The sequence below is a fragment of the Microcaecilia unicolor genome, chromosome 2 (assembly GCF_901765095.1).
Source record: "Microcaecilia unicolor chromosome 2, aMicUni1.1, whole genome shotgun sequence".
In the NCBI taxonomy this organism is placed as follows: domain Eukaryota; kingdom Metazoa; phylum Chordata; class Amphibia; order Gymnophiona; family Siphonopidae; genus Microcaecilia; species Microcaecilia unicolor.
In genome coordinates this window covers 308,865,773-308,937,861 of record NC_044032.1, presented here as the reverse complement: position 1 = coordinate 308,937,861, position 72,089 = coordinate 308,865,773, and positions in this window count along the sequence as shown.

Below are 72,089 nucleotides of genomic sequence, written 5' to 3'. Positions count from 1 at the left end.
ACTGAAGAGAGGGTGAGTAGGAGAGGTGGTATACTCCTCGTTCACCAACAGGAAGCGGGGAGTTGCTATACTAATTCACAAACAACTCCCCCTAAATATACATAAGGTCTTACTCAACAAAGAGGGAAGGTATGTCCTGAACTGGTTCAAGGGGTTCCTAACCCTACGTTCGTATCAAGTCACATCTAATTCAACCACGTCCAAGGCATGGACACCTGTATGTGGAGTCCCACAAGGATCACCTCTTTCACCAACCATTTTCAACCTAATGATGATCCCTTTAGCAAAACTCTTATCAAACCATAAGCTCAACCCGTATATATACGCCGATGATGTAACAATATACATCCCATTCAAACAAGACACCAAAGAAATCTCCAACGAAATCAATCAAAGTCTACACGTCATGAACACATGGGCAGACGCATTCCGCCTGAAATTAAACGCAGAAAAAACCCGATGCCTGATACTCACCTCCCAATACAACACAAATGAATTCAGCGCTATAAACACACCAACCCTAAACCTCCCAGTCTCAGAAACACTAAAAATCCTCGGAGTCACCATCGATCGCCACCTAACACTCGAAACCCACGCAAACAATACAACCAAGAAGATGTTCTACGGCATGTGGAAATTGAAAAGGATAAGACCATTCTTCCCAAGATTCGTCTTCCGCAGCCTAGTGCAATCCCTCGTCCTCAGCCACCTGGATTACTGCAACTCACTATACGCGGGCTGCAAAGAGCAAATAATGAAGAAACTTCAAACAGCCCAGAACACAGCAGCCAGGCTCATCCTCGGAAAACCAAGATACGAAAGGGCGAAACCACTACGAGAGAAATTACATTGGCTTCCACTTAAGGAACGCGTTACTTTCAAAGTTTGCACACTAGTCCATAAAATCATCTACGGCGAAGCCCCAGCGTACATGTCTGATCTAATAGATCTACCACCCAGAAACGCTAAAAGGTCATCCCGAACATACCTCAACCTCCACTTCCCCACTTGCAAGGGCCTGAAATACAAGACGATACACGCGTCAACCTTTTCCCACATGAGCACGCAGGCCTGGAATACACTACCGCGCAACCTAAGAATGATTAACGAACAAGCTTCCTTCCGAAAACTACTGAAGACGTACCTGTTTGAACAAACTTACGGAAAGAACCAAAACACATAGAGTCCATACTCACTGTTCACCAATGCAACATACATCCACTTCAGATCCCTCATCCTGTAATCAATTGTCCCACTGTCTCCTCCCAATGTTTCTATGTTGATGTCCCATTGTTATATTCCCAATGATAATCGAATGTCTCACACAACTCTGTACAATGTATTCCATATTCAAGTTGTTACAAATGTATTTCTATTATTCATATCTTATTGTAAGCCACACTGAGCCCGCAAAAAGGTGGGAAAATGTGGGATACAAATGCAATAAATAAATAAATAAATAAAAATAGTCCTTGGAGAACTCTGGTGGCGTAAGCTCAGTTTTTGCAATATCTATGGCCCTAACGTGTACAACCACAAGTTTTTTTCAGACCTAGTAACACGGGCGGCCTCTTATCCAGAATACCAATTGATCTTGGGAGGCAATCTCAATATCTCGGCAGATCCAACCATAGACTGCAAGCCAGCTAAACCGAGAATTAAGGGGTGGCATCACAAGGGGATACATTTTTTGCTCCATCAGTTAGGGTTGGTAGATATCTGGAGGGTGTTGCATCCTCAGGATACAGAATTTACATTCTTCTCTAACCCCCATAACTCATATTCAAGACTAGATTATTTCCTCATGTCACAGTCTCTGTTCCAAGTGGCGAAAGCGACGCATATACTAGACAATACGCTGTCTGACCATTCGGCTATATTGTTGTCAATAGCATATACAGCAGGCGGACAAGAGAGGGTATGGCGCTTTACCCCTTCTCTGTATAGGGATATTGAATTCAGAACCTACCTAAAAGATAAATGGGCAGAATACCAGAGCTTTAATGATACCCCAGAGGTGAGCCCAGTTACATATTGGGACGCAGCTAAGGCAGTAATGCGGGGTCATATCTTGGCCTACACAGCCGGGAAAAAGAAAAAAACAGAGGAGGAGCTGCTGCAGCTATCCACTGAATATCAGCAAGCGCGAAGACAGCACATGGGTAGTGGGGACCTAGACCACAAGGGTAAAATGGTGGAGATTCGGAAGCACATTGACCACCTGCTTAACTTGCGGGCTGAGCGCGACATATATTTTCAGAGATTTAAGTTGTTCCAATGGGGAAACAGGGCTGGGCGGCTTATGACTAATTTAGTGAGGCCATACAGAAAGAAACAGGTTGTTACATCCATACGCGATGGCGCAGGCCGTACATACCTTCAAGAGGCCCAAATACAAAATCAGTTTGTCCACTATTATAAATCTTTATATGCCACAAGGGAACTTGACCCGATACAGAGAGATGCTTTCTTTGAGAATCTCACTATACCCACCTTTACAGATGACCAGTGGCAAAGGTTGAGCGCCCCCATCTCTGCACAGGAGATAAGACAAGGCATCAAGTCATTGAAATTGGCCAAAGCCCCGGGCCCGGACGGTTACGGACCGGAATACTACAAAATATTAGTGGACGAGATAACCATTCCCCTAGCGAACATGTTTAATAGTCTGACGGGGGAGGGGGGAGAGGGGACTAATGAGCACCACAATGATAACCTGGTGCATATTATACTGTTACCTAAACCAGGTAAAGACCCTGGGCAAGTGGGATCTTATAGGCCAATCTCCTTACTAAACCAGGATGTAAAGCTTTTGGCGGCTATCTTGGCAAAAAGAATGAATCTCTCACTATCTGGGGTCATTCAGGAAGATCAGGCAGGCTTCGTACCAGGCCAGTATGCATCGATGAACCTTATCAGGGCTTTAGCAGCAATCCACACCTATAAAAGAACAGGGGGGAAAGAAGCTATAGCGGGCTTAGATATGGAAAAAGCCTACGATAGCATATCATGGCAATACTTATTTTGGGTAATGGAAAAGTATGGGATAAGCGGTCGCTTTCTGGGATGGGTTAGAGGCTTGTACACCAGGCCACAAGCTAGGTTAATAGTAAATGACTCATTGATGAAAAGATTTGAATTGCAGAGAGGAACGAGACAGGGGTGCCCGTTGTCGCCACTCTTGTTTCTCCTGGCAATCGAACCATTGGCGATTAAAATAAGACAGAGCGATAAGATCAGGGGTCTAAGGGTGGGCGGGAGAGAGATACGCATTAATCTATTTGCGGACGATATTTTACTTTATATGCAGGACGCCTCCACCCATCTGGCCCAGGCACTTCTTTTAGTACAGGACTTTGGGGGGCTGTCAGGCCTGAGAGTAAACTGCGATAAATCTGAATTACTTCTTTTGTCAGGTAACCCGACCAACCATGAGGCTGGGGAGTTCCCTATACCACCAGTGAAACAGGCCATGCGCTATTTAGGTATTTACTTGAGCACTAACACCATAGTGATGTACAAGAGAAACATACTGGATCACATAGACAAGATAAAACAAACATGTGAGAGGTGGAGGGACCTCCCACTGTCACTGTATGGGAGGATAGCTTTGGTCAAGCTGGTACTATTGCCCAAACTGTTGTACCCGCTACAAGCAATGGCTATCTGGATTAAGAGACAAGACGAAAGGGCATTCCGTTCCATTATCCGAGCTTTTATATGGCGAAAAAAACAGGCTAGAATAGGGCACTATATGCTCATGCGCAATAAGGAAAAGGGGGGTCTCAACTTACCAGATCTCCGGCTGTATAACATGGCGGCGTTGCTGTGCCTGATTCATGAGGGTATTATGGGACAGGCAAAATATCTGCCAGCCCATTGGTGGGAGGGCTGGTGCTCCCCACACACATTTATAAACTTATTGCACTCGCCTCCGGGGTTGGGTACTATAGCAAATAGACAGTATAGTTTCCTCACTCCACTCCGCTCTGCTTGGAAATGGTGGAGAAGCAGACAGGCCAGAAGCTCGAGGGCATCGCCTTTTCTGAGGATGGTGGGATTGGTGGATTTCCCGGCAGGCATGGGACCCTCAATATTTGCGAGATGGGCAGAGAATGGATGCATGACATGGGGGGATTTGGTGTCTCCAGAGGGAAGTGGCTTCCTATCTTTCCAGCAGGTGAAGGAGAAATGGGGAATTTCCAATAATCATATGTTACAATATATGCAAGCTCGACATTACTGGCAGACGGTGTGGGGGAAATATGGAACCACATGGACATATGGTAGTCTGGATAAGATGCTGATGAGTTTGCCCTCTGAGGGTAATAGATTATCTAATTGGTATAAGATAGCGAAAATGACCGTACCAGAGAAGAGAGAGGAGGGATTTGTCTCTAGCTGGAATAGGGAACTGGGAACGCAGTATACTCAGTCCCAATTCAATACGCTATTTGTGACACTAACTGAAATGGTTAAATCTGCAGACTGGCAGGAATCTCAGTTCAAATTACTCCATAGGGCTTACATAACTAGAGAGAGAGGGACACTAATGAAGCTGTGGGATTCGCATAGGTGCTCCAAATGTCAGGCAGGAGTAGGTACCTTCATTCACACATTCCTAGAGTGCCCTAAACTGACCTTGTGGAATGAGATCTTTCAGCTACTTAACAAGGTACTTCAGACTACAGTACAGTGGTCTTATCAGGCGTTATTGCTGGGAGATCAAGCAGAGCTTATTGAGCAGGGGCTCTCCCAGCCACAAAGGAGATTTTTATACATGACCACATTGGCAGCAAAAAAGGTAATCTTGTAGTTTTGGATAAGTGTGGTGTGGAGCCCGCGCCTTACAACTGCTGGCTGATTAAAGTATTAGAACTGGCAAAGCACGAGAATTCCCTGTACAGGCAAGCCTCAAATATAGATAACAGGCAATATGCAATGTTGTGGAAGAAACTTGCAGACATAGCTTAAATAGCTTTCGCCCTTCCAAACTAACTGAACATGCAGATGGGCAGGGGGGGAGGTTGGGTAGGGGGACATTAGGGTGCTACTGGAAGGGTGGGTGGGTAGGTTGTGTAATGTTCTTATGTTCTTATGTGTCTCTTATGTTTTTCTCATCCTTTTATGGTTGGACTAGGACTCGGGGAACTGGAGGGAGGGTTAGAGGGGGATATCATCGAAAATGTCAGTGTGGTACTGATTGATGGAAGACAATGTGTTTACCTGGGATCAGAGTGTAATTGCTTCTTTCTTATATATCAGAGAGAAAAACTGTTCATTTGTACTGCACTGATGCTAATAAAGATACTTAAAAAAAATCTGCTCACTTACACACAAGATTATTTATGGAGAAGCCCCTATGCTCAATCTAATCAATCTACCATCTAGAAATGCCCTGAGAACTGCTAGGACCTACCTGAATCTACATTACCCCACCTTCAGGAATATTGAATATAAGACCCTTTATGCTTCGTCCTTCCCTTACATCAGTCCAAAATCATGGAATGTTCTGCCAAAACATCTTAAAGAGCTCGTTGATCACCAACTGTTCAAGAAGTCCTTAAAAACGTTCTTATTCGACAAGGCTTATTCCACTGGCGACTCCAATGTTTAACTCCTCTCACTCGTTGGTGATTCGCCCCTGGCATTTACCCCATGCCATCCCATGTTCCTTCCCCTCCTGACTCATTCCGAATCTGTGCCATCTATGTATTGTATTGTATCCTCTTGATTTAATGTAAGCCACATTGTGCCTACTCATGTGGGAAAATGTGGGGTAAAAATGCAACAAATAAATAAATAAATGTGCCTTGCATGTATAACTGTACCAACTAGTGCTACTTATGTGCCCAATGCACTACATGCTATTCTAGAAGGAGGTGTGTAAGTGCTGTGGTGCATAAGTGCAAGGGGGCTCAAATATGGGCAGAGCATTGGAGGGCCAAGGGTGTGGAGTCACGGAGTCAACACACATTTGTATAAGTTACGCATACTGCATAACACACTTAGGCATGCCAACTTAAGCCACCCATTAACCTGGCACATGTGGTCACACTGAAGGGCAAGCACATTGATGCTGACTTGTGCTAGTAACATAATGAATGATGGCAGATAAAGACCTGTACAGTCCATCTAGTCTGTCCAACAAGATAAACTCATTAAATGTGATATGATGTGATATTTCATATGTATACCTGATCTGGATTTGTCCTTGCCATTTTCAGGGCACAGATCATAGAAGTCTTTCTGCCACTGTCCTTGTTCTAAATTTCTAGTTGTTGAAGCCCTGAAAAGCTCCACTGTAGCCCATCCAAATCTACTCAGCCATGATCAGGGCACAGACCATAGAAATGTTGCCCAGTAATGGCTTTGTTTCTCAATTAGTAGTGTTGCTACTTAATCTATGCTAAGCTTCTTTAGATCCATTCCTTCCAAACCGGATTCCTTTGTGTTTATCCCACACATTTTAGAACTCCGATACCATTTGCAGCTCCACCACCTACCGTGGAAGGGCATTCCAGGTACGTACCACCCTCTCAGTTAAAAAATACTTCCTGACATGATTCCTGAGTGAGCTCCCTTTCAACCTCAATTCACTTCCTCTAGTTCTACCACCTTCCCGAACATCTGTATCCTATCACCCTCGTTTCTCCTTTTCTCCAGGGTATACATATCCGCAAATCTCTCTTCATACACCTTGCTATGCAAACCCCATACCATTTTTGTTTCTTTTCTCTGAACCACTTCAAGTCTTATTACATCCTTAGCAAGATATGGCATCCAAAACTGAACACAATGCTCCAAACATGGCCTCTACATAAGTATTGCCATACTGGGAAAGACCAAAGGTCCAGTGGCCAATCCAGGTCACAAATACCTGGCAGATCTCCAAAAAGTAAAAAAACATTTTATACTGCCTATCCTAGAAATAGTGGATTTCCCCCTAGTCCATTTAATAATGGTCTATGCACTTTTCCTTTAGGAAGCCGTCCAAACCTTTTTTAAACTCTGCTAAACTAACCGCCTTTACCACATTCTCTGGCAATGAATTCCAGAGTTTAATTACACGTTGAGTGAAGAAATATTTTCTCCGATTTGTTTTAAATTTACTACATTGTAGCTTCATCACATGCACCCTAGTCCTAGTATTTTTGGAAAGCGTAAACAGACTCTTCACATCTACCTGTTCCACTCCACTCATTATTTTATAGACCTCTATCATATCTCCCCTCCGCCGCCTTTTCTCCAAGCTGAAGAGCCCTAGCTGCTTTAGCCTTTCCTCATAGGGAAGTCGTCCCATCCCTGCACCTTTAATAATTCCACTGTCCAGCTTATTTTCGAAAGAGATCGCCGGCCATCTTCTGACACAAATCGGGTGATGGCCGGCAATCTCCTGAAGCCGGCCAAATCGGTATACTCGAAAGCCGATTTTGGCCGGCTTCAACTGCATTCCGTCGTGGGGCCGGCGAAAGTTCAAGGGGGCATGTCGGCACGGTAGCGAAGGCAGGACGGGGGCGTGCGTTGAGATGGCTGGCTTCGCCCGATAATGTAAAAAGAAAGCCGGCCTTGACGAGCATTTCGCCGGTTTCCCTTGGTCCCTTTTTTTTCAGGTCCAAGTCCCAAAAAAGTGCCCGAACTGACCAGATGACCACCGGAGGGCATAGGGGATCACCTCCCCTGGATCCCCCAGTGGTCACTAACCCCCTCCCACCCTAAAAGAAACAACTTTAAAAACGTTTTTTGCCAGCCTCTATGCCAGCCTCAAATGTCATACTCAGGTCCATCGCAGCAGTATACAGGTCCCTGGAGCAGTATTAGTGGGTGCAGGCAGGCGAACCCAGGCCCACCCCACCCCCCCTACCTGTTACACTTGTGGTGGAAAATGGGAGCCCTTCAAAACCCACCTGAAACCCACTGTACCCACATGTAGGTGCCCCCCTTCACCCCTTAGGGGTATGGTAGTGGTGTATAGTTGTGGGGAGTGGGTTTTGGGGGGGGGTTGGGGGGTGGTAAGGGAGCATCACTTTGCACTTGTTCACATTAAACGTCATCTGCCATTTAGACCCAGTCTCCCAGTCTCGTAAGGTTCTCTTGTAATTTTTCACAATCTTCCTGTGATTTGACGACTTTGAATAACTTTGTGTCATCAGCAAATTTGATTACCTCACTAGTTACCCCCATCTCTAGGTCATTTATGAATATGTTAAAAAGCAGAGGTCCCAGCAGAGATCCCTGAGAGACCCCACTAACTACCCTTCTCCATTGCGAATATTGACCTTTTAACCCTACTCTCTGTTTCCTATCTTTCAACCAGTTTTTAATCCACAGTAAGACACTACCTCCGATCCCATGTACCTGTAATTTCCTCTGTAGTCTTTCATGAGGGACTTTATCAAACACCTTCTGAAAATCTAGATAGACAATATCAACCGGCTCACCTTTGTCCACATGTTTGTTTACCTCTTCAAAGAAATGCAGCAGATTGGTGAGGCAAGACTTCCCTTCACTAAATCAATGTTGACTTTGTCCCATTAGTCCATGCTTTTGAATGTGCTCTGTAATTTTGTTCTTGATAATAGTCTCTACCATTTTGCCCGGCACCGACGTCAGACTCACCGGTCTATAATTAGCAGAATTAGAACTAGTTAAAAGAAACGACCAAAATGATAAAGAGAATGGAACTCCTCTCATAGAAGGAAAGGCTAATGAGGTTAAGGCTCTTCAGCTTGGAAAAGAGATGGCTGAGGAGGGATATGATAGAGGTCTATAAAATCCTGAGTGGTGTAGAATGGGTAAAAGTGAATCAATTGTTTATTCTTTCAAAAAGTATTAAGACTAAGGGACACTCAGTGAAGTTACGTGGAAATACTTTTAAAGAACGTTTTAAACTACTTATTTATTTTTATTTTGCTCACACCTTTTTCAGTAGTAGCTCAAGGTGAGTTCCATTCAGGTAATTGGATATTTCTCTGTCCCAGGAGGGCTCACAATCTAAGTTTGTACTTCAGGCAATGGAGGGTTAAGTGACTTGCCCAAGATCACAAGGAGCAGCAGCGGGATTTAAACTGCCCTCCTCAGGTTTTCAAGACCAGTGCTCTAACCACTAGGCCACTCTTCCACTTACCCATGTGAAGACAAAATGAAGTCCAGAAGAAATCCACCTGGGTGGAGAACTCTAAAATCCCACGTAGTAAAATCAAAAACAAAAAGGTAGTGGGAAATGGACCACGGACTCCAGAAACAAGGGAAACAAACTTGATGCTTCAAGATTTATTGATCATAGACTCGACACAGAAACTGTGTTTCGGCCTATGGCCTGCTTCAGGAGTCTAAAAACAAATACATATTACATTCAATAAATGTAAAATAAAATACAACCAATAAGATTAAAATAGAAAAGAACATGTGATATAACAATATTGATATATAATAAAACTGCCAATTACAAATATATATCAATTAACAATAACGAATACATAACTCTATGTCATAATTTGTGGGGAAAAAACAAATTAAATTAAAATTCAATCTAACCTTTAAAAAGACCTTTGTAAGAGTGTTGCAAAGGGTAGAAGAGATCTATATCTTATAATATAAAGTTTAAAAATGGGGACAAAATACACCAAATGTATCATATTGAAAATGGTCAAAAAAAGGAGCCAAAATGGCTAGTTAGTAATGTGTGGGGAAACATAAGGAGAAATAATAACATTATATCTTTTATGGGAACATAACACAGCAAAAAACCCAAAAAACAAAAATAAGGGGCAACACAGTATGCAAACTACTCGTTATATGATTTTTATGAACAGTATCGCTAACAAAAGAATCATTAACCAAAAGGGGCAACACAGTATGCAAACTACTTATAAAATGTCATCTTAATAAGTATGTTTGCTGATCTCGAACTTCAAAATGATACAAAATTAGCCTATAATATAAACAGTTCGAGATCAGCAAGCATTTCACGTCGGTATTATTAATATAACATTTTGTAAGTAGTTTGCATACTGTATAGCCCCTTTTGGTTAACGATACTGTTGTTGTTTACAGTACTTGTGCCCTTAAGAAAGGTAGGATGTGCCTTTGGACTACAGATCTTAGTCTGTGATAGTCTCTTCCTGAGCACATGTCCCTGTTCCCTATGCCTTATGGGACTTTTCCAATTGGCTGGCCCTTGTCCCTATATATGATAGGTTGTAGCTGGCCCACTTCTCTCTCCAGTGAGGTGGAGGGAATCTGTCTGCATGCATGCTTTTCTAAGAATTGTGAGCTGACTTGCTGTACCTTGTTGTATGCTCCCCTACTTTCAAGCTACTGTAATATCACCAAGTTTTTACCATTTATAAGTATCTACAGCATCCACTCTCTCAGCTTAGTGCTGAGATCTCCCAGTCTTATTGTATACAGAGTGAGCTGGTAGAGAACAGACTCCCAGTTCTGCAAGGTAAAGTCTTTTGTCCAGCACATCTAACTGTAAGTCTATTTCTTTTGTTTGAATTTGCATAAAAGAAGATCTTGATTCATGAGTTCTGAGTCTTCACAGTGATGTTCTATACTCAGGTTTAAGCTGAAGTCTATCAAAGATAGTTATGCAGGCCCTGAGTGAATGTTGGTAGGGACCTGCTTAACTTTTTTTTATTGGCATCCAGTTTCTGCCCTGAAACTGCCCCTTCCCCCTCCAGTCGTCAACGGTCACAAACCCCCTCCCTCAAAATGCCCCAAATCCCCCACCCCCAGTCTAGATAGGACCCCTGGGCCTACCTGATATCCATCTAGATGGAGGCAGGAGCAAAGCATCACTCCTGCCCCTTGTGGTTGCCTTTACAAAATGGCTGATGCAACCTCTCTTGGAACCTACCTGTACTTGTGCAGTTTTTTTGTACTTATTTAAAATATTTATAAATTGCTCTATCCAACAACACAGGAATGTATATAATCATAGTACCACAAGAGGTTGAGGTAGCCATTTTGTGAAGGCAGCCAAAAGGGGCAGGAGCAATTTGGCTTTGATCCTGCTCCCATCTCCCCCACTGGACCACCATGGATATTAGTTAGGGCTGAGCGGTCCTAGATAGACCAGGTGGTTTGGGGGTTTGGGGAATGTTCTGGGGGGAGGTGGTTTGTTACCAGCCCTGGCTGGGGGAGGTAGATCATGGAGACTGCAAAAAGTTATGCAGAACCCGCATAGCTAACCCAGCCTATTTAGGACAGCTTTTGAGCTGTCCTAACTTGGCTGAGTTAGCTATGAGAATCCTGGAACTGAATATTGCTGGCACATGCATAATTACAGGTTCCTTTTCAGTGTGGCCCCCTTTACCATGCTTGACCTGCCCAGTTTTTTAATGGGTGTTCAGAGCTGGTATTCAGCAGCATTGCCCAGTTAAGTGCTACTGAATATTGATGCTTAGGCAGCTCCAGGAGATTGAAGCAGGCAGGACCTTCTCCAGTCCACTTAATCATTCTAAATATCAGCTGGGACAGTCTGTGAAATTTAATAAGAATGCCCACACAGAAAAACTGTTTGCTTTCTTTTAGCCTTTTTGGCTTTTTTTTCTCAATTCTGAACATTTGTTTTGTTTCTTTCACCTATTTATATTAATGAAAATTTGTTAGTACTTTTTAGCATGAACAAATCATCTTTGTGGGTGCTAATTTATAGGTTAATGTTGATTTTGTACTCACTATATTTTTTAGGGCATGCTAATTAACCAAATGCATGCTAACAAATGCACATCTCCAGAATTTAAAGATAGTACAAATGTTATGTAATGCACCAAAATTAGGAATAAATGATTGCAATATTTTGCATCCAAAGAGTAAAATAATATAAGGTTCACATCAATATTCTGTAAAACAAAAAGGAAACTTACACTAAATTCCTTCTTTGTATAACAGGAATATGCAAACTTCCCTAAATTAGGAGAAGCTCTATAAAATATATATCTGAAAGCACACAGTGATGGATCCAGAGTTAAATAGTTATCATATGCAACATCTGAATGGATAAACATAGGTTTCAACAGTGGGGTTACCCCAATCATATAGTGAGAAGAGCGTTTAAGAGGGCCATGCATGCGGATAGACGATGGCTATTGAAATCAAAGCCCCAAGATGCAGATTTACCTTTGGTATGTGTGTTATCTTTCTCACCAATGGCACATGGTATACGTTCTTTGATCCACAAATACTGGCATGTATTGGGAGTTCATGCTCCTCTACGTGAACCACTGAGATTTGCCTACTGCAGGTGCATGAGTTTGGGGAATTGTTATCAAACCCTACTCAGAGTATTGAGGGGGAGACAGGTCATTATAAGAGCGGCAAATGCCTTTATTGCCAATATGTAAAGGAGGGTAACAGGGTTCCAAAACCTCACAGTTCATGACATTTTTATTTGAAGTCCAGGACAGACTGTAATTCTATGGGCGTAGCGTACTGTGTATGATGCCCTTGTGGTTTAGCTTATATTGGACAGACATTGCACAAGATTAAAGTACGCATTGGTGAAAATGTCAGTTATATAAAAACAGCAAAACCAAAAGTGCCTCTGGTGGTTCACTGGATGGAGAGCAAGTGTGCAATATCAGATTTGCAATAGTCAGTTTTGGTACAAATTCATTTGGACAGGGGAAGGTCGTTCAGTGATATTTTGATTTATAAGAAACAATGATTCATCTACACTTGGGGCACTGTTCAACTTCACGGGTGTCTGTAATTAGATAATGGTAAGAAAAGCCACATGACCAATTAGAAACCAGTATAAAAGGAGCAAATGCGGAATGACATAGGCATATAGTACGCTCCGTGTGGGCGGGGCTTTGGGATCCCTTCAGATATATATATAAATGTATGTGCAATTTAAGATATCATATGAAGGGTGATGAGGTGATTAATTTTGATGCATGTTTATACATAGGTTCCCTTTTAAAAAACACGGCGAAACTCTGCCAGAGTCAAGGGGATGCAATATGGGGTGTGAATGAATGCGCTGGTAATATTGAAATCCAGCACGGGTGTTTTTTCACAAGGTCATGGGATATGGAGGATCCACAGGGGACAGTGGAACCAGTAAAAGTATGGTAATAACCCAATAGGGGGACAGTGTGAGATAACATATAGTAATGATTATAATGTATAACATGTAAGGTTTGTCCACCTAGGAAACTCACCATAACATTTAGGAATTGTATTCTATGTACATGTCATTAGGTGCTAACATTGTGCTTAGGTAATTAGTAATTTAGAACAAGCTATATTCTGGGTTTATCGTGCTGTAGAAGGCAGTAGACTATGCATATACCATTTCTTGATACATAGACAAATCTAAATGTGTAGTTAATGCAATATATGATCAGGTAAGTTTGTTTTGTATGCCGGTTCAATACAATTTCTAGGCATAGTATGTTATTCTTGGTTAAATAATCACAGTTAACTGCTTTCTATTTAATGGAAGGGAGACCAGCATGTGCACTACTCTTATTCTGTAGCGTTGTACATACTATCTTGTGAGAAGCAGAAACGCCTAAATGTGCGGTGATGGTTCCTCTGAATCTACCAAATGTTCTCCTGGAGATGTAATGGTAAGAATTTGTTTGAACTGAGCACATTTTCATTTCACTTAATTTATTTTAAAATAAGGGATAAAGTACTGAGCTATTGTTGTTTATGACTTACTTAGGGGCACAGTAGTTTTGAATGTATTATACTTCCTAGGGTAATAGCAGTTAAAATGTAATGCCAAGAAGTGCAGAGTGATGCACTTGGGGTGCAGAAATACAAAAAGAGTTGTACCAGATAGGAGGGAAGAGATTAGTAAACTTGGCTCAGGAGAGGAACCTTGGGGTGATGGTTTCTGAAGATCTCAATCTGACAAAACAGTGCAACAAAGTGGTGGCTGTAGCCAGAATGATGCTAGGCTGCATACAGAGGAGTTTAACCAGCAGAAGAAAGGAGGTGTTGATGCTCCTGTGCAAGTCGTTGGTGAGGTCCCACTTGGAGTATTATGTTCAGTTTTGGAAGCCTTATCTTGCTAAGGATGTAAAAGGATTTGAAGCAGTTCACAGAAAAGCGAGAAAAATGGTAGGGGGTTTACATAACAAGACATATGTGGAGAGACTTGCTGACCTAAACATGTATACCCTAGAGAAACAGGGGTGATATGATACAGACGTTCAAATGTTTGAAATGTATTAATTCACAAACAAACCTTTTCTGGAGATGATAAGGTGGTAGATCTAGAGGGCATGAATTGAAGTTGACTCAGGAATAATGTCAGGCAGTATTTTTTCAATGAGAGGGTGGTAGATGCCTGGAATGCCCTGCCGTGGGAGGTGGTGGAGATGAAAACTGTAGCAGAATTCAAAAATGCGTGGAACAAACAAAAAGGAATCCTGCTTAGAAAGATTGGATCCAAAGAAGATTAGGGGAGACTAGGTAGGAAAGCCAGTGCTGGGCTGACTTGTATGGTCTGTGCCCTAATGGAGGCTGAATTAGGTTTGTATGGGCCTGAGTGGAGTTTTTCGGGGACTTTGACAACAACTTCAGAAATTTTAGAACAAGGTCAGTGCTGGGCAGATTTCTATGGTCTATGCCCTATAAATGGTAAGAATAAATCAAGAATAGGTATACAAACCATATGTAATGAATTTATCTTGTTGGGCAGACTGGATGGACTTTACAGGTCTTTATCTGCCAACATCTACTATGTTACTAAATTAACCCTACCAATTCCTTATCCAAAGAAGGACATTGCCTCTTATCCCATGACTTATTAATTTTCTCAGGAGTCTCTCAAAGTGAACTTTGTCAAAAGCTTTCTGAAAATCTTGATATACTACATCAACCGGCTCACCTTTATCCACATGTTTATTTATACCTTCAAAGAAATGAAGAAACTTGGTGCGGCAAGACTTCCCTTGGCTGAATCCATGCTGATTCTGTCCCATTAAACCATGTTTGTCTAAATGTTCCATAATTTTATTCTTTAAATAATTTCCACTATTTTCCTCATCACTGAAGCCAGGCTTATCGGTCTGTAATTTCCTGGATACCCCTGGAACCCTTTTAAAAAATCAGCATTACATTGGTTGCTCTCCAATCTTCAGGTACTAAGGATGATTTTAACGACAGGTTACAGATCACTAACAACAGATCAGCAATTTCACGTTTGAGTTTTTTCAGTATCCTGCGGTGTATGCCATCACTCTTTATCACTCTTTAACTTGTCAATTTGGCTCAGTATATCTTCCAGGTTCACTGAGATTTCTTTCAGTTCCTCTGCATCATCACCCTTGAAAACCATTTGCAGTACAGGTAGATCTCTTACATTTTCTTCTGTAAAGTCCGAAGCAAATATTAAATTCAATCTTTCCACTATGGCCTTGACAATACAGTGCATTATGGCTCTATATCAGAGTAAGTTGTGAATTACCAGATAGAGCTGAAAAAAAATCTTGCTTGCCAAAATTAAAGTATGAAGGAGTCTAGAAATTCATAGGCGTAGTTTGACTGTTTCATTTGGGGGGGCAAAAAATGGGCGGAGCATATTAGCATATCATTTGCATATATACATATGCAAATGAATATGCTAATATGGAGGAAGGAAATGAAATTTACAGGCAAAATATCACAGATGCACATTTCAAAAAGCTGACATTTCAATTAATAAATTATGAATAAAATAAACTTTTATTTACCTTTGTTGTCTGATCATGTAGTTTTTCTATTCGCTTTGATCCCAGTGTCTTCTGTTTTATGCAGTGTCTTCTTTCCAGTAGGCTTCCCTCTGCTCCCCACCCTCCCAGTCCCATCCATCTCTTGCTCCTTCCCTCTGCTCCCCACCCCTCCCAGTCCCATCCATCTTCTGTTCCTTCCCTCTGCTCACCATCCCTCCGTCCCATCCATCTCTTGCTCCTTCCCTCTGCTGTGCCTGACCTCTCCAAATCCCATCCATCTCCTGGTCCATCCCTCTGCTCCCCACCCCTCGCAGTCCCATCCATCTCTTGCTCCTTTCCTCTGCTCCCCACCCCTCCCAGTCCCAACCATATCTTGCTCCTTCCCGCTGCTCCCCACCCCTCCCAGTCCCATCCATCTCCTGCTCCTTCCCACTGCTTCCCACCCTCCCAGTCCCATCCATCTCCTGCTCCTTCCCTCTGCTCCCCACCCCTCCCAGTCCCAACCATCTCTTGCTCCTTCCCGTTGCTCCCCACCCCTCCCAGTCCCATCCATCTCCTGCTCCTTCCCACTGCTTCCCACCCTCCCAGTCCCATCCATCTCCTGCTCCTTCCCACTGCTTCCCACCCTCCCAGTCCCATCCATCTCTTGCTCCTTCCCTCTGCTCCCCACCCCTCCCAGTACTATCCATCTTCCCTCTGCTCCCCACCCCTCCCCCCCGCGCGAGGTCCAAGATGGTGACTCCGTTTACCCCCTCTCTTCCTCCCTCCCTCCGGCGCAGGCAGCAGTCTTTTCCAGCGTTCCTGGCAGCTGTAGCGATATACACGCTGCCTTCGGTCTGCCCCGGAAGCCTTCTCTTCAAGTTCCTGTTCCCACCTATGCGGGAACAGGAACTTGAAGAGAAGGCTTCGGGGCAGAGCCAAAGGCAGCGTGTACAACGCTACCGCTGCCAGGAACGCTGGAAAAGACTGCTGCCTGCGCCGAAGTGAGGGAGGAAGAGAGAGGAGTAGACGGAGACGCTCCTCTCCGTCCGCTTGGCTTCCCTGCCCTCTCTGTCTGCGTCCCGCCCGAAAGGAAATGACGTCAGAGGAAGGCGGGACGCAGATAGAGAGGGCAGGGAAGCCAAGCGGACGGAGAGGAGCGCGTGCCTGCATGTGTTTTTTTTTTTTTTTTAACTTTTTTTTTTTTTTTAACTAATGGCGCGGCAGCGCCTCGCGTCGTTTGGGGGGGCACTGCCCCCCCTCGCCCCCCCCAGTCTACGCCTATGTAGAAATTGGTTTAAAGTCTCCAGTTCCTCAAAGGAGCACATGTTCTTGTGAACTGTTACTTGCATTCGGGCCAGATACAGTAGGCCATACTGAGTGCCAAGCAATTTGAGGCTATCTCTGAAAGCTAAGGGCTGCTTCCTTTTCTGCATAGTTGATTTGCTGAGATCTGGAAAAATTACAACTTTCATACTATCGTGTTCAATAGGAGATTTCAACATCACGTTTTGGAGGATGGTAAGAACTTGAGTGTATTGTATGACTTTTATTATAATAAGGTGGGGAAATATTTGTTTGTTTGCTCTGCTGGAAGGAATCCCGTGAGTGTGCTTGATCTAAAATGGTAGCTCAAATTTTAAATCAAGCAGCGTGAGAAGAAGATTTTCAAGAATTGTTATGGGATCTGTGCCCTCAGCACCCTCTCTTATGCCCTAAATACAAAATGTTGTTTCTCCTAGACCTATTGTTGAGGTCTTCAAGTTCTTTACGTAAGATGGTAACTTGTTTTGAATTCTGTCAGGGAGAGGAGATCATATCGAATTAGCTTCACATTTTTGTTCGAGTGTGTTTATATGGGATTGAGTTTGAGTAAGTTGTGATTTTAACTCAGAGATTTCTTCCATTAGTTCTGAGATGAGTTATGATTATCCTGAAAAATACTTTCAAGTAAGAGCAGCTCATCCATAATGCTTTGCAGTGTGATTTCAGGATCCTTCCCTGCAGCCATTTTCTGCAGCACTCACCAGTGCCTGCCCACCCCTCCCCCCAACATAGGCTTTCTGAAAAAAAGAAGCCTTCAGTTGCTTCCTAAATGCAAGCAAGTGTGTACTGGCTCACAAGCAGTCTGATAGAGTGTTCCACAGACCTGTGCCTGTTACCATAAAAAGGGAAGATCACCCCTACACTAGAATAAGATAATATTCAAGCACCTTTCTGACCTCATTTGCAACTTTCTTTAAATTAACCCCTTTCTTTTTCCTGTTACTCTATCTTATCTATCTGTATGTTCCATATTTGCTTATACACTAGACTATCTATGAAAATGTTTTATTATATATTGTGTTGACACTGTAATGTAGCATGCTGTGCCATACTTGCATTGCTGTTTGAATATTTTTATTGCTGTAATTGTCTATTGCTTATGTTTGACTTATTCTTGCTGTACAGCGCCTTAAGTGAATTCCTTCAAAAAGGCAGTAGATAAATCCTAATAATTAAATAAATATTCATCTAACCTAATTGCCAAAAAAAAGAGAGAACATTAAAAAGGTTTTTGTCTGTGGAATGCAAAGAATGCTCTGGTCTATACATTTTTCAGATGGTTGCAATGCCATCCAGCATTCTTTCATGCAAGGCTTTGAAAATCAATGTCAAAATTTGAAAGCAAATTTTCCATACATTTTGGAGCCAATATAATTGCTTCAAGACATGTATAATATGCTCTTAATGAGTTGTTTTAGAAATTAAGTGAGCAGTAGCATTCTGGGTGTCCTGTAAGGCACTAAGGGGAGATACTCCGCTGGTGGCGGTCAGTGTTTTTTAAATGCTGACCGTGGCTGGCTAATTTAGTCCCAGATATTCAGTGCCGGGCCTTGTGCTAGCTGCCGCAGCTTATGGACTCCCTGATAATGTTTAGCTGAGGCCTACAAAACACAGTTATCTGGGCCCCGCAGAATATTGTCTGGGACCTGCATAACCTTTTTTTTAACCCCCCCCCCCCCCCCGCTTTAAGCCCCCTGAGGCCCCCAAAGCAACTCACCTCTTGCCCTCCTCCTCCTTCAGCCCGAGACCATCCATAACCCCCCCCCCCCCAACCCCTTCAAACATCCCCCTAACCCATGAAATCACTGGCAGGGCACTTAAAGGCTGTGCCATAAAAGCACACATAAGTTCAAGTGTACAGCGCTGTGTACGTCTAGTAGCGCTATAGAAATGATAAGTAGTAGTATAGTGTGTATATGCAAGGGAGTGTATACACAGTACAGCATGGGTGAAACATGGGTGAGCACCCAGTTACACACATCAGACACTACCATTTGGGTCCATTAAGCTAGAGAATTCCCTTGATAGCAGCACTTAGCTGACACTTTGGGAATTCAAGCATGCGTGGGACAGGCATAAAGGAATCCTGTGCAGAAGGAATGGATCCACAGAAGCTTAGCTGAAATTGGGTGGCGGGGGGGAAGAGGGGTTGGTGGTTGAGAGGCTAGGATGGGGGAGGGCAGACTTATACGGGGTCTGTGCCGGAGCCGGTGATGGGAGGTGGGACTGGTGGTTGGGAGGCGGGAAATACTGCTGCACAGACTTATACGGTCTGTGCCCTGAAAAAGACAGGTACAAATCAAGGTAAGGTATACACATATGAGTTTATCGTGGGCAGACTAGATGGACCGTGCAGGTCTTTTTCTGCCGTCATCTACTATGTTACTATGTTACATAACTTGCAGAATGCTGTAAAATTACATGTGCCCCTGCTGCATTTACATGACTGCAGTTATGCCAGTTCTACAACTGATGTTACAGTGGGTATGTGAATTTAAGGTATACCAATACTGGGGAACACTAGTATTCTATAATGGAATCTAGATGCCCAGATGCCATTATAGAATAGGTTTTCACCATGCTTCACTTATTTTAGATTTAATATACCACATTCCATTTAATAGAACAAGATAGTGTAACTGGCACTATCCATATAGCACCAGTGTGGAGCATGCATGCTCTGGAAAACTCCATTGAGAGCAGCAATATTCAGTCCACCATCCCTCTAATTCTATATATGGTGCTTAAAATTGCATGAGCAAATTTGCGCCCAAATTTCACATGTAATTTAATTAATTAATTTATTTATTTATTTATTAGTATTTTATTACTACCTTTTTGAAGGAATTCACTCAAGGTGGTGTACAGTAAGAATAGATCAAACATGAGCAATAGGCAATTAGAGCAGTAAAAATATTTCAACAACAATACAAAGTATGGCATGGTATCCTACTTGCAATGACAACACAATCCTGCTTATAATCGAAAGAGAAAAACGCGTATATTGCGACCCAAATCGGGAGATGGGCGTCTTTCTCCCGTGGGCGCCCAAATCGGTATAATCGAAAGCCGATTATGGGCGTTTCCAACTGCAATCCGTTGCGGAAACGGGTAAAGTTGACGGGGGCGTGTTGGAGGCGTGGTAAAGGCGGAACTGGGGCGTGGTTATCAGCCGAGGAGAGATGGGCGTCTTTAGCTGATAATCGAAAAAAAGGCGTTTTTACCGCGATTTTGGGTCACTTTTTTTTACCCTTTTTTTCACGAACAAGTCCCAAAAAAGTGCCCCAACTGCCCAGATGACCACTGGAGGGAATCGGGGATGACCTCCCCGGACTCCCCCAGTGGTCACTAACCCCTTCCCACCAAAAAAAAAAAAAACACTTAAAAAACTTTTTTTCCAGCCTCTATGCCAGCCTCAAATGCCTTACCCACCTCCATGACAGCAGAATGTGTTCTATCCTGTGACAGCCTTTCCCTGGTTCTGATGTGGTTCTTGGGTGAGTATGACACCTTTTCTGTTATGTGGGTGTAGGGTATTGGGCTCCGTGATTCCACTAGCTTGTGGCAAATGCTCACGATGTTGGTAGTTGGTAGGCTCTACTCCCATGGTGCTTTTCCCCCTGCTTACTGGGTCAGAGTGTGCCCTGTTTTGTTTCCGGTAGTCCATGAGGTAGTAGTGGCCATTTTTGTAAGCCAGTTTTAGATCCCTTTCATGTGTTAGCCACGTTACAGAACTTAGTTCTTACCTTGAATGTGGCTGAAAGAGGGCATTGTACAGCATTCTGCCAGCTCTGACCTACTGCTCATCTCAGTACCAGGGAGACTCGTTGCCAGTGGGGCATAACCTCTGATCTGCAGTTAACTGTGAGTAAGCGTGCTTATTCCAATAAAGGACGTTTTTGGAGAGATTAGTCTTCAGGTGTCAACTGGTGTGCCAATGTTATATAGCAGCAACAAGTCCTAGAGGCCTGCGTGTATGCAGGTCCCTGGAGCACTTTTAGTGGGTACCGCAGTGCACTTCAGGCAGGTGGACCCAGGCCCATTCCCCCCCCCCCCTACTGTAACACTTGTGCTGGTTGGGAGGTCTCCAAAACCCACATGTAGGTGCCCCCTTCACCCCTAAGAGCTATGGTAGTGTTGTGCATTTGTGGGTAGTGGGTTTTGGGGGGGGGGGGGGGGTTGTGTGCTCAGCACCCATGGAAAGGGAGCTATGCATGTGGGAGCTTTTTCTGAAGTTCACCGCACTGACCTCTAGGGTGCCCAGTTGGTGTCCTAGCATATCAGGGGGGCCAGTGTAAATGGCTCGGATTAGGACGTTTTTGAGCTGGGCGTTTTTAGTTTCCATTATCGCTAAAAAAAAACAAACGCCCAGCTGAAAAACGTCCATTTTTTTCAAAAATACGGTCTGTCCTGCCTCTTCACGTACCCATTTTCGGACATAGACGCCCATGGAGATAGGCGTTCGCGTTCGATTATGCCTCTCCACATGTACTACAACATTATAATTGGTAGTGAAGGGTAAGGCAAAGTTGTAACATATAGATGAGTAAGAAAGTAGGAAGAATTAGAAAGTAAGGTGATTGATTTGAAGAACGTTGCACATGAGGTCAGAGAGATGGTTAAATTTATTTATTTATTGCATTTGTATCCCACATTTTCCCACCTCTTTGCAGGCTCAATGTGGCTTATAATACATCATGAATGGTGAACATATATAGAGTAGACTTTTAGTGTTACAGAAGGATTTTGGGCAGCATGATAATGATAAAACATGATAATAGTATAACGAGCAGAAATTGTAAGACAGTTCTGAATAGATGTGGAGGAGTTGCGTGTATTCACATTGGTAGATCTCTGTGGTATGCTAGGGTTGGAGTGGATAAACATGTCCCGCTACAGTATGTTATTGACCAATTTAGCCAATAATTGGGTGCTAACAATTACTGATACTAATTGGCAACAATTTGAATTTATGCATGCATCTTTCTAGTCAGTATTCTATAAAGATGCATGTGTAAATTTTTATGCATGGATCTGAAAAGGGAACATTTCCATGAGAGGGGCAAAGGTGGTTCAGGGACATTTTTTGAATTTGTGTGCATTATTATATAATTATATAACACAGTAGATCCATGCCTAGGATTTACACCAGGTTTCAGCTGGTGTAAATATTTGTGCCCAAAACTAGACATGTTCCATAACAATGCACATAAGCTAATTGGTTAACAAGCTAATCAGTGTTGATAATTATATGTTAACCAATTATCAGTACTAATTGGAATTTAAGCACAGAATTGTCTAAGCGTATTCTGTAATATGGTGTGCATAAATTCTAAGTTGCGTAATTGGAAAGTGGTGTGACCATGGGCATAGAATGGGATGTCATGAGTGTTTCTAAAATCTATGCGCATGGTTATAGAATACACCCAGTCTGCGCATAATTTAGACATTGGTATTTATACTAAGTTTTATTTGGTGTAACTACCCACAACTAAATTTAGTCACGCGGAACAGTGCTTGGCATATTCTACATACCACATGGACATTTAGGCTTATTCTATAAAGTATGCTTAGCCGAATTTCATTTTGATACTGATTTTTTAGGAGTGATATATAGAATCTAGTCCCATATGTACAGTCATCCAGATAACTTTAGGCCAGCTAACCAGCTCTCCTAAAGTTATTCAGATAGCTCTTCAGATAGTGGACTGAATATTGCTGTGCTCCACATAGCTGCAGTGCTCTACACTCTACATATACATATTTAGTACCACCTACTAGCCAGAAACATTTTAAAAACCCAAACATAACAAAACATGTCTTAAACATGGGAAACAAAACAAAAACATTTTTGTCTGCATATCCCTAGAAGAAATATCACTTAGAATAACTTAGCAAGCAATTAGCCCTGATTCTATTGGATTCCTCTTCAAAACTCTGATGTGTTAGGTGTTTCCAGATTTCCTCCAATTAAGCATGATAAAATAAATGTAGATTGAGAAACCTCATATGAACAGAAAGCATGGGCTCAATTAAAAGAATCAAAAAGAACATGATTAGAAAATGGTGTGGGTGTGATACAGACTAAAAAGTAATGTCAAATTAACCAGAGTTTTAAAACCAACCCAGATGCTTTAAAATCCAATACGTTTATATTATAACACAGCAGGCACAGTCAGCAAGCTCAGGTTTCCTCTAAAAGACAGGCTGTTAATTAATCATATAAAATCTGTATATCTAGGTAGTTGAATAACCCCGTATGGGCAGCATCAGAGGCTTATCTGATTCATGTAATGCAAATTTGCACCTGTGATCATTGAATCTTGTTTTCTGGCTTTTCCAAATAAATTCTTGGAGTATATCAACACACTGAAATGGTATTCAAATATCTCAAGAAAACCCAGTATTCAACTGCTATTTATCTAGTCTTGGCCCAGATCCGCATGGGTGAATGAACCCACTTAATTTGTGTATTTCAGCTTTTTAGTGAATTTCATATTAACACTGATAACCAGGCTAATGAAATAGACAAAATAAGAGAATATCAGACTGTGTGTAAGTCTTTTTACTCTTGGCATGACATTTATAGCACTATGACATGTTTTATACTCTCATACATTTTTGATTTCCTTAGGGCAAGAGATATAAATGAAAAATGACATAATAAATCATATTATCTCTACAGGCCCTCAACCTTTGGTTTATGCATCAGTGAACTACAGAAGCGTTATCATCCATTTTATGGCATGGATAAAGTACATAGACACATATCCCACCTCATCTTTATGCAATACCTAGTGGTGTAAAAGATTTTCTGAAAGATAATTCTGAATTTAACAGTTTTTCTTTTCTTTAAGTAAAAACATAAAAAGTTATGAATTATCCCACATCCAAATTCTTTCATAATATTTTTCTTATATTTAAAACTGCAACTAATTTAAGAGGTTCACCAAGTGTACAAAACAGCACGCATTTAATGTTGAATATTACCTTGAATGTCAATGTACCTCAGATTAATAAATCCTGCTGTAACCTTTCCCATGTTTCTTTGGCCGGGAACTCCACTTGTTCCCAACTACAGTACTGCGGCATAGAGAGTCCTCAAAAAGTAAGGCCAGAAAGCACTGTGGGTTAATGGTGAAGTCTTTGGTTACTGATGAAGTTAAGGTCACCCTGGTCTTAAACCCCTATTTGGCTGTCAAACTTTTAGTGGTTCACCTGCATTCCTACTTATTGCAAGGTGTTAAGATATGCTATTTTGAAAAATAACAATGCTGGGATAAGAGTGACTACGGATCAATCCTACCTACTATTGGACTCAAGGTAGGTTTTTTTTAGGGGGGGGGGTTGGGAAGATCAGGATGGTGATGAGCAGTGGTGTGCTGGGAAATTTTTAACAACAGGCTCTCTCTCAAGATGAAGCCAGACCTGCAATCTTTTTTTGGGGGAGGGGAGCACATTCCTCTCTCTTCCCCCTCCCTCCCCATGCAGGCATGCTAGGCATACTGTACCTTTGCTGGCAGGGATGCTGAGCCCCACCAGTCAAATAAATGGACTGCTGCCACTCCCCACTGCTTGTTTCTGACTCTGATTAGCATTCCAGGACTTCTACTGCTTCTTTGGGCAATCTTCAAAGTATTTTCCATTTGAAAACTATTTTAAGGACTACAGCTAACAAGCATCCACTGATTTTGCACCAGTGCAGATGGCTGGCAAATTGCCCTCCAAAACCACAATTAAGTATGCAGTCTTTTAAACACAAATCAGGCAGTATATCACATGTTCCATATCATCATGCTGATCAATCCATAGACTGGTGGGTTGTGTCCATCTACCAGCAGGTGGAGATAGACAGCAATCCTTTTGCCTCCCTATATGTGGTCATGTGCTGCCGGAAACTCCTCAGTATGTTCTCTATCTCAGCAGGTGGTGGTCACACACAGCAGCAGCTCTGGCTAGGCCTCCAAGCCTAATTTTTAGGTTTTGTTGAGTGCCTGGGGTTGAGGGCTCTTCTTGAGCAAGTGCAAACCTGGTGGCGCCAGGTCCCTCCTTTTCTCCCCCCTCCCGCTGGCTCCATTTAAAAAAAAAATAAAAATTTTTGGACGTCCTTAAGGGCGTTTATTTCGACGTTTATTTAAACGTTTATTGCAGCTACTCACTGGGACACCAGGTCGTCACAGCTCGGAGCGGAAAGCAGGTAATTTTACCTTTTTTGTAGCGGGCAGGGGGTTCCCCGATTGATCTCCACGTGGCTGATGGCGTCGGAGGGCGAGGGCGCAAAGAATCGCTCCCCGGACCGCGTGTGCGCGTCTAGCGGGGATGCGGGGGTTTTAAAGTCTGATTCGCCTTTGTTGGGTGTCAGTTTGGAGGCCGGTCAGGGTCCCGGTTCTTCCTCCGGTGCGGCGGTTTTTCCCGCCATAAACGCCCATCCCCCGCTGCTCGCCTCCGCCATCTTGGCCAGCCACGCTGCTCGGACGGCTTCTTCTTGGGCCGCCCTTGAGGTGGGAGACGTTCATACCATGGCCGCCCTTCATTTGGGCGACGGCAGAAAAGCGGCTAAAGTTAAGCGCCGTTCTTCCCGCGCGGCTCCTTCACGGAGTGTCGCGCCGGACGCCATCTTGGATGCGCAGCATGTTTCTCCCCCGCTCTTGCGAGCGCCGGTTGAGGGTGCGGCTAGGGCTGTGGCCCAGGCTGCTGAAGTGCACAGTCTGGGGGGTTTCTCCCCCGAGTTTATTTTGCTGCTGCATCAGGCCTTCCTTATGCAAGACGCTGCCCCTGCTCCCTTGTCCGATAAAGGGATTGAGGCCCCCGGAAGTAAACGCCCTCGGGTGGATTTCCAGGCCTTAGAGGACTCTGTCTCCTCTGATGTAGATGAGGGCAGCGTATCTGAGTTCTCCCAACGGTCCTTTGGGGATTCCTTGGAGGAGACGGATTCCCGCTCGGATGGAGCGGATGACCCCTCTGCAGCACGGATCTTTCGCTCAGAGGACTTGCCCAACCTGTTAATGCAGGCCATGAGCATTTTGAAGATTTCCTCTCCAGAGGACGTCTCTCCCTCAGCCCCTGTTGGCTCCGCCATTATGCTGGGGACGAAGCACCCGCCTAGAACCTTCCACGTGCATGATGCCATGCACACCTTAATTTCGGCTCAATGGGATGTCCCGGAAGCGAGCCTCAAAGTGGCTAGGGCTATGTCCCGCCTCTATCCTTTGCCTGAAAGTGAATGGGAGACCTTTCTTTGGCCTACCATGGATTCTTTAATCACTGCGGTGACTAAGAAAACGGCGTTGCCGGTGGAAGGTGGCACGGCCCTAAAGGACGCCCAAGACAGAAGATTGGAGGCGGCCTTAAGGTCGTCCTTCGAGGCGGCTGCTTTAAGTTTGCAGGCCTCAGTTTGTGGCTCCTATGTGGCCAGGGCGTGCCTGACGATTGTGCAGCGGGCTTCCCCCTCAGATCCTTCTTTGAGGGCTGACTGGCCGGCCCTGGAATCGGGCCTGGCTTATTTGGCAGACTTACTGTATGATGTCTTGAGAGCCTCAGCTAAAGGTATGGCTCAGACAGTCTCTGCGCGGCGGTGGCGTTGGCTGAAGCATTGGTCTGCTGACCACGCATCTAAGTCCCGCCTGGCTAAGTTGACTTTTAAAGGCAAGCTGCTCTTTGGGGTCGAGCTGGACAAAATTGTGACCGATCTCGGCACGTCTAAGGGCAAGAGGTTACCAGAGGTCAGGGCTCGGGCCAGTGGTGCTCGCCCTGGTAACTCCAGAGGAGGGTTTCAGGAAGCCCGTCGGTACCGCCCGGGCAAGTCGGGCTCCTCTGCCCCCTCTTCCTTCAAAAGGAACTTCTCCCCCAAGCAGCATTCCTTTCGCAGAGACCGCCGTCCCGGAGGTGCGCCCTCCGGTCCTCCCCCAGGGTCTCGTACCCAATGACGGGGCCCTGGTCCATGGCCCAGTGCAGATTGGAGGACGCCTGTCCTCGTTTCTGGGCGAGTGGACCAGGGTAACTTCAGACGCTTGGGTTCTGGAAGTCATCAGAGACGGCTACAAGCTAGAGTTCTGCCGACCCTTAAGAGACGGGTTTGTACTCTCTCCCTGCAAGTCTCCGGTCAAAACTGTGGCAGTGCAGCAGACCTTGGACAACCTGATACGCCTGGGTGCGGTCGTTCCGGTGCCAGAAAATCAGATTGGCAAGGGATGTTACTCCATTTACTTTGTGGTACCAAAGAAAGGAGGTTCTGTCCGGCCTATCCTCGACCTCAAAGGGGTCAATCGGGCCTTGAAAGTGCGGCTCTTTCGCATGGAGACTCTCCGCTCTGTTATAGCGGCAGTGAAGGCAGGGAAGTTCTTGCTTCCTTGGACATCAAGGAAGTGTACCTGCATATTCCCATCTGGCCTCTTCATCAACGCTTTCTGCGTTTTGCAGTCCTGGGCCAACACTTCCAGTTCAGAGCCCTCCCTTTCGGGTTGGCTACTGCTCCGCGGACCTTCTCCAAAGTAATGGTGGTCATCGCGGCCTTCCTGCGAAAGGAAGGAGTACAAGTCCATCCTTATCTGGACGACTGGTTGATCCGAGCCCCCTCTTATGCAGCGTGCGACAAAGCTGTGGACCGGGTGATTGCTCTTTTGAGCTCCCTGGGGTGGATCATCAACTGGGAGAAGAGCCAGCTGCGCCCGACTCAGTCCCTGGAGTATCTGGGAGTTCGATTCGACACCCAAGTGGGCAGAGTGTTCCTGCCAGACAATCGGATTGTCAAACTTCAGGCTCAGGTGGACCAGTTCCTAGTAGCCTCTCCTCTTCGGGCTTGGGACTATGTGCAGCTGTTGGGCTCTATGACGGCCACGATGGAAATAGTGCCCTGGGCCAGGGCTCATATGAGACCACCACAACACTCTCTGCTGCAGCGCTGGACTCCGGTTTCGGAGGATTATGCTGTGCGCCTTCCCTTGGACCCAGCAGTGCGCAAGGCGCTGAGCTGGTGGCTGCAGACAGACAAGTTGTCTGCAGGAATGCCTCTGGTGACCCCGGAGTGGATTGTCGTCACGACGGACGCCTCTTTGTCGGGCTGGGGAGCCCACTGCTTGGGAAGGACAGCGCAGGGGCTCTGGTCTCCTGCAGAGGCAAAGTGGTCTATCAACCTCCTGGAACTCAGAGCCATTCGGTTGGCGCTTTTGGAGTTCATCCCGGTACTGGCGTTGAAGCCAGTACGGGTCCTGTCGGACAATGCCACGGCTGTGGCCTATGTCAACCGCCAGGGAGGTACCAAGAGCGCCCCTCTAGCCAAGGAGGCCATGAATCTATGCCAGTGGGCGGAAGCGAACCTGGAACAGCTGTCAGCGGCCCACATTGCCGGAGTCATGAATGTCAAGGCGGACTTTCTCAGTCGCCATACCTTGGATCCCGGAGAGTGGCAGCTATCTGCTCAGGCGTTCTTGGACATCACGAAGCGCTGGGGCCAGCCGAGCCTAGATCTGATGGCATCATCGGCCAATTGCCAAGTGCCGCGCTTTTTCAGCAGAGGACGGGACCCTCGATCCCTGGGAGTAGATGCTCTTCTCCAACAGTGGCCGACACAGGAGCTTCTCTATGTGTTCCCGCCCTGGCCTATGTTGGGCAGGGTGCTAGACCGGGTAGCAAAGCATCCGGGCCGGATAATCCTGGTGGGTCCGGACTGGCCCAGACGTCCCTGGTATGCGGACTTGATCAGGCTCTCAGTGGACGATCCTCTGCGGCTGCCAGTGGAGCAGGGCCTGTTGCATCAGGGTCCCGTGGTGATGGAGGATCCCTCCCCCTTTGGTCTTACGGCCTGGCTATTGAGCGGCAGCGTCTGAGAAAGAAGGGCTTCTCAGACAAGGTCATCACCACTATGCTAAGAGCGAGGAAGCGCTCTACTTCTACTGCTTACACCAGGGTTTGGCGTACCTTTGCAGCATGGTGTGAAGCAGGCTCACTTTCTCCCTTCACTGCTCCAATTTCTTCAGTGTTGGCGTTCCTGCAAGAAGGTCTGGAGAAAGGCCTGTCGCTCAGTTCCCTTAAAGTCCAGGTAGCGGCTCTGGCTTGCTTCAGGGACCGCCTGAAGGGTGCTTCCCTGGCTTCGCAGCCAGATGTGGTGCGCTTTCTCAAGGGAGTTAATCACCTGCGCCCTCCTCTGCATTCAGTGGTGCCTGCGTGGAATCTCAACCTGGTGCTAAGAGCCTTGCAGAAGCCGCCTTTTGAACCCTTGTCAAGGGCATCTCTGAAAGACCTAACGTTGAAAGCAGTCTTTTTGGTGGCTATCACTTCAGCCAGAAGAGTTTCCAAGCTCCAGGCACTCTCATGTCGAGAGCCCTTTCTGCAGTTCACTGAGGCAGGAGTGTCTATTCGCACAGTGCCTTCCTTCCTGCCCAAGATTGTTTCTCGCTTCCATGTGAATCAGCAGCTCTGTCTCCCTTCCTTTCGTAGGGAGGACTACCCAGAGGAATACTCTGTTCTCAAATATCTGGATGTGAGACGAGTCATCATCAGATACTTGGAAGTGACCAATGATTTCCGGAAGTCGGATCATCTGTTTGTCCTGTTTGCAGGTCCTCGTAAGGGTCTGCAGGCTGCTAAGCCTACAGTGGCAAGATGGGTCAAGGAAGCCATTGCAGCGGCTTATGTGGCCGCGGGGAAGGTGCCGCCTATCCAGCTGAAGGCTCACTCCACTAGAGCTCAGGCGGCCTCGATGGCAGAGGCCGGGTCCGTCTCCTTGGAAGAGATTTGCAAGGCGGCAACTTGGGCATCGGCCCATACCTTCTCCAGGCATTACCGCTTGACTGTGGCTGCTCGGGCGGAGGCCCGGTTTGGAGCTTCAGTGTTGCGGTCAGGGATTTCTATGTCCCGCCCTGGGTGAGTACTGCTTCGGTACATCCCACCAGTCTATGGATTGATCAGCATGATGATATGGAAGGTAAAATTATGTATCATACCTGATAATTTTCTTTCCATTAATCATAGCTGATCAATCCATAGCCCCTCCCAGATATCTGTATTGTTTATATTCTGGTTGCATTTCAGGTTCAAGTTTAGTCTTCAGTTCCTGTTCAGGAGGACTTCGTGTTCAAGTTTTTCAATGGATTCTTCAAGAGTTGAGACGAATTTGTGTTACAGTGAGCTGCTGCATTCCTCTCCCCTCTGTTTTACGGGGCTGGATTGAGACTTAAATTCTGCCGGTGCTCCCTCCCGCTTCGTGCGGCAGTAGGGCAGCTTTGTACCCCTCCCGCTTCGGCGGTGTTAGGGTCAGTCAGCTCCTCCCGCGGTTGCGGTTGCAGGATAAGCCAGATCCCCCCGCATCGGCGGGTGTGGTGTCCCTCCCCCGCTCCGCGGGGATGAGCTGGACGGATTCCCCTCCCCCACTTGTGTGGGGATGAGCTGGGTTAATTCCCCTCCCCCGTTTCGGCGGTGGTGAGCTGGGCAGAGTGTCCCTTTGTGGGTGTAATTCTCTAAGTGCTGAGTCCTGCGGATGGAGCTTGGATATCGACATACTGAGGAGTTTCCGGCAGCATATGACCACATATAGGGAGGCAAAAGGATTGCTCTCTATCTCCACCTGCTGGTAGATGGACACAACCCACCAGTCTATGGATTGATCAGCTATGATTAATGGAAAGAAAATTATCAGGTATGATACATAATTTTACCATTCCAGTGATGCACACTTTTCAAAAGTAAACAACAACTTCTACAGAGTACATCCAAATTGTATTTTTATTTTCTAATTTTCCATCTTCCAAAATTGCAGACAGCAGATGTACAGATTAGCAGGACCCAAAGCACTCCAAAACAAGTAAAATCAGAAACAACACAGTTTATACCCAGTTGTTCAACCATTCATAGGATTCACCTTTGGGTTTAAAAAAGCACAACCACGTACATGGAATGTCTGAATAAACAAATTAAAACAATCAAAGTTTAAAGCAAATGCCCATAATATGTAATACGTGATATGGAAATAATGAAACAAGGATGGAATATTCACATAGCAGGCAGCCTGAACCAACATATTTATTTTCCACTGAACATAATTAATATTGTATGAACTTGGCGGCTAATAGTGTGCTGAACTGGACAATGTTGGCACATTTAGATTGACACTGGATAGAATTTCTGCATGAAGGAAGCCCTTCCCTCATTATTCAGTACCTGTCTGTGAAATAGTAGTAATCAAAAAAGGAAAATGCATTTTTATAATATACCACTAAACTTAAACAAGCAAGATGGAATATGCTGAACGGTATAAAATTCTGTATTCACTTATAACAAAATTGTGAATCACAGACTGCCATAGATCTCCAAAATTACTTTTTGTTAGAGACTATGATACAGATTCCTCATTAGTCAGAAAAAACCCTCCATAGTAACATCTCAGAGCTGTTTCTTAATATTTTCATGCTCTATTGTCACAAAATATTAACAGGATAAGAATACACCTATCTGAGCTGTGGCGTTATCCAGAGGGTGTGCTCAACAGACAGCTTCTGTTTCTTCACATCGCTTCATCGGGGGCTGAGCCCTCAATCACTAGTAAAGCCCTGCAACGTAGATGTACAAGATGCACAACAAGTAATGGAAACAGACACTTTACTATCCTGTTACTTGTTTTGATCGATGCAAGAAATTTGCTGTCTGTTTGATTCTTGGGCCGGTTCTTTTAAACATTTTTGTAAGAGATATTTCTGAAGGGCTGTCTGGCAAGATTTGCCTCTTTGCAGATGATACAAAAATCTACAATAGGGTAGACACCCCTGATGGTGGAGATAACATGAGAAAAGACAGAGAGGCATATTTTCAAAGCACTTAGCCTTCCAAAGTTCCATAGGTTTCTATGGAACTTTGGAAGGCTAAGTGCTTTGAAAATATGCCTCTTAGTGAAGCTATAGGAATGGTCTGGATTTTGGCAGCTAAAATGTAATGCTAAAGAAAGCAGGGTCATTCATTTGGGCTGCAAAAACCCAAGGAAACAGTACAGTTTAGGGAGTGAAGAACTTTTGTGCATGAAAGAGGAGTGGGACTTGGGTGTGATCATATGTGATGACCTTTAGGTGGCCAAACAGGTAGAAAAAGTGACAGTGAAAGCCAGAAGGTGCTTGAGTGCATAGGGAGAGGAATGGCCAGTAGGAAAAAGGAGGTGATGATGCCCCTGTATAAGACTCTGGTGAGACCTCATTTAAAATATTGTGTAGATTTCTGGAGACCACACCTTGAAAAAGATATAAACAGGGTGGAGTTGGTCCAGAGTTTGGCTACTAAAATGGTCAGTGATCTTCATCATAAATCATATGGGGACAGACTTGAAGATCTCAATATGTATACTTTGGAAGAAAGGCAGGAGAGGGGAGATAGGTATTTAAATGTCTCCATCCTATGTGGCATAAATGCACAGGAGGCTAGTTTCTTGCAATGAATGAGGGGGCATAGGATGAAGGTGAAAGGGGATAGACTCAGATGTAACCTGAGGAAATACTTCTTCACGGAAAGGGTGGTGAATTCATGGAACAGCCTCCCGGTGGAAGTGGTGGAGACAAAAAGAGTATCTGAATTCATGAGAGCTTGGGGCAAGTACATAGGATCTCTGAGTGATAGGAAGAGCACATGGCATGGATGGGCAGACTGGGTAAGCCATACAGGGATATTCAATGCCTGGCCATTTCTGGTGACCGGCATTGAATATCTGGGTGTTTTTTGTTTGGTTTAAATTTAACCAGCCAAGCCGATATTCATCACTGGCCGGTTAAGTTTAAACCAGCCAAAGATATACCTGCTATTTTGGCAGCCTAGTTTGGATGCCAAACTTATCTGGCAATGTGCTGAATATCAGCGGATAGCCAGTTATATATATCATATGATATAACCAGCTATCTGCTAATTGCCAACCGGCATATTCAGCAGGAGATAGCTGGGTATTTCCTGTTGAATATTGCTGGATATCCAGTTAAGTGCTATTTAACTGGCCAGGATCCATTCCTGGCTGTTTAAACAGTTTTAAATATCGGGCAGATGGTCTTTATATGCCTACCTTTTTCTGTGTTTCTATGGTTGTATGCAAACCTAGAAGGCCCCCAACAGGTCAGGTATTCCGGAATCCCATAATGAATGTTCATGAGAGAGATATGCAAGATTACTACCTCAATTATATGCAAATCTCTCATGCATATTCATTAGGGATATCCTGAAAACATGACCCATTGGCAGCTCAGTAAAGACCAAGGCACTAAAATCTCATCATAAACACACTGACCAATCCTTGGGCAGTGTCATGATGGTCATGTCTGGAGGAAAACACCATATCACATGGTTTAGTCCACTTTATACTCAGTTCTATCACTATGAAGCAAAGGTAGACAAACATTTATGTATAAATATATTCTGTTCATGTACCAATGTTAAGCTGTGGCAGCCCCAAAATAAAACAGAAATTTCACAAAATCTGAAAACTGGAAGATCATTTTCATCTGTAGGTGCTATAATTACAAGTTCTAAAAATTATATTAGATAAATTATGTTACATTCACTGAATAAAAACTGTATACATTATCATGTCTTCCATAAAAAAACAAAAAGATGGATCTCTTATAATCATCACCTTATACAACCCACAGAATTTTTAATTTATATCTGTTGTCCTCATTGGTGACACTTGTTGGTAATATATTTTCTGCCAAAATAAGAATTACTCACTAACAGATTTTTGATTTTAAACAATTAAATAGAATACTCATCTGTAGTAATTAAGTATGTCGGGCCGGGGACTACTACCTGACATGATTCATGTTTCACCCCAGCTGCCTCAAGGATTGCCCCCTTAATCTTTCACATTATTTCTTCCCAGTCTCTTATAATCATAAAATGGCATCTTCTCGGAATGTTCTCTTCTCTGTTTGTATCACAAATCAAGTAAGACACTCCTCTATATGCTTTTCAGATTTTTCTTTTCGCCAAAGTATCTTCACATGTCCTCTTGTCAGGGCCTGCTGTTTTTTTCTTGTAGAGGACTCTTGCAATTGTTTGCGTGTCATCTTCTTTATATTTGCTAGTGTTTTCATAAGACTCTTCTAAAGCTGCAAGATGCATATAGTTTATTGCACTTGTTATTGGGAAATGAAAACTGTCAGATATTAGTTTAAAGCAGTGCTGAGGTCAACAGAGCTCAACACTTCCAGTATTAATATCAGCTAAAAATGCTGACACTTAAAAATATCCCCAACTACTCTTTGGTGGATTTAAAATAAGTGTTTTATAAGCATGTTCATAAATAAGCATGACGAGTTACCTTGTTAACTTTATTGTTCTGTCCTCCTGTTGGCTAACTATCTATGTGAAATATTATGTTTGTGGCCTGTTATGGAAGCAGAACTCTTATCTTATATTGACTGTGACCTTTTCAAAAGAATGAGACAAACTGCTTGGTAATGCCTCTTGTCTGTTTGAAGCTCATGTTTCTAAAATAGCACCTTACCTAGACAATTGCTTTTCAGTGTGCCAATCTTTATGATGTGAAGTTAAAGCAGCATTAATTAATTAATAATTCATCAGGCTCAGTATATGAATGATTTGTCCCATATCTGTTCATTTGTGGTGTTTAATGACAAATTAAGTAGATTAATTGAGCCAGCTGTAACTTGGTATTCTGTGCTCTGTGAAGTAGCAGCCTTTCCAAATTGCCTTGTCTTGACAGTGAAGTCTTATTAAAAGGGCTATCACTTTATTTGACATTTGACTTACCTTAAAAAAATGTTTAGTGGACTAGTCCTTAGTAATACTTAATGAATGCATTCCAATCAAATAACAAAGACCATCTTATAGGGTAGTGAAGAGGCAAACACATCTTGGTCTGTTTCTGACTTTTCAGATATTTTCTCAATTTCTGGGTGTTTTTGGTTCATTTCTTTCATTTAGTTTAATTTTTAAACATGCTTAAAATGCATACAAATCAGCTTTATGTGCATTAATTCATAGGTTAGTGTGCATAAATCAATTTTGCATGTGACACATTTTTAAGGTGAGCTCACATACTGAATGTGCCTGAACAAAAGCACTTCTCTACCCTCTGAGGCCTTTAAAATGTTATGACTTGTCAGCAGGATAGAATGCATCTAGTGTCGCGGCTCTGATGTCACTCCGGTGTTGGTGAGCTCTCGAGTCCTCCCGAGCCCCACTAGGGCCAGGAAATAACCGAGCACCCCGAATCTTCACCCGCGGCGACCGCCGTTCACCGAGGGTTGAGCCCTCAGCTGCGGGCGGCCAGCAGGACTGCTGGAACCGCGGGGTGACGGCTGGCCTGGCTGGATGTGGGTACAGAGTCCTTGGTGAGCGTGGCTTAGCCGGGCGGCTAGCTGAGCACTGGGAACGGACACAGTCTTAATTGGCAATAGCTAGCAGGATGGCTAGCTGGCACGAGGAACAAACACAGTCATCACTGGAAATAGCTAGCAGGACGGCTAGTTGACACGAGGAACAAACACAGTCTTCACTGGAAATAGCTAGCAGGACGGCTAGCTGACACGAGGAACAAACACAGTCTTTACTGGAAATAGCTAGCAGGACGGCTAGCTGACACGAGGAACACACACAGTCTTTACTGGAAATAGCTAGCAGGACGGCTAGCTGACACGAGGAACACACACAGTCTTTACTGGAAATAGCTAGCAGGACGGCTAGCTGACACGAGGAACAAACACAGTCTTTACTGGAAATAGCTAGCAGGACGGCTAGCTGACACGAGGAACAAACACAGGCTTGGAATGTGGCTTCAAACAACAAAACGGAAGCACTGGACCCCTTCCGTGTTTCCGTTTAAATCCCCCGCTCGTCCTGGCTGGGGAACCGCTGGAACCAATCCTCTTCGCCCAGGCCGGCAGCGGGGGCCCGGATTGGTCCTCCCGTCCGATGGGCGGAGTTCCTACGCGGATGCGCCAATCCGGCGCAAGTGGGCGGAGCCTCCTCGCTGGTCCCGCTGTAGCGAGGACGACGACGCCGGCGCCGCCATCTTGGCCGGCGGATCTCCTTCTCCGAGGCCGGCGCTTGCTCTTCTGGATCGCCGGCCTCGGAGCAGCCTGCAGTCGCGGCGATCCCCGTGGCAGCCTTCCCCCGCCGCCCCGCATCCCACGGGCGCCCCAGCCTCCCGCTCCGGCCCGCGGACCGCCAGGTAAGGGCCCGGAACGGGACAGTTTCTTCCCCGGATGACCCCTTCTCCCGGGGCCCGGGTTTGGACGGATATCGGGCGTGGAAGGCTTTGACCAATTCTGGGGCATGAACATTAGCCACGGGTTCCCAGGAATTGTCTTCGGGGCCAAAAGATTTCCATGATAACAAATAATGCAGTCTTCCCCGCCGCCACTTTGAGTCGAGAATTTCTCCTACCTCGTACTCCGGGTCCGGGGCCACCTGGAGATCTTCTTCTTGGGCCGGGGGCGGGTGCCACCCGGACCCCCGGAACCGCTTCAATAACGAGATATGGAAGGCGTTATGCACTCGTAGGGTGCCGGGTAACCGCAACCGATACGTTACTGGCCCAATTCGTTCTTGGATTGCATATGGTCCCGCATATCGAGGTCCCAATCTTCGGGAAGAACCTCGGAATCTCAGATGTTTTGTGCTTAACCATACCTTCTGTCCTGGTTGGAGCACAGGGGCGGGCCGCCGATGGCGGTCAGCAAAGATCTTGTCCTTGGTCGCGGTCTTCTGTAATTGTTCCCTAGCCATCTTCCAGACCTTTTGTAGGTTGGCCACGACTTGGTCCCCCGCCGGGGTTATGGCGGTAGCCGGGAACGGCCCTGGAAGCCGAGGATGTCGTCCATATACCAGGAAGAACGGGGACTGCCCTGAGGATGAGTGGTCACTTTGGTTATAGGCGAACTCGGCCCAGGGAAGTAGAGAAACCCAGTTATCTTGTCGTTGGTTGACAAAAGCTCGTAAGAATCCTTTCAAGGTCTGATTAATCCTTTCAACCATGCCGTTGGTTTGAGGATGGTAAGCGGATGAAAAATGGTTCTCCACCCCCAAGGCCGTGCACAAAGTTCTCCAGAAGCGGGAGGTAAATTGGGGTCCTCGGTCACTGATGATCCGAGTGGGTAGTCCATGTAGTCGAAAAATGTGGTGAATGAAAGCTTGAGCTAGAGAGGCGGCCGACGGGAGGTTCGCGAATGGAACAAAGTGAGCCATTTTAGAGAACCGATCTATCACAACCCATATCACGGTATGACCCTGGGAGCGAGGTAAGTCAGTGATAAAGTCCATGGATATCTCCGACCAGGGACTGGTCGGCACGGGCAGTGGCTGTAGGTCTCCCACGGGAGGTCCTCCTACTGGCTTGGTTCGGGCACATACCGGGCACGAGGTAACAAACTGGAGGATGTCTCGTCTCATTTGTGGCCATCGATAATGTCGTGTGATGAATCGGAGTGTCTTTTGGTACCCGAAGTGCCCGGCCCATCTAGACGAGTGCCCCCATTGCAGAACCTCTTTCCGATCGGCGGCCGCCACGAATTTCTGGATCGGTGCAACCTCCCCTGTGGCCGCACTGAGACAAGCGGGGTCTAACATCGGATGAGTCTCCTTAGTCTCTTCTGGTACCTCAAAGGCCCGGGAGAGCGCATCTGCCGGGGTATTCTGGGAGGCCGCCCGGAACACTAATTGAAAATGAAACCTGGCAAAGAATAATGACCACCGAGCCTGTCGGGGATTCAACCGCTGAGCCTCTTGGAGGTATAGGAGGTTCTTATGATCAGTGATGACCGTGAACCGGTGTTCCGCTCCTTCCAGCAAGTGTCTCCACTCCTGCAGTGCTAGTTTCAGAGCCAAGAGTTCTCTATCCCCTACCGTATAATTCCGCTCGGCTGGGGAGAATTTACGTGAAAAGAAGGAGCACGGTTGGCGCCGGCCTTCGGGGTTGATTTGAGAAATGACCGCCCCGGCCCCTAGGGCGGACGCGTCCACCTCTACAATGAAAGGTTTCTCAGGGTCGGGGGTCAACAGAATAGACGCGGACTCAAAAGCCTCTTTTACCAGATGAAAAGCCGCTTGCGCCTCTGGCGGCCAATCCCTGACCCTCGCGTTCTTGTGGGTGAGCGCCGTCAATGGGGTTGTCAACCGGGAGTACTGGGGAATAAATTGGCGATAGTAATTGGCGAAGCCCAGGAATCGTTGTAAGGCCTTCAGGCCCTTCGGTTGAGGCCACTCTCGAATGGCTTGGAGCTTGTCTGGCTCCATCTGTAACCCCCCTGGAAGCAGGATATGCCCTAAAAAGGGTAAGGATCGCTGATGGAAAGCGCACTTACTCAGCTTAGCAAATAGATGGGCTTGACGTAGGCGGTGCAGCACTGCACGTACATGGCCCGGATGCTCCAGGGGGTCCTTAGAGTAAACTAGGATGTCGTCCAGATATACAATCACCGTGGAATTTAGCAAATCCTCTAGTACACAATTGATAAGGCGTTGAAACACCGCAGGGGCATTACAGAGACCGAACGGCATCACCCGATATTCAAAATGTCCCTCGTGGGTGTTGAAAGCCGTTTTCCATTCGTCCCCGGACCGGATTCGTACTAGATTGTAGGCCCCCCGCAAATCTAACTTCGTGAAGATCTGAGCTCCTTGCAGTCTGTCCAAGAGCTCGGGAATGAGCGGCAGCGGGAACCGATCCTTCAAGGTGATGGCATTTAATCCCCGATAGTCAATACAAGGTCTCAGCGACCCATCCTTCTTGGTAACGAAAAAGAACCCTGCCCCGGCTGGGGATGTAGACGGCTGAATGAACCCTTTCCGTAGGTTCTCATGGATGTATTCTCGCATTGCCTTGAACTCTCCTCGGGACAGTTTGTACAGTCGGCCCCGTGGGGGTACCGTATCCGTCTTCAGATTGATAGCACAGTCAAAAGACCTATGCGGCGGTAGTACCTCCGCCTCCTTGGGATTAAACACATCTGCAAAGTCTCTATAATCCATAGGCAAGGAGCCCAGTTCGCCCGGTCCCTCCTCGGGCAACGTATTTAAGGCCGGACAGCTGCCAGCCCGACCCTTACAACAGGTCTCTTGACAGGAATTACCCCACGCTTGAATTCTTCCCCCGGCCCAGTCGATAACCGGGTTGTGGTATCGTAACCATGGCAGTCCCAGAACCACAGGGTGGATGGTCCGGGATAACACTAAGAATTCGGCTTCCTCCCGATGGTTCTCCCCCACTTGCAGTCCCAACATTGGAGTAATCTCAGTAACCGGCTGGGGAAGGGTAGTTCCTTGGATGGAGGTTATCCGCAGCATCGGCCTCCGGGGGAGCGTGGGCCAGCCCATTTGCTGCAGCAGTTCGAGCCCAATAAAATTGCCCCCTGACCCCGAGTCCACCAGGGCTCGGGTCTGAACCGTGGCCTCCTGCCACCGTAAGGTCACCGGTAGGATGATCAGGGTGTCTGGTAGGGGAGCGGAGTGCCCCAAGAACCCTCCCCTCAGGGTGCCTTGGGGAGCGCATTTCCCGGCCGGATGGAACAAGTCCGGAGGAAATGCCCAGCCTTCCCACAATAGAAGCACAGTCCGTTTGACTGTCGTTGCTGTCTTTCGGCGGGAGTCAACCGTTGCCGGCCCATCACCATCGGCTCCTCCCCGGGCTCCGTAGTGTCCCGGTTCCCCTGGCGAGAGGACGGCCCTTTGCTCGTCCGGGAGGTCCCTCGTGCCCACTTCTGCCGCTCCGCCCGGGCTCTGGCTCGCTCCTGGAATCGGGTGTCCACCCGTATACAGAGTGAGATGAGGGCATCCAATTGTCCGGGAATCTCCCGTCCCGCCAATTCATCCTTGATTCGTTCTTGTAATCCCTCCATAAAAATGGCCATCAAGGACTCCGAATTCCAACGCAGCTCCGTGGCTAAGGTACGGAACCGGATGGCATAATCGGCCACCGTACCTTCTCCCTGATGAATCCGGAGCAGTTCCGATGCCACGGAGGAAGGTCTTCCCGGAAGGTCGAACACCATCCGGAACCGGCGCTGAAATTCGCTATAATCATCCAAAATGGGGTCATGTCGTTCGTTCAGGGGGGCCACCCAGTCCTGGGCCTTTCCTTCACAAAGGCCCATAATGTAGCCCACCTTACTTTGGTCCGAAGCAAAGGCCTCCGGTTGCATCCGGAAGGCCAGGTTACACTGGTTGAGGAACCCCCGACAACCTCCCGGGGTCCCATCGTATCGTGCTGGTTCAGGGAACCGAGGTCCCACGCGGAACCCTCCCATACGGGGAGCCGCTGCGGCCCCTTGGACCGCAGCGGCCTGGTTCTGTACCTGAAGCGTGGAAAGCTGAGAACATACATTCTGGAGCGCCCCAGACAGGGCATTGAGCTGTTCCTGTTGCTGCTGGAGAACCTTGGCCAGGTCCCGTAGATCAGGTTGCGTCGGCGAGCTCATGGCTTCCGTTTTCTGTCGCGGCTCTGATGTCACTCCGGTGTTGGTGAGCTCTCGAGTCCTCCCGAGCCCCACTAGGGCCAGGAAATAACCGAGCACCCCGAATCTTCACCCGCGGCGACCGCCGTTCACTGAGGGTTGAGCCCTCAGCTGCGGGCGGCCAGCAGGACTGCTGGAACCGCGGGGTGACGGCTGGCCTGGCTGGATGTGGGTACAGAGTCCTTGGTGAGCGTGGCTTAGCCGGGCGGCTAGCTGAGCACTGGGAACGGACACAGTCTTAATTGGCAATAGCTAGCAGGATGGCTAGCTGGCACGAGGAACAAACACAGTCATCACTGGAAATAGCTAGCAGGACGGCTAGTTGACACGAGGAACAAACACAGTCTTCACTGGAAATAGCTAGCAGGACGGCTAGCTGGCACGAGGAACAAACACAGTCTTCACTGGAAATAGCTAGCAGGACGGCTAGCTGACACGAGGAACAAACACAGTCTTTACTGGAAATAGCTAGCAGGATGGCTAGCTGACACGAGGAACACACACAGTCTTTACTGGAAATAGCTAGCAGGACGGCTAGCTGACACGAGGAACACACACAGTCTTTACTGGAAATAGCTAGCAGGACGGCTAGCTGACACGAGGAACAAACACAGGCTTGGAATGTGGCTTCAAACAACAAAACGGAAGCACTGGACCCCTTCCGTGTTTCCGTTTAAATCCCCCGCTCGTCCTGGCTGGGGAACCGCTGGAACCAATCCTCTTCGCCCAGGCCGGCAGCGGGGGCCCGGATTGGTCCTCCCGTCCGATGGACGGAGTTCCTACGCGGATGCGCCAATCCGGCGCAAGTGGGCGGAGCCTCCTCACTGGTCCCGCTGTAGCGAGGAGGACGACGACGCCGGCGCCGCCATCTTGGCCGGCGGATCTCCTTCTCCGAGGCCGGCGCTTGCTCTTCTGGATCGCCGGCCTCGGAGCAGCCTGCAGTCGTGGCGATCCCCGTGGCAGCCTTCCCCCGCCGCCCCGCATCCCACGGGCGCCCCAGCCTCCCGCTCCGGCCCGCGGACCGCCAGGTAAGGGCCCGGAACGGGACATCTAGGACAAGGGTTTTTATAATGTGTTAAATTTTGTCAAAATAAAAAAACATGGATGCCATTTGACCTAAATCTTTTTTATTAGGAAAATCAATATAGTATCAAATATTCAGGTTTGTCAAATTTCAACTGAATTAGTGTGTGCTAAATGCTAAGAAGCCATTTTATACCCCTCTCTCTCTCTCCCTCCCTTTTACCCCCTCTTTGTACTCTTCTACTAGTTCTCCTCCTTCCTTAGCCACTATCAAATACTAATGAGATTCTTTTGGGTCCAGTGGCAGGGCTGTATACCTCAAGTGGCCTCATTCAGTTACTATTTCATCTGCCAGTCAGGGCTGAGGACTCAAGTAAGGTACCACCATAGGACTGTTTCTTATTGTGATTGTGGGGGGGGAGGGGGAGTGTCTGCCAGCACAATCTGAAAAACAAGAACCTCCAGGGTAGCATTTTCAGAAGTGCTCCCCATTCTACAAACTGGACAGGCCGAGACAGGCCGAGTTCCAGGGTCTTAATGAGTCAGTGAGACAAAGGTGTAGGAAGCAATAGCCAAATGGTTAGTGCAGTGGCCTAAGAACAAGGGGAACTGGTTTCAATTTTCACTGCAGCTTCTTGTCACCCTGGAAACTCATTTAACCCTCCATTGCCAGAGGTACAAAAAAAATTAGATTATAAGCCCACTAGGGACAAAAAAAAGTACCTTCAAAATGTGTACAGCACTACATATGTCCAGTAGCACTATAGAAATGATAAATAGTAGTAGTAGGAACAGGGCAACATTCTGGAGAAGGGAAAGCCTTGAAAGACAAGCTCCACTTTAACCAAGGTAGAACCAAGCTGCTGGCATCAACATTTAAAAAGGAAATAGAGAAGCTTTTAAAACTAGAAAATGGGGGAAGGCTAACAGTAGCTTAAAAGTGCATGGTTCAGAACAAGGTATCTTTGAAAGGGATCACCAAATCAAGAAAGATAGAACACCCCCATAATGAAGTTGCAATAAAGGAATAGTAGACCAGGAGGGGCATTTTCGATATGACATCCAAATCCAATTGCAAAAATCCAGTGCCAAATGTGTTCATTTCTGAACCAGAAAAACATCCATCTTTTTGTTTTTGTTTTTAAATTATTTATTTATCATTTTCAAAATAGACATTTACATAAAATAAATGTTGGAAAATCAAGAAAATGTTAGAAGAAAAATAATTTGTCCTTTATATCAAGGAACAAAGAGAAATTATATTGTTACTTAGTCCACAATAATTTGGTCAAGATACAAGGAAATTATACAAACAAATTCAAGAGAACTCTTTAAACAATTCAATTATGAGGGTAGATACCATTCTCTGCTAGCGGTTTCAGCTCCCTTCTGGTGTGACCGACATCCTTTTGCCACCACTTTCTTTAGCAACGATAAACTGCCGCAGTTTATCTGGTTCAAAAAATACATAAGTATACAGTATTCAAGGAAATAATACATCTACAGGCAAATTTCAATTTGAAAGTGCCACCAAGGGAGAGAACCCGAGACCTAAGTCCCAGAAATTCTCTTCTCCTCCTCTGAGTAGTTTTACTGAGATCAGGAAAAATTTGTATTTTTGATCCAAAAAACTGGGTTGCGATATGTCTGAAGTATAGTCTGAAAACATGATTTCTATCTGACTCGAATGCAAAAGAAGCAAGGAGAGTTGTACGCTCCGTTATCGTCTCTAAAGATGTTTCTAATAGTTGTGAGACATTCAATTCCAGAACTTCTGTTTGAGCTAAACTAGCTCCTGTAATATATAAAGCTTTTATAATTGGAGGTATAGCTTCTTTAGGAATACCAAGCACTTCAAGGAAATATTTCTTCAGCATTTCTATAGGTGATATTAAAGGAATCTTAGGGAAATTTAAAAATCTCAAATTATTGCGCCTAAGTTGGTTATCAAAAAATTCAATTTTTCTATGAGTCAAATCTCTCTCAATTGTCATGTTGGCAACAGCAGTTTGTAAATTCTTAATTTCTTGCAAATTTGACTCACATTTTCTTTCCTGCTCCTTAGCCTTTGATTCCATCGTTTGTTGAAATACTTTTAAGTCCTTAACTTCAGAATTGAAGGAGTTAGTTAGTTGAAGTAGGAACGAATTGATAGTCTGAATCACTTCCAAGAGGGCTTCCAAAGTAACAGCTGACTGTCTACTCTTCACACCGATTCCATTGAGCAAGACCTCCTGGGGGGAAGAGGGCGAGGAATCAATGCCTCCCACCCTCTTACCAGAAGACAAACCTCCCGGAGTTGAGTAGCCGATGGGGCCACCGCTAACCTCCAAAGAATCCGCCTGAGGTTCTCCCATTGACCCCGTTTCACCGCTCGGTCTCGGTGGCGCAGCTTGAGGAGGCGGGCTCAAGGACACTTCCTCAATGCTAAGATCCCCCTGTTGTCCTGGGGATCCAACCAGAGCTGGGACCTGGGCTCCCGGTGCACGAAGGCCGAACCTTTCCAGAGTCGGCTGCCGGAGCGTTGGATTACCGCCGACCCTCGCAGCAGCTTTTGCCCCGACTTTTCCCTTTCTTTTCACCATGATATCTGGCGAAAGAAAGTAAACGCTGCTGGAGAGGAGCCTGGCGTTCAAGAGCCGACATGCAACACTCCCTCACTCGGACGCCATCTTGACCTACCAACATCATCTTTTTGGTTCAAAAATCACCCTATTTTAGAAATTTTTGTGCTCAATACATCTTTTTTTTTATTATTATTAATTAATTTATTATTATTCAATTTACATTTATGCAATTAACATAAATTCACACAAAGGAAAAAAAATGTTCATACACATTATCATATCAAGAAAAATTTGTAACCATTAGTCCTCATAATGTGGATCCAAGAAAGGAAATTCAAACAAAACCCAATTAATATAAAAATGAATTACTTCATATAATCAAGCAGACAGAGTAAGGAGTGTCGCTAACTGGTTAAACGCTTTGCACTCAAGGACAGCTGCAGCATTATTCCTTAGATACAATAAATTCGTTTAACTTCTCTGGTTCAAAAAAAATATAATTTACAGAATTCAAAGAAACACAACACCTACAGGGGAATCTTAACAAAAAGGTCCCTCCTATTCGCAGCATCCTCTCTTTCAACAACAAAAACTGCTTTCTTTTCCTTTGGGTTTCTCGAGCAAAATCTGGAAAAACCTGAATTTTTGAGCCAAGGAAGGGTGAATTAGTGTGGCGGAAATAAAGTTTGAAAATATTATTCCGATCTAGTTGTAGAGCGAAGGTGACCAACAAAGTAGTTCTTTCAGTTATAGCCTCAAGTGAAGATTCTAGAAATTCCGTTAAATTTAGTCCAGATTGGGGGTCAGGAGGCAATTCTCTCCCTCAAATTCCTGAAATATACATTGCTTTAGTAATAGATGGGTATCCCTCTAGAGGGGATTTAGGAAAATTGAGAAAACGTAAGTTATTCCCCCCAATCTGGTTTTCTAAATATTCCAATTTGCGTTGTTGGAGGCTAGTGTCTTTTATCAACACATTCGTCAAGGAGTTCACCGTTTTTAATTCTTTATCAAAAAACTCCATTTTTATAAATTGTTCTGCAACTTTCATTACCAAATCAGATTGTGATTTCTTTAAGTCCACAACTTCACCACACAAAATACCTGACATTTGCTGCAGGTTGGAATTCAGTCCTTGTATTGCATCCCATAATGATTCCATTGTAACAGTGGCAGGTTTCTTTAAAGTTCCAAGACTTATGGAAGGTTCGTCAGGATTTCTTCCAGGCAGTAAAACTGTCTGAGCTGGCAAACTCACTGGCGTTGACGAGGCAGCGGGGTCTCCACACACAGCCGCTGGGGACCGACTTCCGGACTCAGCGTGCTGTTCACTCGCGCCCGTCGTTCCTCTTCCAGGTCTTGGAGGGACCGTTATCAGGGGAGGACTCAAAGAAACTCCCTCAGCGCTCTGGTCTGCTTGCTCTCCCGGACCTCCTGAAGCGATCACTCCAACTCCCGGCGTCCGGAGCCCCGACTCTTCCAACGTCATCTGCCTCAAGAGAGGGGGTTCAACCTTGCCCGTGGAGGTAGGCACTCCAGATTTCCCCTTCCTCTTTCCCATAACGGGTCCGAAGGATCGCAATCGAAGCAGTTTTCGGCGGATAGCAGGAGCTCCGTCCCGCGCGTCTGCTCAGGCGGCCATCTTGGATCCACCCTGAACCTTGTGCTCAATACATCTTTCTTTAAGGGCCATTTTCAAACAAAAATCATCCAAGGGAAAAACACATAAAAACAAGCCATTAGGATGTCTAGGGGTCAGCAGTCTTGCTAGACTGGCCACACAGACAACCTAGCAGAACAGTGGGGCAGCCTAGGGGGCACTGCAGTGAACTTCAAATAAAAGGTCCCAGGTACACATCACATCATAACCTCCTTATATTGTATTGTGAGCCTCCAGGAATAGCAAAAAATGTACTATACCCAACTATAGGCCACTACAATAGCCTTTATGCCTGCAGGTATCAACTATATGTGGGTTCAGTAGGTATTTTGTGTTTTTTGGGGTGCCCATACTTTCCACCACAATACAAGTTAGAGTGGGATATGGGCCTGCGTCCCCTTCTCTACAGTCCACTGCACTGACCACTAGGTTACCCTAGGGACCTGCTTACTGCTCTAAGAGGAATGGTCATTATATCTACAGCTATCATAGAGCCTGTGTCACTGGGAGGGAGTAAATGATCACTGGAGGATTAAGGGAGGGGTCATCTGGTCAGTTTGGGCACCTTTTTTGGCACTTAGTCTCTATTGAAACACATCTAGCAAAAAGAAAATCCTGATTTTTTTGTCCTGAATGTTTCTTTATTGCAGAAAAACATCCAAATCATTTGCCCACCCTAGTCCTGGCCAGAACATGCCTCCAACATGCCCCCTTCAGATTTAGATGAACTACAGAGAAGTATGCTTTAAAAACAAGTTTTGAAAATAGCAATTTGGACGTTTTTATAAAAAAAAACATCTATGCCACTTTGTGCTATTTTTTATTCATTTTTATGTTTTGCAAATGAGCCCCCAAGTATCTTTAAATAAACAGCAGGCAGACTTGAAAGATTATAAATTATCACTGTCAACTGCTGAGCAATTTGTTAATAGGAAGAAAAACATATTTTTTGAAGTATCTGTATGCAAGTACTAGAAGACTAAAAAATAAGATGGGACAGTTAGAATATATAGCATTAAATGAAAAGATAGGTATAATAGCCATCTCTGATGGAAGGAAGATAACGAATGCGACACTGTCATTCCAGGGTACAAATTATATTGCAGTGATAGGGTAGATTGAGTTGGTGGAGGGGTAGTGTTATATGCAAAAGAAGGCCTTGAATCAAATAGTTTAAACGTTTTACAGGACCAAAAAATATACCTTGGAATCCTTATGGATAGAAATTCCATGTGTAAGGGGGAAAAGGATAGTGATTAGGAATGTATCACCGTACACCTGACCAGGATGAACAGACAGATGCAGAAATGTTATCAGAAATTAGGGAGGTTAACAATTTCAATTAACCTGATATTGACTAGATAAATGTAATATTGGAGTATGCTAGGGAAAGCTACGGTACTTACCTGTAGCAGGTGTTCTCTGAGGACAGCAGGCTTTATATTCTCACAAGTGGGTAACGCCGACCCACATCACCCAGTCCGGGACTTACAGCAAGTATAGAGCTTTGTAGAGCATGAGACATGCCTTCCCGACCGCCATGAGAACGAGATCTCCTCAGTTTAATACTATAGCAAAAATAAAATAAAAATAACAAAGGAGACAACTCCAAAGGGAGGTGGGAGGGACTGTGAGAATATAAAGCCTGCTGTCCTCGGAGTACACCTGCTACAGGTCAGTACCTTAGCTTTCTCCGAGGACAAGCAGGCTTATTTATTTTCATAAGTGGGGGATCCCTAGCATCCAGGCTCACCAAAAATAACAAACATTGGTCGATTGAGCCTCGTAATGGTGAGGACATAACACAGATTAACTTGAAACTATATACAATCTGAATTAAAATGCAGCCTGGAACAGAATAAAATGGGCCTACTTGGGTGGAGTTGGATTCTAGACCCCATAAAGATTCTGCAACACCGTCTGACCGAACTGACTGTTGCATTGGGTATCCTGCTCAAGGCAGTAGCATGATGTGACTGTGTGGACTGAAGACCACGTTTCAGCCTTGCAAATTTCTTCAATGGAGGCTGACCTCAAGTGAGCTACCGATGCAGCCATGGCTCTGACATTGTGAGTTGTGACATGACCCTCTAGGGCCATCCCAGCCTGGGCATAGGTGAAGGAAATGTAATCTGACAACCAATTACAAATGGTGTGTTTCCCGATGGCTACCCCCATCCTGTTCAGATCAAAAGAAACAAAAAGTTGGGCAGACTGTCTGTGGGGCCTGATCCGCTCCATATAGTAGACCAATGCTCTCTTGCAATCCAAGGTGTGCTCTCTCCAGGATGGGCATACGGTTGGGGAAATAATGGTGGCAAGACAATCGACTGGTTCAGATGGAACTCTGACACCACCTTCAGCAGGAACTTAGAGTGAGTGCGGAGGACTACTCTGTTGTGCTGAAATTTAGTATAAGGCGCATCCACCGCTAAGGCCTGAAGCTCACTGACTGTATGAGCTGAAGTAACAGCCACCAAGAAAACGATCTTCCAGGTCAAGTACTTCAGATGGCAGGAATTCAGTGGCTCAAAAGCAGCTTTCATCAGCTTGGTGAGAATGATGTTGAGATCGCATGATATGGTGGAGGTTTGATAGGGGGCTTTGACAAAAGCAGACCTCTCATGAAGCGAACAACTGGAGGCTGTCCAGAGATGAGCTTACCTTCTACACGCTGATGATAAGCACTAATTGCACTAACGTGAACCCTTACAGAATTGGTCTTCATAGGTGTAGAAGGTATTCAAGCAGGGTCTGTGTAGGGCAAGCAAGGGGATCTAGGGCCTTGCTCTCACACCAAATGGCAAACCTCTTCCATTTGAAAGAATAGCACCTCTTAGTGGAGTCATTCCTGGAAGCCAGCAAGACCTGGGAGACACCCTCCGAAAGACCCAAGGAAGTGAATTCTAGGCTCTCGACATCCAAGCTGTGAGAGCCAGAGACTGGAGGTTGGGATGTAGAAGTGACCCCTCATTCTGTATGATGAGGGTCGGAAAACACTCCAATGTCCACGGTTCTTCAGAGGATAACTCCACAAGAAGAGGGAACCATATCTTCTGTGGCCAGTACGGCACAATCAGAATCATGGTTCTGTGGTCTTGCATGAGTTTCAACAAAGTTTTCCCCACTAGAGGTATGGGAGGATATGCATACAGAAGACCTGTCCCCCAATTGACGTGGAAGGCATCCAACGCTAGTCTGTCATGGGCCTGAAGCCTGCAACAGAACATAAGAACATAAGCACAGCCATACTGGGAAAAGACCAAGGGTCCATCAAGCCCAGCATCCTGTCTCCGACAGTGGCCAATCCAGGCCTCAAGAACCTGGCAAAAACCCAAAAACAAAATAAAAATTTAATGTTCAATGGACTTTTCCTTCAGGAATCTGTCCAAACCCCCTTTAAACTCAGCAAGGTCAACTGCTGTCACTACATTTTCCGGCAACGAGTTCTAGAGTCTAACTACACGCTGAGTAAAGAAAAACTTTCTCCTGTTTGTTTTAAATCTACCACATTCTAGCTTCATCTTATGTCCCCTGGTTCTATTATTGTTAGAAAGTGTAAACAAATGCTTCACATCTGTCCGCTCCATTCCACTCATTATCTTGTAGACTTCTATCATATCACCCCTCAGCTGCCTCTTCTCCAAGCTGAAGAGCCCTAACCGTCTTAACCTTTCCTCATAGGGAACTCCTCCCATCCCTTTTACCATTTTTGTTGCCTTTCTCTGCACCTTCTCCAATTCCTTTATATCTTTTTTGAGGTGCGGTGACCAGAACTGAACACAATACTGAACACAATCACCATGGAGCGATACAACGGCATTATAACATCCGCGTGTTTGTTTTCCATCCCTTTCCTAATAATACCCAACATTCTGTGCACCTTCTCAGCTGCCGCAGCACACTGAGCAGAAGTTTTCAACGTCTTATCCACGATGACTCCCAGATCCCTTTCTAGGTCTGTAACTCCTAACGCGGAACCTTGCATGACATAGCTGTAATTCGGGTTCCTCTTTCCCACATGCATCACTTTGCACTTGTCAACATTTTACTTCATCTGCCATTTGGATGCCCAATCTCCTAGTTTCGCGAGGTCCTCCTGTAATCTTTCACACTCCTCCTGCGACTTGACGACCCTAAATAACTTTGTGTCATTTGCGAATGTAATTACCTCACTAGTTACTCCCATCTCTAGGTCATTTATAAATATATTAAAAAGCACTGGTCCCAGCACAGACCTCTGAGGGACCCCACTAACTACCCTTCTCCATTGAGAATACTGACCATTCAACCCTACTCTCTGTTTCCTATCTTTCAACCAGCTCTTAATCCACAATAATACCCTACCTCTGATCCCATGACTCTCCAGTTTCCTCTGGAGTCTTTCATGAGGCACTTTGTCAAACGCCTTCTGAAAATCCAGATACACAATATCCACCGGCTCCCCATTGTCCACATGTTTGTTCACCCCCTCAAAAAATGCAGTAGATTGGTGAGGCAAGACTTCCCTTCACTAAATCCGTGCCGACTTTGTCTCATGAGCCCATGTTTTTGTATGTGCTCTGTAATTTTATTCTTAATAATAGCCTCTACTATTTTGCCCAGCACCGACGTCAGACTCACCGGTCTAAAATTTCCCGGATCTCCTCTGGAACCTTTTTTTGAATATCAGCGTTACATTGGCCACCCTCCAGTCTTCCGGTACCTCACCTGATTTTAGGGATAGATTGCATATTACTAGCAGTAGCTCTACAAGTTCATTTTTCAGTTCTATTAATACTCTTGGATGAATACCATCTGGTCCTGGTGATTTACTACTCTTTAGTTTGCAGAACTGACCCATTACATAGTTTCTCTGACTCGCCGGCTTCAAATACCCTTTCCGGCACCGGTGTCCCTCCCAAATCCTCCTCGGTGAAGACCGAAGCAAAGAATTAATTTAAGTTCTCCGCTACGGCTTTGTCTTCCCTGATTGCCCCTTTAACACCACTGTTGGCCAGCAGCCCAATCGATTCTTTAGCCGGCTTCCTGCTTTTGATGTATCTAAAAACATTTTTACTATGTGTTTTCACTTCTAAAGCTAATTTTTTTTCAAAGTCCTTTTTCACCCTCCTTATCTCCGTTTTGCATTTGGCTTGGCATTCCTTATGTTTTATCTTATTATTTTCAGTTGGTTCTCCTCTCCATTTTCTGAAGGATTGTTTTTTGGCTCTAATGGCTTCCTTTACCTTACTGTTTAGCCACACCGGCTGACGTTTGATCTTTTTACCTCTTTTTCAAATGTGCGGAATATTTTTGTCCTGTACCTCTAGGATGGTGTTTTTGAACAGCTTCAACGCCTGATTCAAGTTTTTTACCCTGTGAGCTGCTCCTTTCAGTCTTTTTTTCACCGTTCTTCTCATTTTATCGTAATCTCTTTTTCTAAAGTTAAACGTTAGTGCATTTGATTTCCTAAGATCACTTACTTCAAAGCCAATATCAAAACTGATCATATTATGATAACTGTTATCAAGTGGCCCTCACACCGTTACCTCCCCCCCCCCCCCCCCCCCACCATATCATGAGCTCCACTAATAACTAAATCTAGTATTTTTCCTTCTCTCGTCGGCTCCTGAACCAGCTGTTTCATGAAGCTGTCCTTGATTTCATCAAGAAATTTTATCTCCCTAGCGTGTACCGATGTTACATTAACCCAGTCTATATCCTTGTGGTTGATCTGAGTGGTGGAAAGATCCACCGAGGGGGTGCCCCACATTCAGAAAATCTTGTGAGCTATGCCCATATTGAGAGACCACTTGTTTGGTTGCATTATCCTGCTCAGTCTGTCAGCCAGGGTATTGTTTTTGCCCGCCAGATTAGTGGCTCGAAGGAATATGCCATGCTTGCGAGCCCAATGCTGCATCCGGACAGCCTCCTGACACAGAGGGCATAATCTGGTGACCCCTGCTTGTTGATGTAATACATTGCAACCTGATTGTCTGAATTATTCCTCATTATTTGAATGAGTACAATTTTATGAGACAGTCGATCTCTGAAAGCCTTTAGAGCGTTCCAGATCGCCCGGAGCTCCAGGAGATTCATCTGAAGATTTGTTTCCTGGATGGACCAAACACCTTGGGTGTGAAGCCCATCCACCCCCCATCCCAGGAGAGATGCATCTATCATCAGCACTTTTTGTGTCTGAGGAATTTGGAATGGAAGTCCCTGAGTCAAATTGGATCAAATTGTCCACCACTGAAGAGAGCGTACAAGCTCTGGGGACACTTGGATGACATATTCCAGGCTCCCCGTGGCTTGATACCTTTTAGAGGCCAGGGTTCATTGAGCTGATCTCATGTGAAGACATGTCATGGGTGTAACATACACTGTGGAAGCCATGTGGCCCAACAATCTCAACATCTGCAGAGATGTGACCTGCTGAGAGGCTCAAATCTTGGAAGCGAGTGCATCAAGAGTGTCCCCTCTCATCTATGGAAGGTATGCCTGAACCTTCTGTGTATCAAGCAGGGTGCCTATGAATTCCAGTCACTGGACAAGGCGAAGATGGAATGGGGTAGTTTAAAATGAACCCTAGTAGTTTGAGCACCTGAATAGTCATTCGCATGGACTCCTGAGCTCCATCTGAAGAGGTGCTCTTCAGCAGCCAATCGTCAAGATATGGGAACACATGGACTCCCAGTCTGTGTAGCAATGCTGCATTTACCGCTAGACATTTGGTGAAGACACTGGGAGCTGACTCAAGGCCAAAAGGCAACATGCTGTACTAAAAGTGATGTGTTCCCAGTCGAAATTGAAGATACTTCCAGTGGACTGAAAGTATCAGGATGTGAGTATATTCATCCTTTAAGTCCAGAGAATACAGCCAATCATGTTTCTGAATCATTGGGAGAAGAGCGCCCAGGGAAACCATCCTGAACTCTTCTCAAACCAGGAATTTGTTTAGGGCCCTTAGATCTAGGATGGGACACATCCTCCCTGTTTTCTTCTGCACAAGGAAGTACCTGGAATGAAATCCCTGCCCTTCCTCCCTTGGTGGAACGGGATAGATCACATGGGCCTTCAGAAAGGCTGAGAGTTCCTCTGCAAGTACCTGCCTGTGCTGAGAGATGAATGAATGAGCACTTGGTGAGCAATCTGGAGGTTTTTGATACCTATTGAGTGCGTATCTGAGACAGACTATTTGAAGAACCCATTGAGGGCTGGCACTGGGAAAGGCTGGGGTGCCGACTCAGGCACAGGTTGCAGAACCTCTGGGGTTGATGCAGTAGCTGGGTCTTGTCTGCTGGGAGACTGACACATCGGCAACTCCTATATGGAGGGGGAGCAGTCCTCCTTGCGCCGATGCTTCTTGTGTGCTGAATCCTTCAACGCCCCCGAGCTCCCGGCACCATGCGTCGATGGTGACCGATGACGATGTTTCTTGGCCTTCACCCAAAGCATGTCATTGAGGTTCCTCGGAGCCGACAAGGATGACGTCAAATCTACACGTCACCTCGGGGTAGGGTCCAAAGATGGATGATCCTGGGAGCCCTGCACAGCAGGAGGCCTTGAGGCAGATGGAGACTCACTCGATGCTTCACTGCTCCCAGTATCTAAGGGTCTAGCTGCCGCTATGCTTACTGATGCTCCTGATGCCAGTGTGACACTCGACATTAATGCTGACATCTCTGACCTCGATGCCTATGTTGAGGAACCAGACTTGGCTCCAAAAATCTTCTCTCGTTGAGCCTCTCTGGAAACCTGGGTCCTCTTCTTCATGTAAAGACAGAGAACACAGTTAGTGGGGCTATGGTCAGGTAGGTCCAAGACACTGTAGACACCAAGAATGGGTGTGCTTCACAGAGATCATCTGATTGCACTGGGTACATTAAAGCCACTGGGAACCTTCGTGAATTGGAAGGAAAAACTTCCTCAGCTAAATTAAATGAAGTGAAGTGGGCAAGGCACAGCAAAAAGGAAGGGAAAATTCCCGACCGAAGTCAAGGCCTAAAAGTGACTGAAAGATGATGAAAAAGAAAGGAAACTTAAAACGTGGCAAAATAAACTAAAAATATAAGGGAAAAACAAAAAAAGGAGGTTCCATAACCAAGAACACAAATTTGGATGAAAAAAAATTGCCAAAAGGCACGAAAAAGCTCTTTTGGACCGAGCGATGCGAGGAGACAGTTAAAAAACACGCCCTCTCCTCACCGAAGTAGAAAAAGAACTGAGGAGACAGCATTCTCATGGCAGATGGGAAGACATGCATGCATGCGCAGTGGAGCATGTCTCGTGCTCTACAAAGCTCTACTTATACTTCCTATAAGTCCCGGACTGGGCAACGCGGGTTGGTGTCACCCACTTGTGAGGATAAATAAACCTGCTTGTCCTCAGAGAAGTAAAGTTCCTCGATTAAATCAAAGACTGCTTTATAGAGCAGCTGGTTTAGGAACCAAAAAGAGGGGAAACAATTCTAGACCTAGTCCTTAGTGAACCATATAATCTTGTGGAAGAGGTAACGGTGTTAGGGCCATTTGACAACAGTGGTCATAACATAATCAATTTTGATTTAATAACTGGAATAAGGACACACAGGAAATCCAATATGTTAGCATTTAACTTTTGAAAAAGGAAACTATGATAAAATGGGGAAAATGATTAAAAAAAAAAAAACTTAAAGGAGTAACTGCAAAGGTCAAAAATTTATATCAGGCATGAATGTTTTTCAAAAATACCATCCTGGAAGCCTAAAGCAGATATATTCCAGTGACAGGTGGTTAAAAGGTAAGGTGAAGAAGGCTATTAGAGCTAAAACATCCTTCAGAAAATGGAACAAAGAGCCAATTGTGGATAATAGGAAATAACATAAGGAATGGCAAGCCAAATGCAAAGCACTGATAAGGAAAGAAAAATAAGACTTTGATAAAAAGATTGCCTTGGAGGCAAAAACCTAAGGAAGCTGCAGTCCTTCTAGAATATGGCTATGAAACTAGTATGCCACACGTGCAAAGTTTACCATGACTCCCCTCTATTTTACATGCATTATGGCTTCCAGTTGAAAATTGGGTAATCTTCAAAACTCTTACTCTTGATTTTAAAGCCTTTAGAATAGGTTTACCTCTCTATCTAGTCTCACTATACCCTATTTTCCGATTAGACTTCTTCAGTCCATAAGTGATCACCACTTATGATTCTCTGGTCCGAGACTCACCCAGCTGGAATCCACTAGACCCAATGCTTTCTATTTTGTTGTCCTTTTCCTTTGGAATTCCTTGCCTCTACTAATCTGTGCTGAACTCTCTTTCAAGGTGTTTAAATCTGCCTTGAAAACTTGGCTCTTCCACCAAGTGTTCAACTCACCTAGGCTGGTTACGTAAGAGCTATCAACATTTTTTCTACCTCCCCACCTAATCTCTTATCACACCCTTCCCTTATTTCCTCTGTTAATCTGTCTGGATACCTATCCTCTTTTCCATTATTGAAATGTAGTTCCTTTTCCATTTCTATTTTGTTTCTTTTTTGATTTTTTTTTTTTTTTAGAATGTAAGCCACAGTGATCTCCTAGTAACTTAATGGTGGTATAGTAAATCCAAATAAATAATAATAATAAAATAATACAAGATGAATTGGTCAACGTCTGAGATTAAAGATATTCTACATCCATTCCTCTTTCAGAATTTAGAGACTCTAAAATATTTAGGGGTTTGATTTGCCAGAACTATACAACTAATGATAGAATAGAGAGCATTTGCTCTCAGTTGTTGAAGTGCTGACTACAAAGTGATTTTCATTATATCTCCCTTGGTGGGGCATGTTAGAAGCAATAAAAATGGTAATCACTCCTAAACTGAATTATTTGTTAAGTATGATTCCACTGACATTTCCTCAAGTGCTGTTTATTGTTAAAAATGCTGACACACTTCTTATGGAGTGGTCAAGTTGTACTGCACAAGCTAAAATTAAGTAAAATATCAGATGGGGGTCAATTTTCCAGATTTTAGCACACATCACCTTGATTTTGTCCTATAGCAAGGTACTAGTGGCTTTAGGATAAATCTGCTTGACTTGAATTAGAACAGGATATATAAAGGTACTTATTTTGTGCCTGGTGCAATGGAGAGTTAAGTAATTTGCTCAGAGTCACAAGGAACAGCAGTGGGAATTGAACATAGTTTTCCCTGATTCTCAGGCCACTGCACTAACCATTAGGCTACTCTTCCCCTCTGGCCTTCTTCATTCTAGTTGCTATTTTCAGTAGTTCCAAATACAAAAATGTAAATGCAGTAAGATCTTCCAGTTAATATAAAAGCTGACATCACTTAGGGGCCCTTTTACTAAACCGCAGTAGGCACTAGTGTGTGCCTACCGTGCTGCAAAAAGCACTGCCGCGAGATACGCTGAGGCGTCCCACTGTAGTGTGCCTATCAGTATGTGCTGAAAAATATTTTTTATTTTTTAGTGCAGGAGGCATGACTATGGGTGGAGAGTCGATGTGCCCTGCACTAATTGGATAATGCAGGCATATTGCCCTTAGCGCCAACAAAATAGGTGCCAGTAAGGGCTCCAGCAGTAATGGTCATGTGCTAATTGAGGAATTAGCACATGGTCATTAAAGAAAAATATAGAAATGTGGCCATTTTACCGCCACACTAAAAGTGGCCATAGCACATGGAAAGCCTACATGCTGACAACAGCGCCAGCCACTTTTTAGCATGGCTTGGTAAAAGGGCCCCTCAGTGGGGGTTTTTTATGCTGCCAGCTGAATTAGGCTCCAATATTCAGTGCTGGCACCTAATATCCAGCCTCTGCCTAAAAGGTCTGAGGGTAGGTGCCAGTTGACACTTGCCTTTTTTTATTACTACCATTTCACAGAAAGGTATTGAATACTGAGGGAAGGGCTTCTTTCATGCAGACGTTCTGTACAGTCTAAATGTGTCAACATTGTCCAGTTCAGCACACTATTAAGCCACCAAGTTCATACAAAGTTAATTACATTCAATGGAAAATAAATCTGTTAGCTCAGGCTGCTTGCTATGTGACTATTATATCACTGTTTCATTATTGCTACCAATAATTATATATTAGGGCATCTGCTTTAAACTTTGTTTTGTTTATCCAGTCCTTACATGTACATGGTTTTGCTTTTTAAACCCAAAGATGAATCCTAAGGGTGGAATAATTAGGAATAATCAGGTATAAACTATGTTTCTGACTTTACTTGTTTTTGGACTGTTTTGGGTCCTGCTGATCTGTACATCTGCTATCTGGAAGTTTGGAAGATGGAAATGAGAAAATAATTAAGTTTTGAATGCACTCTGTAGATGTTGTCGCTTACTTTTGCAATATGTGTATGGATGCCTATAAGAAAAAACTCACTCATTGGCCTTAAATTTCCAGAATAGCAGTGGTAAATCTCCAGTTTTGAGATGGGCCACCCTTGGCGTCTGAACTCCTTTACCTTTGCTGTCAGGGATACCAAGCCCCGCCAGCCAAATAAATGGACTGCCGCTGTATATAGGACATGATCAGCATAGTAATATCATTAAATGGAAATGGTACATTCAAGAATGAGCAAACCTGGAACAGAAGGTATTGAATGAACATGTAGTAACCTTCCTGTGAACAACAGATCAGCAGAACCGACTCACAACACCAGGGGAGGAAACAAGGATCAGCTGAGGGGTATGCTATGAGGAAGTATTATCAAGCCCAATGTGAGTACATGGTTCACTGATGATTCAACTCACTACATAGATGGGAAAAATGGTGGGAAACTGCAGCCCTAGATCCTGATACAGGAAAAGTGCTAACTACAAAGGGAGAGGGGTAGCATAGTCAACATGCTGAGCTTTATGCAGCATAGAAAGATATAGATCAAGCTCCTCTGACTAACCAAACCTCTCATCACATATACACAGACTCATGGGTGGTAATAAATGGACTGGCTACTTTGATGAGCTGAAGGCACAAGCACAATTAGCAACTAGGGAATAAATCTGTTTAAAGAGCACAATTATGGCAACAGACTTGAGAGTTAGTGCATAACATCCATTCAACATTTTATCATGTTGACGCCCACAGAGCAAAAGAAAAGAGCTGGCAGCAATGTTATAATGAAGCAGCAGATCAAGGGTCATAAGCAGCCATTTTAGAAGTACCAGAAGAATAAATCATTAGGTGGGTATAAGAAAAAAGCATGACATTTGAGAGTAGAAGCAACTTTACTAATAAGCAATAGCTAGGAATACTCCTGTCACTCAAGACCAAAGAGATAGTCACGCAGTGTGAGACCTGCCAAGATGTTATAAAAATACATCTCCCCAGATAGCTATTAGGATACCTAAAGGGGGGGGGGGGATATCATATCTTGCAATCTGATATAATAGCACTTCTCCCAATATCAAAAGAATGCTAGTATTGCATCATGAGTGTTATCGTGAATTCATGATTGATGCTAACTCATATATGAGAAGTTCTGAGAGGACATTCCTCTGGGTAAGTAAACTCTATTTTGCTCTGTGCTTTGGTGACATAAAGATTTTTTATTTATTTATTTATTGCATTTGTATCCCACATTTTCCCACCTATTTGCAGGCTCAATGTGGCTTACAGAGGTCTGTTATGGTATTGCCATACCAGGATGTCAGATACAATTGTTGATGCAAAGAGATTAAGGATGGAAAGAAGTATTAATAAAATAAGTATAGAAAGATGATTTTCGGATTAGAGTGGATTGGTGAGGTGGTATAGTTAAGCTATTGGGTCTCTTTGTAGGCCTTGTTGAAGAGGTACATCTTCAGGGATTTACGAAAGTTGGATATCTCGTCGATTGCTTTCAGGTTAGCTGGTAGTGCGTTCCACAACTGCGTACTCATATAAGAAAAGGAGGTCGCGTGTATAAGTTTGTATTTTAGTCCTTTTTTTTGTTACATTTGTACCCCGTGCTTTCCCACTCATGGCAGGCTCAATGCAGCTTACAGGTACTTATTTGTACCTGGGGCAATGGAGGGTTAAGTGACTTGCCCAGAGTCACAAGGATCTGCCTGTGCCTGAAGTGGGAATCGAACTCAGGACCAAAGTCCACCACCCTAACCACTAGGCCACTCCTCCACAACTGGGGAAGTGTAGATTAAGACATTTTCGGGATGATCTTTAGGCATTTCTGGGAGGCAGGTCCACGAAGTTTAGCATGTAGGACGGGGCGTCTCTGTGGATGATTTTGTGTACTATCGTGCAGATTTTGAATGTGGTCCATTCCTTAAGTGGGAGGCAATGGAGTTTCTCTCTTAAGGGCTTTGCACTTTCTGTATCATTTGAGGTTTTGATTAGCTAGTAATTTAGCTAAGGGTATCATCATCAGGTTGAAGAGGGTGGGTGAAAGGGGGGATTGGGGATAAAAGTGGAATTTTAGGTATATTGATAAAGACAGTTAGAATTTTTTTTAGAAAACAAACTTTATTAACTAGTATCCATACTGTAAAACCCTTTCCCCCATAGTTTTAAACTTGACCGTTCTGCCACAGCCTACAGCATTAACAGATAGCCTCTAGAAGGCACAGCAGGACCTAGTTCAGTAGTCATTCCTGCCCACTTTTCCCAACTCACCTAGCACATTTCTTCATTTATAGTCTTAATTTATAATCAATAATTCTAATTAGGATAACAAGAGGGAAATTTTTATTACAGAGTTTTCTTTACATTTCATTACTTTCTGAGAAGCAAACACTAAATAAGAACATAAGAGTAGCCATACTGGGTCAAACCAATGGTCCACCTAGCCCAGTATCCTGTTTTCCAAATAGTGGCAAAGCCATGTTACAAGTACCTAGCAGAAACCCAATTAGCAGCAACATTCCATGCTACTAATCCCGGAGCAAGCAGTTGCTTCCCCATGTCTGTCTCAATAGCAGACTATGGACTCTTCCTCCAGGAATTTGTCCAAACCTTTTTTAAACCATCCATGCCTGATGTAAATTTTTGACCCTTGCAGTTGCTCCTCTAAGTTTTCTTGTCACCGTTCTTCTCATTTTATCATAGTCTCCTTTTTTAAAGTTAAATGCTAACGTATTTGATTTCCTATGTATACATACTTCAAAGCGAATATCAAATCCGATCATATTATGATCACTGTTATCAAGCGGCCCCAGCACCATTACCTCCCGCACCAGATCATGCGCTTCACTAGGTCTAGAATTTTTCCTTCTCTCGTCGGTTCTTCTACCAGCTGCTCCATAAAGCTGTCCTTGATTTCATCAAGGAATTTTACCTCCCTAGCGTGTCCCGATGTTACATTTACCCAGTCAATATCATGGTAATTGAAATTACCCATTATTATTGTGTTGCCCAGTTTGTTTGCATCCCTAATTTCCTTTAACATTTCTGCATCAGTCTGTTCATCATGGCCAGGCGGACGGTAGTACACTCCTATCATTATCGTTTTCCCCTTTACACATGGAATTTCAATCCACAGTGATTCCAAGAAGTGTTTTGTTTCCTGCAGAATTTTCTATCTATTTGATTCAAGGCTCTCATTAATATACAATGCTACCCCTCCACCAATTCGATCCACCCTATCACTACAATATAATTTGTACCCCGGTATGACAGTGTCCCACTGGTTAGCCTCCTTCCACCAGGTCTCAGAGATACCTATTATATCTAATTTTTCATTAGTGCAATATATTCTAACTCTCCCATCTTATTTCTTAGGCTCCTGGCATTCGCATATAGACATTTCAAATTGTGTTTGTTGCTCCTATTTACATCATCTTAGTACTTGACAGTACTAATTTTCAATCTTTTGTCTGATTTTTATTTTTATTTAGGGACACCTGATCTACTACGGTCAGACTCAAGAAAAATGTCAGGAAGTATTTTTTCACGGAGAGAGTGGTAGATACCTGGAATGCTCTCCCGCGGGAGGTGGTGGAGATGAAAATGGTAGCGGAATTCAAGCATGCGTTGGATAAACATGAAGGAATGAATCCTCAGAAGCTTAGCTGAGATTGGGAGGCGGGGCTGGTGTTTGGGTGGTGGAGCTAGTTCTGGGCAAGACTTCTACGGTCTGTGTCCTAAAAATGGCAGATACAAATCAAGGTAAGGTATACACAAGAAGTAGCACATATGAGTTTATCTTGTTGGGCAGACTAGATGGACCGTGCAGGTCTTTTTCTGCCATTATCTACTATGTTACTATGTTTTGCAACCTCACTATCAGGATACCCTATCGTCCCTGTTTTGGTGATATCTTTGAAAGATACTTTATCCCGAACCATGCGCTTTTCAGCGACTGTCGGCCTTCCCCCCATTTCTAGTTTAAAAGCTGCACTATCTCCTTTTTAAATGCCGATGCCAGCAGCCTGGTCCCACCCTGGTTAAGGTGGAGCCCATCATTTCGGAATAGGCTCCCCCTTCCCCAGAATGTTGCCCAGTTCCTAACAAATCTAAAACCCTCTTCCCTGCACCATCGTCTCATCCACGAATTGAGACTCCAGAGCTCTGCCTGTCTCTTGGGCTCCGCGCGTGGAACAGGTAGCATTTCAGAATATGCTACCCTAGAGGATCTGGATTTGAGCTTTCTACCTAAGAGCCTAAATTTGGCTTCCAGAACCTCTCTCCCACATTTTCCTATGTCATTGGTACCCACATGTACCAAGACAGCCGGCTCCTCCCCTGCACTACCTAAAATCCTATCTAGGTGACGCGTGAGGTCCGCCACCTTCACACCAGGCAGGCAAGTCACCAGGCGATCCTCACGTCCACCAGCCACCCAGCTATCTAAATGCCTAATGAGGACTGCTCTTAGAGAGTTTTAATTACATTGTATTACTTTCTAAAAAGAAAACACTAAATAAATCACACATTATGCCATATAAGCTAAAGACTTTTAAACAATATTAGACTAATATCCTTAATACCTTAGTAATTTTTTAAATTATTGAAAAACAAAAATACTAAGATGGAGACAGTAGTCCAGTATTGAGAGGGGTCCTATCCAATCTTTTGCATTGTGTGTCAAGTATGATTATCTCTCAGTTGGTGAGCGGTTATATGCGTGTGCCCGATGCAATGAGCTCCTAGCTCTCAAAAACCGGGTCTGTTCTCAGGAGGCTAGTGTAGCAGACTTGGAGGAGCTGAGGGAGACAGAGAGGTACATAGATGAGACCTACAGGGTCGTTGTAGAGAAGTTCCACCTCCAGTGTGGCAGCTCTAGGAAGAAGGGGATGTGGTATCCTCTTGCACCAAGGATATATTTCTGAGAACTTCTTCCCAGGCGGGAAGGTTTAGGACAGCTGTTGTAGTTGGTGATTTGATCATAAGGCATGTGGCTAGCTGGGTGGCTGGTCACTTGCCTGCCTGGTACAAAGGTGGCGGACCTCACGCATCACCTAGACAGGATTTTAGATACTTCTGGGGAGGAGCCGACTGTCTTGGTACATGTGGGTACCAATGTCATAGAAAAATGTGGGAAGGGAGGTTCTGGAAGCCAAATTTAAGCTCTTAGGTAGAAAGCTGAAGTCCAGATCCTCCAGATTATCATTTTCAGATATTTATTTATTTTATTTGTTACATTTGTAGCCCACATTTTCCCACCTATTTGCAGGCTCATTCCATGCGCAGGACCCAAAAGGCAGGCAGAACTCAGATGTCTCAATGTGTGATTGAGATGATGGTGCAGGGATGAGGGATTCAGATTTGTTAGGAACTGGGCGACATTCTGGGAAAGGGGAGACTTATCCAAAAGGATGGGCTCCACCTTAACCGGGATGGAACCAGGCTGCTGGTGCTAACTTTTAAAATGAGATTGAGCAGCTTTTAAACTAGAATGGGGAGGGGGAAAGCCGACAGTCATCCCCAGGAGCACATGCTTTGGTGCGGAGTATCCTTGAAGGATACTATTGAAACAGGAGATTTAGAGAATCCAAGCAGAGAGGTTTCAACAATGCTGAAAGTAAACCAGGTGGCCTTAATGAGAGAGCAGGATAAAGGATGCACATTATTCCCTTCAACTTCTAAACAGCTTGTAGATCAAAGGAAAAAACACAATTAGAAGTGCCTGTGTACAAATGCTAGAAGTCTAAAAAATAAGAAAGGAAAGTAAGAGTATATAGCACTAAATGATGAGGTAGACATAATAGGCATCTCAGAGACTTGGTGGAAAGAGGACTATCAAAGGGACACTGTGTTAACAGGGTACACATTGTATCACAATGATAGAGAGCATCAAATTGGAGGGGGGGTTGCACTATATGTTAAAGAGGGAATTGAGTCAAATAGAATAAACATGCTGCATGAAACAGATAGCAGCATGGAATCATTATAGATAGAAATTCTGTGTGAAGGGAAGGAGTATTCTTGTAAGGCTGTACTACCATCCGCCGGGACAGAATGAACAGGCAGATGAAGAAATGTTTACAGAGATTAGCAAAGCTGGCAAATTGGGCAATGCTATAATAATGAGTGATTTCAATTACCCCAATATTGACTGGATACTCTACTAACTCATCACGTACGTTCCTGAATCTCCACTATCTCAACTGTAAAGGACTAAAATATAAATTAACATATGCATCCAGTTTCTCCTATATAGGTACGCAAATCTGGAATGAATTACCAAAATTCATAAAAACAACCCATGACACAATTAATTTCCGTAAATTATTGAAAACCAATTTATTCAAGAAAGCATACCACAATAACTCATCCTAATTACCAGTTAACACTGGACCTACACAAAACGTAATTCTTTATTTCCTAATTGTTCATACTATTTTTATCATGATTTGAAGTTTAATATTCCTGATTGTTCAAGCTAATTTATCACCAATGAAGTTTAATCTGATACCTTTCATTTATTATTATAAGATGAACTTTCCTTACCTGAATGCCTAATCAATTCTGTCTCCTCCATCTTAACTATGTATTTATCTTTTCCAGAACTGGTAATCACCATTACGGAGCTATGCAAGCCACATTGAGCCTCCAAATAGGTGGGAAAATGTTGGATACAAATGTTATAAATAAGTAAATAAATAAATGTTATATCAGGAAGTGCTAGAGAGAGAAAATTTCTAGATGTAATGAGCAACTGGTCCAGGAACCAAACAGAGGGATCTGGTCCTTGGTGGCGCACAGGGCATAGTGCGAGAGGTGGTGGTGTTGGGTCCCCTGTGAAACATTGATCATAACATGATCAAGTTTGAGTTACTATCTGGGATGAACCCACAAAGGCAATCTACTGTAGCTGTATTTAATTTTTGAAAAGGCGATTATAATAAAATGAGGAAAATGGTTAAAAAGAAACTAAAAGGATCAGCTGCTAAGGTTAGGACACTAAATCAGGTGTAGGCGTTATTCAAAAATACCATTTTGGAAGCCCATTCAATGTGTTTGCAAAGGTGGAAAGAAGAGAAAATGACAGCCAGCATGGTTAAAAAGTGAAGTAAAAGAGGGTATTACAGCCAAAAGATTGTCCTTCAAAGAATAGAAAAAGGATCCAAATGAAGAAAATAAGAAGCAACATAAGCATTGGCAAGTCAGATGCAAAGCATTAATAAAGAAGGTTAAAAGAGAATATGAAGAGAAACTTGCCGCAGAGACTAAAACTCACAGTAACAACTTTTTCAGGTATATCAGAAGCAGAAAGCCTGTGAGGGAATATGTGGGACCTTTAGATCATGAAGGAGCAAAAGGGGTGCTCAGGGAGGACAAGGCCATAGCAGAGAAACTGAATGAATTCTTTGCTTCTGTCTTTTTGAAGAAGATATAAGAGATCTGCCTGTACCGGAAATGGTTTTCAAGGGTGATGATGCGGAGGAACCGAAAAAAGTCTTGGTGAACCTGGAAGATGTACAGAGCCAGCTTGACAAATTAAAGAGTAGTAAATCACCTGGAATGGATGGCATACATCCAAGGGTACTCAAAGTACTCAATCATGAAATCGCTGATCTGCTGTTAGTAATATGTAACCTGTCGTTAAAATCGTCCATACTAACTGAAAATTGGAGGGTTACGAATGTGACGCCGACTTTTAAAAAGGGTTCTAGAGGTGATCCGAGAAATTACAGACCGGTAAGCCTGACCTCGGTGCTGGGCAAAATAGTGTAAACTATTATAAAGAATAAAATTACAGAACACGTAGACAAACATGGTTTAATGAGACAGAGTCTGCATGGGTTCAGCAAAGGGAAGTCTTGCCTCACAAATTTGCTTCATTTCTTTGCAGGCGTGAATAAACATGTGGACAAAGGTGAGCCGGTTGTATCACTCCATGGTGCGACCACACCTTGAATACTCTGTACAGTTCTGGTCACCGCATCTGAAAAAAGATATAGTGGAATTAGAAAAGGTACAGAGAAGAGCGACATAAATGATAAACAGGATGGGACGACTTCCCTATGAGGAAAGGCTGAAACGGTTTGGGCTCTTCAGCTTGGAGAAAAGATGTTTGAGGGGAGATATGATAGAGGTATAAAAAATACTGAGTGGAGTGGAATGGGTAGACATGAATCCCTTGTTTACTCTTTCCAAAAATACTAGGACTAGGGGGCAGGCAGTGAAGCTACAAAGTAGTACATTTAAAACAAATCTGAGAAAATAGTTCTTCACTCAATGTGTAGTTAAACTCTGGAATTCATTGACAGAGAATGTGGTAAAAGCAGTTAGCTAAGCAGGATTTAAAAAAGGTTTGGATATCTTCCTAACAGAAAAGTCCATAAGCCATTATTAAAATGGACTTGGGAAAATCCACTTTATTTCTAGGATAAGTAGCATAAAATGTATTGTATTGTTTTGGGATCTTGCCAGGTATTTATGATTTGAATTGGTCATTGTTGGAACAGGATACTGGGCTTGATGGGCCTTCGGTTTGTCCCAGTATGGTAACACTTATGTACTTAGGTAGTGTATCTAGATTTTCAGAAGGCTTTTGATAAAGTTCCTCATGAGAGACTCCTGAGAAAATTAAAGAGTTGTGGGATAGGAGGCAAGGTTCTGGTGTGGTTAGGAATTGGTTATTGGACAGAAAATAGTGGGTAGGGTTAAATGGTCATTTATCTCAAAGCCAAATAGGGGAGGAGGATGCTGACACCAATGCCAGGAGGATATCTGAGTCCAAATTTTGGGAGCTGGCTCTCAAAATTCTTAAAGATCCAGCAAATGGCTCTTGTGAGCAGTATTTCTTTGGGGTCCATGTTGGAAATTTTAGGTCTTATAGCAACTGAATGTCCAATGGTTAACTGATCAATCTCAATTAGTGTCCAGAAGCAGGCCAGCAATTGCTTTTCAAAGTGTGTATATGATTCTTTTTATAAATTATACATATAGCTATGCACTCTACCCATACTCTGCCCACTGGTAAAGTATACACCATCATATCATGGTGCTTACTTTTACATGTAAGTGGCCAATTATGAGCAGAAATAATTATAAAACTACCATTTACTGTACCTGCCTTCCTGCCACATATAATAAGGCAACTTCTTATAGAATTACTCCCTATATGCACAACTTAGTGCACTGTTAGCGCATGACCACAACAATAGTTACCATGGTGGCTTAACAAGTGAAGGATATAACAAAAAAAGGCAGAATTCTGAGGCGTTTCCTTCCTATTTTTCAATGGAGGAGAATGAACAGTGGAATGCCGCAGGGATCTGTATTGGGACCGGTGCAACTTAATATATTTATAAATTATACAGAAATCAGAAAGACTAGTGAAAGTGATTAAATTTGCAGATGATGCAAAACTATTCAAGGTTGTTAAAAAGTGAGCTGATTGTGAAATATTGCATGAAGACCTTAGGAAATTGGAAGACTGTACATCCAAATGGCAGATGAAATTTAATGTGAACAAATGGAAGGTGATACACATTGGAAAGAATAATCCAAATCAAAGTTACCTGATGCTAGGGTCCATCTTCAGCACTCAAGAAAAGGATCTTGTATCACTCCATGGTGTGACTGCATCTTGAGTATTGCATTCAGTTCTGGTCGCTGTATCTCAAAAAAAATACAGCAAAATTAGAAAAGGTTCATAGAAGAGCGACCAAAATGATAATGGGGATGGAACTCCTCTCGTATGAAGAAAGGCTAAAGAGGTTAGGGCTCTTCAGCTTGGAAAAGAGACGGGTGAGGAGAGATATGATTGAGGTCTACAAAATCCTGAGTGGTGTAGAATGAGTAGAAGTAAATAGATTTTTTTACTCGTTACAAAAGTACAGACTAGGGGACACTCGAGGAAGTTACATGGAAATACTTTTAAATAAATAGGAGGAAATATTTTTTCACTCAACTAATAGTTAAGCTTTGGAACTCTTTGCCGGAGGATATATTAATAACGGTTAGTATATCTTGCTGTTCAAAAACACCATCCTTGAAGCCCAGGCCAAATATATTCCGCGTATTAAAAAAGGAGGACGGAAGACCAAACGACAGTTGGCGTGTTTAAATAGTGAGGTGAAGGAAGCTATTAGAGCTAAAAGAAAATCCTTCAGAAAAAAAGAAGGAACCGACTGAAAATAATAAGAAACGGCATAAGGAATGTCAAGTCAAATGCAAAGCGCTGATATGGAAAGCTAAGAGGGACTTCGAAAAAAAGATTGTGTTGGAGGCAAAAATACATAGTAAAAAGTTTTTTAGGTATATTAAAAGCAGGAAGCCGGCAAAAGAATTGTTATGATTGGGGTCAGAACCCCTCTCAAACTTACCTCTTTCCTGGGGGTCAGCTTCTTAGCTGGCTTCTGTTTCTTTTGTCTGTCCTTTCTGAGCTGGCTCTGTCTCTCTGTGCTGGCAGCTTCCAGCAGCATGGCTCTAATTGTTTCACTATACTGCACCTGTGTATGTTGCCTGAGTTGCTCTACCTCTCTTTGGGTGTACTGGCTTCAAGTGTTTCACGGTGCTGCATTGGTGTGGGTTGGGCCTCTCTGGGTTTCAGTGTGCTCTCTGGGCCAGTGTGCTGTTGCCTGGGTCTAGGGAGTGTGACATCATCAGGGAGGGCCTTGATAAGGAAGTGGTGTTGTTTCCTTCAGAGCCTTTTGCAACAGTGGTGTTTGCTTTAGGTAGGGTGGTGCAGTGTGCACTTCTGACTTTGTGTCTAGTTTCCCTGCTTGCTTTTGCTAAGGGCCAGGTTAGTGTTAGTGCAGTGTGCACTGGTGACTGTGTGTTTAGCTTTCCTGCTTTTCCCTTATGGTTCCCCTGCTTTTCCCTCTTGGTTTTGGAAGCATTGCTGTGTGTAGGGCTTTGAAAGCTCTGTTGTTGATAGAAGTACTTCAGGGTTTGGTGTTGTTAGGAACACTGCAGAGTTTGCTGTTAGAAGTAATTCTGGGTTTGTGCTGTTGGGAGCATTGCAGTCTTTGCTGTTGGTGTTTGGTGATTTAGAATCACTTTTGGCTTATGTGTTAGCTTCCCTGCTTTTTCCTTGTGGCTCCCCTGTCTTCCCTTTTAGTGCTAGGAGCTCTTCTGGTTGCTTGCCAGAGTAGTGCTTAGGAAGCACCTTGTTAATTGTATCTAGCTTGCTAGAGCAGTGCTTAGGTAGCTTGTTAGTTTTGTGTTTAGCTTATTAGTGTAGAGCTCTGCTTGTAGCTTGGTGCTTAGTAGCACCTGTGTTAGCTTTGTGTTTAGTTCCCTGCTCTGTTAGTTTAGGGCTTAGGAAGTCCCTTTCTTGAGCAGGGCTTAGGAGCTCCTGTTTAGTATAGGGCTTAGGAAGTCCTTTTGTCAGTTTACTGTTAGGAACACTCCTGCTGGTTTAGGGCTTGGGAGCACGTAGATCAGTTTAGGTTTAGGAGCACTTCTGTTTCCAGTCCTGGTCCCTGTGTCATCCGGTATCCAGTAAGTCCTGCCGGCTACTCGAACCCAGGAGCTCAACTCCTGGGGGGCTTAGTAGCTAAGTGCAGGTGAAGCTGTGTGGTCCATTCCAGTGTGTTCCGGTCCGGTGTGTGTTCCAGTCTTGTGTCCTCCAGTCCGGGGACTTGCAGTCCAGTGTTCCAGTCCTGTGTCCTCCAGTCTGGGGGATTCCAGCCCATGTGTTCCGGTTCGCTGGACAGTGCCTGCAGTCCCTGCCGGTGTGCTTGCCCAGTGTTGGTTGGTGGGTTTTGCCTGCTGCTGTCGCTCCTCGGCAGCAGCCCAAGGGCTCACGTTTGCTCCAGAGCCTGGCCCCGCGGGCTCTGAACCTGAGAACCTGACAGATTGCAAAGGCCATGAGCCTGGCAAGAACCTCCGCCCAGCTGACCCAGTTGGGGTCCAGCTCTGTCATTGTTCTTGATCCTTCTATGACTCTTCGTCAGTATCGTGGGAAACTTTTGTCTCATCCTGTTTTGAAGAAGACCCCTGAAGCGGCAGCTGAGAGAAAACGTGTCTGGCTGCTTGGAATCATTGAAAATCCGGTTTCGGACATTGACCCTTACATCACGCTCTCAGAGTATCGCCGCAGCCTTGTCTTGAATCCAGCTTTGTGGGATACTCCTGAAGCTGTCGCTGAGAGGAGACGTCTGGGGAATTCTACGCTATGGGCTCAGCTGGAGTCCAGTCCAGTCCCAGCAGCGCGCCCAGCCAAACCTCTGAATCCAGGTCAAGCAGTGCGCCCAGCCACGCCTCTGAATCCAGTCTGAGCAGCGCGTCCAGCCAAGCTTCAGAGTCCAGTCCGAGGGATGCTTCTGACCAAGCCTCCAATGCCAGTTCAAGTGGCGCTTCCACTAAAGCTTCAGAGTCCAGTCCGTGGGACGCTGCTGACCAAGCCTCTGATTCCAGTCCGAAGGGGGGGGGCTTCTCACCGAGCCTCCGGTGCCAGTCCAGGTGGCGCCTCCACGCAAGCCTCGGAGTCCAGTCCGAGAAACGCTGACTGCGCCTCCTATTCCAGTCTGAGTGGGGCTGTTAATTGAGTCTCTGAGTTCAGTCCAAGCTGTGCTTCCAGGCAAGTCTCTGAGTCCCGTTCGAGTGGCGCTTCAAACCAAGCCTCCTAGTACCAGTTTGGATCCCAGTTCCAACCCAATTTTTGATCTGGATCTGCTTATGACACTCCAGGAGTACCGGGTTGCACTTTTGTCTGATCCAGCCTTGAAGGATACCCCTGAAGCTGCAGCAGAGAGGAAGCGTGTCGCCTGGCTTGGGTTGTTTTACCGCTTCCAACTCCTATCGGATCCAGCCCTGCGGGATACTCCTGAGGCCCAAGCTGAAAGAAGGTGGCTTAATAGTCTCGGGCCAAGTGCCAGTCCCGGCCAAGCTGCTGAGTCCACGCTGTGAGCTGAGTCTACACTGAATGCTGAGGCCAGCCGTGATGCTGTATCCACTCTGAGTTGCAGCAGTGGCAGCCAAGATGCTGAGTCTGGATCGAGTTGCAGCAGTGGCAGCCAAGATGCTGAGTCTGGATCGAGTTGCAGTTCCAGTCAAGATGCTGAGTCTGGAGCGAGTTGCAGTTCCAGTCAAGATGCTGAGTCTGGAGCGAGTGGTAGTTCCAGTCAAGATGCTAAGTTGGGAGCGAGTGGTAGTTCCAGTCAAGATGCTGAGTCTGGATCGAGTTGTAGTTCCAGTCAAGATGCTGAGTCTGGATCGAGTTGCAGTTCCAGTCAAGATGCTGAGTGTGGATCGAGTGATGAGTCCATGATGAGTGCTGAGTCTACACCGAGTACAGAGCCCAGCCGAGATGATGAGTCCACAATGAGTGCTGACTCTACACTGAGTGCAGAGTCCAGCCGAGATGCTGAATCAGAATTGAGTTGCAGCTCCGGTCAAGATGCTGAGTCCGGTGAGAGTTGCCGTCCAGGTCAAGATGCTGAGTCCGGGTCAAGTTCCATGCAAGATGCTGAGTCCGGGTCAAGTTGCAGTCCTGGCCAAGATGCTGAGTCCGGGCCAAGTTGGAGTTCCAGTTCCAGGCAAGATGCTGAGTCCGGGTCAAGTTGCAACTCCGGTCAAGATGTTGAGTCCGGTGAGAGTTGAAGTTCCAGTTCCAGGCAAGATGCTGAGTCTGGGTCAAGTTGCAGTCCCAGCCAAGATGCTGAGTCCGGGTCAGGTTGGATTTCTAGTCCCAGGCAAGATGCTGAGTCCGGGTCAAGTTGGAGTTCCAGTCCCAGGCAAGATGCTGAGTCTGGGTCAAGTTGCAGTCCCGGTCAAGAGGCTGAGTCCGGGTCAAGTTGCAGTTCCGGCCAAGATGCTGAGTCCGGAGTGAGTTCCAGTGCTAGCCGAGATGCTGAGTCTACGCTGAGTACCGAGTCCAGCCAAGATGCTAAGTCCGAATTGAGTGGCAGTTCCGGCCAAGATGCTGAGTCCGGAGCGAGTTCCAGTGCCAGCCGAGATGCTGAGTCTACGCTGAGTACCAAGTCCAACCAAGATGCTGAGTCCAGGGTGAGTTCCAGTGCCGGTCAAGATGATGAGTCTGCACCGAGTGCAGAGTTCAGCCGAGATGCCGAATCAGAATTGAGTTACAGTCCCGGGCAAGATGCTGAGTCTGGTGAGAGTTGCCGTCCCGGTCAAGATGCTGAGTCCGGGTCAAGTTGGAATTCCAGTCCCAGGCAAGATGCTGAGTCCAGGTCAAGTTGCAGTCCCGACCAAGATGCTGAGTCCGGGTCAAGTTGGAGTTCCAGTTCCAGGCAAGATGCTGAGTCCGGGTCAAGTTGCAGTCCCGGTCAAGATGCTGAGTCCGGGTCAAGTTGCAGTTCCGGCCAAGATGCTGAGTCCGGAGCGAGTTCCCGTGCCAGCTGAGATGCTGAGTCTACGCTGAGTACAGAGTCCAGCCAAGATGCTGAGTCCGAATTGAGTGGCAGTTCCGGCCAAGATGCTGAGTCCGGTGTGAGTTGCAGTTCCGGCCAAGATGCTGAGTCCGGAGCGAGTTCCAGTGCCAGCCGAGATGCTGAGTCTACGCTGAGTACCGAGTCCAGCCAAAAGGCTGAGTTCAAATTGAGTGGCAGTTCCGGCCAAGAGGCTGAGGCCGGATCAGGTTGCAGTCTCAGGCAAGATGCTGAGTCTACTCTGAGTTCCTACCTCAACCAAGATGTTGACCTCCTTCTGAGTTCCAGCTCCAGCCAAGAGTCAAGGTCCAGTCTGAAGTCCTGTTCGAGTTCCTGTCCGGCTTCAGATTCCAGAATGGGTGTGGGCTCTAGCCCAGTTCTGGCTGCTACAGTGGAGTACTAGGAAGTCAAGGAAGTTGTGGACTCCTTCAGGAGATGGTTCCTGTTGAATAGAACTCCACTTGTTGGATCCAAGACTCTGATCCTGCCTAGCAGCCGTCCTAAAGAGCCTCATGGCTGCCAAAGCCACTCTGGTTTCCTAGTTCCAGATGTACTTGTCACGTCCTGCCCAGCCGCCCAGATTTATGTTGTGAAACCCATTAGGAGATTTCATCACTGCTACCCATGGAGACCTAAATTGTCTTTTGAGACCTGGAGCTCCCGTGGGGACACGGGAGCCTTGAGGGGGAGGTGCTGTTATGATTGGGGTCAGAACCCCTCTC